This window comes from Quercus suber, unplaced genomic scaffold (assembly GCF_002906115.3).
Source record: "Quercus suber isolate HL8 unplaced genomic scaffold, Cork oak 2.0 scaffold_587, whole genome shotgun sequence".
Taxonomy (NCBI): Eukaryota; Viridiplantae; Streptophyta; class Magnoliopsida; order Fagales; family Fagaceae; genus Quercus; species Quercus suber.
The window spans coordinates 136,145-208,233 of record NW_027070032.1 but is presented as its reverse complement, the minus strand read 5'-3'; the positions used below and the strand labels follow the sequence as shown (position 1 = coordinate 208,233).

General features: G+C 32.4%; 4 protein-coding genes across 5 annotated transcripts in view; 1 reads left to right on the top strand and 3 right to left on the bottom strand.

Annotated features, from left to right (window-relative positions):
• Positions 1–31,249: 31,249 nt before the first annotated feature.
• LOC111995694 (two-component response regulator ORR26-like) lies at positions 31,250–33,591 on the bottom strand. The gene is made up of 4 exons (XM_024027625.2): positions 33,459–33,591; positions 33,007–33,162; positions 31,693–31,778; positions 31,250–31,576 (listed from the first exon to the last, which is right to left on the bottom strand). Exons 1-4 carry the CDS (start codon positions 33,589–33,591, stop codon positions 31,250–31,252), a joined length of 702 nt encoding a protein of 233 aa, XP_023883393.2.
• Positions 33,592–35,407: 1,816 nt separating this feature from the next.
• On the bottom strand, positions 35,408–41,938 carry LOC111995696 (two-component response regulator ORR26-like). Its single transcript, XM_024027626.2, has 7 exons — positions 41,782–41,938; positions 40,037–40,186; positions 39,629–39,883; positions 36,838–36,923; positions 36,165–36,432; positions 35,761–35,878; positions 35,408–35,606 (listed from the first exon to the last, which is right to left on the bottom strand). The coding sequence occupies exons 1-7, from the start codon at positions 41,936–41,938 to the stop codon at positions 35,408–35,410; spliced, it is 1,233 nt and encodes a 410-aa protein (XP_023883394.2).
• Positions 41,939–57,793: 15,855 nt separating this feature from the next.
• On the top strand, positions 57,794–61,273 carry LOC112034406 (protein MAIN-LIKE 2). Of its 2 annotated transcripts, XM_024067235.2 has the most exons (6): positions 57,794–57,929; positions 59,019–59,125; positions 59,226–59,864; positions 60,035–60,202; positions 60,290–60,679; positions 60,795–61,273. In XM_024067235.2, exons 2-6 carry the CDS (start codon positions 59,036–59,038, stop codon positions 61,005–61,007), a joined length of 1,500 nt encoding a protein of 499 aa, XP_023923003.2. In that variant the 5' UTR covers positions 57,794–57,929; positions 59,019–59,035; the 3' UTR covers positions 61,008–61,273. The 2 variants fall into 2 exon arrangements, with proteins under 2 accessions (XP_023923003.2, XP_023923002.2); XM_024067234.2 differs by lacking the exon at positions 57,794–57,929 and having other exon boundaries at positions 58,020–59,125.
• Positions 61,274–63,795: 2,522 nt separating this feature from the next.
• LOC112034397 (serine/threonine-protein phosphatase 7) overlaps positions 63,796–72,089 on the bottom strand; it is a 9,823-nt gene continuing 1,529 nt past the window's right edge. The window contains exons 3-11 of the mRNA XM_065764847.1: positions 72,059–72,089; positions 71,925–71,975; positions 70,982–71,851; positions 70,350–70,751; positions 66,990–67,130; positions 65,670–65,828; positions 64,255–64,452; positions 64,115–64,186; positions 63,796–64,044 (exon numbers count right to left, since the gene is read on the bottom strand). The exon at positions 72,059–72,089 is cut by the window's right edge and continues 124 nt beyond it. Of these exons, the coding sequence (XP_065620919.1) occupies positions 64,003–64,044; positions 64,115–64,186; positions 64,255–64,452; positions 65,670–65,828; positions 66,990–67,130; positions 70,350–70,751; positions 70,982–71,851; positions 71,925–71,975; positions 72,059–72,089 (1,966 nt within the window). The 3' untranslated portion in view covers positions 63,796–64,002. The remainder of the gene's footprint in view (positions 64,045–64,114; positions 64,187–64,254; positions 64,453–65,669; positions 65,829–66,989; positions 67,131–70,349; positions 70,752–70,981; positions 71,852–71,924; positions 71,976–72,058) is intronic.

Genomic DNA, 72,089 nt, shown 5'->3' with positions numbered 1-72,089 from the left:
ATTTTCTAGCATCATAATTTTAACCGACATTGTTTTGTAATTATTGTCCTAAATGATGTGTAAAGTCTTTAATTTGTCGTTATCTAGGTTTTATTTTTGTATTTGCTTTTCTCATTACTGAATTTGAGATCTTGAACCTTTACCATTAATTGTCTTAGATTTTTTTTTTTTTAAATTAAATTTAATATTTGAACTGGGTTTTTAATCTTTATATCTGGGTTTTAATTAATTTGTGGATTTCTTTCTCAAAAAAAAAAAAAAAAAAAATTAATTTGTGGGTTTAGTTGTTGTAAGTGCTTGCCAAAGTTCTGTTTGGCTTTATGTGAAAATACCCATAAAAGTTTCAATGAAAACATGGTTTAATTAAGTTGTTTAAGGAAGAAAATATCAAATTTTTAAGAAAATTTTGCTAAAGCATATGACCATGTGAATTGGGAGGCTCTCTTGGATTTGTTAAAGAGAATGGGCTTTGGGGAAAAGTGGTGTAGGTCGATCCGAACTTATATATCCACAGTTCAATTTTCTGTTTTGGTCAATGGGTCTCTAGTTGTGCTAGGAATCCATGGATAGAACTCACTCTTTAAAACCAGCTTGCAAGGGGAGGGTGCCCAAGAGCTTATAAATATATTATTAAACTTATATTTAATTCATGTGGGACACTAGGATAATAACATACCACCACACTCTGCAGCTGACGTCCACGACCGCTCACTCTAGCGACACTGACCCGATGGTAGCCATTTCTCTTTTGGTGGCTCCACTCACCTATCAATTATTTAAATCTAGCCTTTAGACTATCCCTTTAGGGATCCAACCACAAAGCCGCAACTCATTTGATCTCATATTCAATGAGCTACACCCAATTACTCAGGGTAGTGGTTGGCTTTGATACCAAATGTTAGGAATCTATGGATAGAACTCACCCTTAAAAACCGGCTTGCAAGAGGAAACTGCCCAAGAGCTTATAAACACATAGTTAAATTTATACTTAATCCATGTGGGATATTAGGATTATAACATACCACCACGTTCTGCAGTCGACTTCCACGACCACTCACTCTAGCGACACTGACCCGATGGTAGCCATTTCTCTTTTGGTGGCTCCACTCACCTATCAATTATTTAAATCTAGCCTTTAGACTATCCCTTTAGGGATCCAACCACAAAGCCGCAACTCATTTGATCTCATATTCAATGAGCTACACCCAATTACTCAGGGTAGTGGTTGGCTTTGATACCAAATGTTAGGAATCTATGGATAGAACTCACCCTTAAAAACCGGCTTGCAAGAGGAAACTGCCCAAGAGCTTATAAACACATAGTTAAATTTATACTTAATCCATGTGGGATATTAGGATTATAACATACCACCACGTTCTGCAGTCGACTTCCACGACCACTCACTCTAGCGACACTGACCCGATGGTAGCTATTTTTCTTTTGGTGGCTCCACTCACCTATCAATTATTTTAATCTAGTCTCTGGGCCGCCCCTTTGGGGATCCAACCACAAAGCCGCAACTCATTTGATCTCATACTCAATGAGCTACACCCAATTACTCGGGGTAACGGTTGGCTTTGATACCAAATGTTAGGAATCTATGGATAAAACTCACCCTTAAAAACCAGCTTGCAAGAGGAAACTACCCAAGAGCTTATAAACACACTGTTAAACTTATACTTAATCTATGTGGGACACTAGGTTAATAACATACCACCACGCTCTGCAACCAACGTCCACGACCGCTCACTCTAACGACACTGACCCGATGGTAGCCCTTTCTCTTTTGGTGGCTCCACCCACCTATCAATTATTTTAATCTAGCCTATGGGCCACCTTTTTGGGGATCCAACCACAAAGCCGCAATTCATTTGATCCCATGCTCAATGAGCTACACCCAATTACTCATGGTAGTGGTTGGCTTTGATACCAAATGTTAGGAATCTATGGATAGAACTTACCCTTAAAAACTGACTTGCAAGAGGAAAATGCCCAAGAGCTTATAAATATGTGGTTAAACTTATACTTAATTCATGTGGGACACTAGGATCATAATAAGTTGATTTCTTTAGTAGTTCAAGGGGTTTGAGATAAGGGGATCTGCTATCTCCTATCCTGTTTTTGATTATAATGAAGGATTTTAGTAGGATGTTGAACAAAGTGGAGGGTGCTGGCTTAATCCATGGTTTCAAGGCTAATGGTAGTGAAAGCTCGGAAATGTGTCGAAAACACACGAGCAATTTAGACCCCCAAATTAAAGTTATGGCTTGTTTGATTTTACACTAACTTAATACTAAGTGCGGAATAGTGTAAACACAAGCGTATAAGCAAGACAACTACTCTAATCCATATTTAAAGCAACACAGCAGTAAAAATGAAATAAATAAGAGTAGGGAAGAGAGATGCAAACACAGATAACACCAAGACGTGTTATCGAAGAGGAAACCGAAGAACTCGACGAAAAACCTCTCCGCCACCCTCCAAGCGAAAATCGATCCACTAAACAATCAGTTGGGATACACGGGTTAGCAAAAGACCCTCTAAGCCTAATCTACCCGATGTACCTAAGCCCTCCAAGCTCCTACTCCAACAAGATTTCTCGGAACCATGTCTTGTCTAGCTCTCCGGATCCCGCAACAAGCTCCATGTTGCATCTGCCATCCTTGGCTTCTTCCAATGCTTCCTAGTAGTATCAAAAACGTCACTCAATACTCTCAAAGGGTGTGGTAAGTGTTTGAGCTATCAATCTCTCAATGGTATGGAAATGGAGAGGGAAGAGTTGAGGAAATACCACAAGCAAGTGTATAGAGAAAGGAGGGGATGACAATCTCTAATTTTCAATGTGTTTGGCTAGGGTTTTTCTCTCTGAAGCATTCCTCAACATTTGTGGATAATAAGGGTATATATAGGATAGGCACAGAAAGTGTGAGTCATTCAGTACAGGCTGGCAAAACAGATTGCCTTGCGGGTGTCTCGCGAGAAGGCCTCACCCGCGAGATACTCACGAGACACAGCTGTCTCCACCTAGCCTGACTCTTCGCATTCCAGCATGTGCAAGGCACATGATTCACTTCGCAGGAAGTTAGGTCGCAACATACCCACGAGAATTCTTTAGTCTTCAAATGCTTGAGTCTTCACACTCTCTCACTATCACACAACCCTTACAACAAATCCCACAATAGATACAGGGTATAAACGATTGATAATAATTACAATCAAATTTGGCACGGAATAAAAGCCAACAAAATACATAGTTGTAAATAACAACTTTATAGGTAGGCAAGGTGGTGGAGAATGTGTTTCACATCTTCTATTTGCAGATGATACAATTCTATTTTGTGATGTAGATGTGGAGCAAATCCTTCATGTTCGAATGTTGCTACTTTGTTTTCAAGTTGTGACAGACTTGAAGGTCCATGTGTAGAAGAGTGAAATGGTTTCAATAGAAGAGGTAAATAATGTGCATGCTTTGACTGAGATTTTGGGTTTCAGGTTTGGAACTTTTCCTATGTCCTATCTTGGCATGTTGTTAAGGGCTTCTAATAAATCTCTTTCAATTTATAATTTTATTCTGGAAAAAATTCAGCGAAAGTTGGCAAAATGGAAGAAGCTGTATTTATCAAAAGGTGGTAGATTGGCTCTACTCAAAAGTATGTTATCTAGTCTTCCTACTTATTTCTTAACACTTTTGACTATTTCTACTCATGTGGCAAATATAATCGAAAAGTTTCATAGGGACTTTTTGTAGGGTGATAACAAGACTCACTTGGTAGGATGGGACAAAGTGTGAGCGCCTATGGCCAATGGTGGTTTATGTATATGGAAGTTAACTACCTTTAACAAAGCTTTACTAGGAAAATATCTTTGGGGGTTTAGGAATGAGGAGACTCGGCTTTGAAAGAGGGTGATAGCTTCAAAGTTTGGGGAAGAGTAAGGGGGATGGACTTTTAATGTGGTTTATGGAGAGGTATTCATATGGATTGGGAGGATTTTAGAGAAAACACCTAGTTTGTTGTTGGGAGGGGGAATAGAGTGAGATTTTGGCAAGATGGGTGGTGTGGGGATCGGCCTCCCCAACTGACTTTCTCAAGGCTATATGGTATTTCTATTGATGGGGAGGCCTCCATTGAGTCTTCTTTGACAAGGTTAGGGGAGGGGGAAAGGAGAAGTTGAGATGTTTGATTTATCGGGATTTTAATGATTGTGAGATGGCTTCAGGGGACAACTTTCTCTTCATCTTAGAATCCAATATTCCTTCAACAGATATTGGGGAGTGGATAAGACGATGGATGTTGAAGCCTAATTGAGATTTTGACATCCGCTTGTTTTACAATAAGCGGAGAGTTTCTTCTTCCATTGTCTTTCCTTAGAAAGATATTTGGAAAGTTAAGGCCCCTCGACGTGTTGCCTTCTTCGTTTGGATGATAGCTTGGAATAAGATTCTTATGGGTGATAATTTGAGACTTGGGGGTTTTGATTTTGTTGACTGGTATATTATGTGTCGTCACTATGGGGAGACTGTGACCACTTACTATTTCATTATGAGAAGGTTTATCGAATATGAAGTTTTGTTTTTAAATCTTATGGGATTTCGTAGGTCTTACCAAGAATAGTCATAGATTTGCTTTTTGCTTGGTGGAATTAGTTGGGGAAGCACTCGTCTAACATTTAGAATTTAGTTATGTTGTGCTTATTGTGGAGTCTATGGAAGGAGTGCAATAGGCTGACTTTTGAGGACTTGGATTGCGCCGGAGATCAATTGTTCGCTACTTTTAGTGGTTCTCGATTTAACTGGGCTCGAGCTTGGGGATTCACATCTAGTGACTCTCTCTCTTCATTCATTTGTTCTCTCCTCTTTTGTAATTAATTTTCTTCTTTTTTTCTTTTTCTGTTTTTTCTTCTTTTTTTTTGTAAATTTTGGTTTGTGGTGTGCTTTTCCTGCACAAACTAGCCTTTTGAATATATATCTTTCTTAGTTATTGAAAAAAAGTTAGGAGAGACGTGTCTCCGGAAAGAAAATTTAAGAGAAACAATGCGCACCTGCGTAGAATCAAAGAGGACAAAACAATTATCTCAAAAAGATATATATATATATATATATAAAATTTAAAAAATAAATAAAAATAAAAAAGAGACAAAACAGTATCCTAGAAGCATAATCCTTGGGATGACCACCAGTTAAAGTCGGTTTCAGGGAATCCAGCACTTAGCTGCAAGAGAACCATAACAAAATTAATTAGTTCTCATTATTTTAGTAGTAGAAATTCTTATAACAAAAGACATACAAGAGAGTAACCTAATGAATAAAAATCCTTTATTTCACTCTTAGTATTTCATGTTATACGTGTTTTTTTTAATGCCATACTGTACTTAGTTTATAAGGAACAGAACAAATAGACATGTATCATGCATGCTGCGATTAATAGTGTAATATTAAAAGTGGGATAGAAAGGTACTCTACTTCCCTAGGGTACCTGTCATTCAAGAAGGAACTACAATCTCTAGTAATAATATCAAAAAGAATATCATCACAGATTATAGTCGTATTATCGAAGTTGAAGATGAGACCACAATCTTTAGAAGAACTTGGAAGAGAAGTATAATTGGAGGTCATGAAGCTGTGATCTCCAGAATCACCCCAAAGAAGGGAATCAAAGTTAGCATCGCTGGAGAAGGCAGCATGTTGGGTCATTGCCTACCTTGACTGCCACATTCTCATCCAAGGCCTGGTCTTGAGCATTATTGGCGAGTAAATACATTGGTTTATCATTGGATATGTGGTCGACAAAAGGCTGACCTTCCAATAGCTCGTTGAATATTTGCTCACTTAACAGTGTTTGAGTCATGATCTGGGTCATCAAAGTGTTACTCTAGCATCCATAAATAGTACTACCTTCAATGGCACATGAGCTGGCTACAACAGGCAATGGTAAATTCTGAAAGTCTGGAGTTCCTATGTTAAGTTTTGAACTCATGTTCCTTGCTGCTGGAGCTCGTTGCAGTTGTGTTACCAAATCTGGCTGATTTTGATAAATGGTGAATTCATCAAGTAAATTCATTGGTGTATCGTTCTTGCTCGTATGTTCCTCCATTTCATATCTCTATTCAAACTGCCCTGAATTGAAACCACCATCTGGGTCCTTAAAGTGTTGCTCTGGGTTCTTGCTCATATGTTCCTCCATTTCATATCTCAATTCACACTGGCCTAAATTGAAACTGCCATCTGGGTCATTAAATTGTTGCTCTGGTATCCATTCTATGTTAAGTTGCGAACTCATGTTCCTTAACACTGGAGCTTGTTAAAGTTGTGTTGCTAAATTTGGCTTATTTGGATCTATGGTGTTCTAGACTTCATCAAGTAAATCTTCTGATGCATTATTCTTTGCTCAGATGTTCCTTCATTTCATATCATATCTAGATTCTACAAGCACTGAACTGCTAACATCTTTGTCTATGTGCCCAGGGCAGAGCCAAGGGGGGGCGAGAGGGGGCAAGTGCCCCCCCTGACTCCTCCTGAAAAGTCCCCTAAATTATAGCATTTAGGTTCCTTTCTTGAATGCTTTGCCCAACATAGGAAAAAAAATTCAAAAAGACAAAATGCTGAATACAAAATGTCTTGTTATAGAAAAACAATCCTGGCACGTAAAAATAAAATGGGAAAAAGTTGTATAGATCATCCCACTTACAATAGTACTACTTATTTTCTCTTTTAAGCTTTTATATTGTCCAAATTTATAGCTTATCACCATATATGACACTTTACTGTTTAACTCAATTTTCTTCTGTTATCCTTCTTCTTATTTTTTATTATTATTTTTGGGTTTTTTTTCACCAAACTGATGGTGGTCTTAAATTTTACACTCTTTTTTATTATTATTTTTATATAGAAAAGATAAACTATCTAATGTCCCAGTACGGTATTGAAATTCTCAAACCTCCACTTTCCATTTTTTCTCCTTCTTGACTTTTTAGTTTCCAATTTTATATAGGTTATTGCTATACCTTTTTAACTTTGATTATTAGTGACTATGCAATGGTTTCAAAATATAAAACGTCAAATACTATAGAGCAAATTAAATTTGTGATGAAAAGATAAACTATAGTTTATAGTTACATTAAATTTTGTATAACAATTATAGTTATTTACAATTGTTTATTTATTAGGTTATTAATATTGATTAGTTTTTTCTAAGGTTATTTTAGTTTAATATTGTCTTTAAACCTTGCCCCCCCTAAACTAAAATCCTAACTCCGCCACTGTATGTGCCCCCGCATATCTAACGAAAAAAAATTAAACTTGATTGGGAAATTGGTTATATAAATAATACCTAACGATGTCTGGAACATGTTTTCTTTTAAGGCTTTAGACACCTTGAGCTTCCATGTGTTTCAAAATTTCATTGGTTTAAGCCCTACATTAACAAAGAAAATCTTGGGTGTATTTGTATAATCGTTGGAAAACGATGTTTTGAGTTTAAAATAAACATTTGTAAAAAAGTTATGAAGAATTGTGGTTGCAAAACAGAATTTTGGATTTTAAAAGTACTCTTTTAAGCTCCCAAAATGCCTAATTAAACAGATCCATTGTAATATAGACATGAAGAATGGGAAAGGGGGAAGGGGGAAGGGGTAGTGCTCAAACAATCACAAGAGCTCTGTACATTGTTTAGTTCTCTTTTTAAGCAATAAAATTCTCTTCTTGGAGACTCAGAAACACAAAGCAGAACTAACAATCGATAATGCGTTTGCTCAGAAAATTTTTGACACTAATATTTATGTTACTGGTTATGAAAAAGATAAACACTACATAAATGTTACCAAAAGATTCCCTTTGAAAGCTATCTTCAATCATTTTCGAAGAGCATAACCAAACGACTAAAACAATGATTGTTCAACATATGAAACTAAGGAAAATATGAATTTAGATTGAAATTCAGAGTAGGGAAGGTCTGACCTGAGTGGGGGAGCAAGCAAAACCGAAAAAGGGAAGAATTTGCTTACTATCTAGATCAAAAGTTGAGTAGAACTTTGTCCCAGCAGTGGTAAATTTCTATCCATTTTTGTGTGACTCTAACTTTAATGCTTTGATTCTCCAAATTTCAACCATTCCAGACTCTCATTGGGAGATCAGGTTTAGCCAATTAATTTATAACTTCCTTAAGTAAATCAATTATTTTCAACAAAGTTTTAGGATTTAATTAATGCTTTGTCCCTCGAATTAAATTAGATGCATGCAACTTCACAATAAATCATATCCTCAATCAATAGTGTTACAACATGTCATTAATCACATGTGGTCGGGATTCAATTAATGTAGATTTATTTTCTGGAATGCATTTGGAAATAAAATAGTCAAAATTACATTTTTACATCTGAGATGTGAAACAACCATTATGAGGTTAAATGTAAGTTACAAAATGGAGTGTCTATACCCATAGATGACACATTGGTGATGGAAAAAACTCATAGGCGAGGGGGAGTGAGTATGACTTGTTTGTGAACCAATAAGAGGCAAAGACTTATATGTGAGAGAGAAATTGTTGATTATACACGTGTGAGTAAAGTTTCACATTAAACAAGAATGAGAAGAGAGTGTTTAATAGAAAATAGTTGAGCCCAAACTTATAGGTTTAAACCTTTTAGGTCAAGTGATGTTTATAAATGTTATATTAACGACTCAATTGCAGGGTCCAAATCTTAATCTTAAAACCAAACACAAGAAAACTATTAAAAGAAAATGATTTCACTCCAAATCAAACTCAGCACCAATATCTTCAACCAATCGTTGTATGATAGTTAGGTTTAAATTTGTTAAATTTTTTGGAAAGATAAGGTTGTTTTCATTTTCAATTTCTTTGAACAACAAGAAGTCAAAAGGCATAACGTATATGATTTTTTTTTTTCTCATAATTATTAATGTGATATATTGTGATTAGTATTAAATAAAAAAAAAATGTACTAATAATGTACCTATAATGTTCCCATAATTATAACTGACATTGTACTGATTGGTTAAGAGTATGGAAAAGTGAGACCTAGAGAGGATGAAAATGGTTGGGATATGGAAAAGTAGAAGAATAAACAACAAATATAATTTTATTCGTTTACTCCAACTTTATTCTCTAATGGATCGATTTACCGCTTGAAAAACGGCGGAGAAGTTTTTTGCTAAGTTTTTCGGTTTCCTCTTCGATAACATGTCTTGGTGTTATCTTGTGGTTGCAACTTCCCTTACTCTTGTGCTTTACTTTTATTGTTTGTTATTCATGTTTATGCACTAGAGTTGTTATCGGTTTATTGCGTTTCATTTATTCTTGTTCCGCACTTAGATAAGTTAGAATAAAAACAATTTAGTCGTAATTTTTAATTGGGGGTTTAAACAAGGTTTTGTGTTTTCACACAAATTTTAAGCTTCCCAAGGGCAAAGACATTAACTTTTTTTTAAATGGTAAATTTAATTAATATACTTTGCAGTTTGAGCTAATATTAACTAAATTCAAGACTTTTAAAAATATATTAATTTTTTTCCTAAAGCCAACTTAATTCCTAAAACAATCGAGAGAATTTACTAATTGACCTAACAGTTTTTAGAGACTAAACTTTAGGGACCAAATTGGTAAGTTCTGAAAAATATTGGATCTGATTAGAATTAGGCCAAACCTCAAATGTGTTAAAAAAAAAAAAAAAAAAAAAAAAAAAAAGTGCGCGCGCACACACACACAAATACATAAAATCTTACAATTTCTTCTACAAATTTTTTTATTTTAAAATTGTTACATGATGGTCTCATTATCAAAATGTTTCAAAATTTTAGTTGAATAAAACTTTTCTTAGACTTTTTCTTTTTGTTTGTAAAGACTTAATATATTGTTAAAGGGACCAAAGTTTAAGGACAAAGTTTGGCTACAAACTTAGGCTACAACTCTTACCAAACAAATTAACATGGCTACATATTTTGAAAATCTAACCGTTGAATTACATGTTCTTTATATTCTTAAAGAACATGTCAATTTTCATGTTAATGATGTTATTTCTATTTAATCCATAAACTTTTTTTTTTTATGATAATTTTAGATACAAAATCTAGTTATTTTAAAATTTGATTGATGATATAACTATTGATTTTTTATTTTCTCAAATTTTTCAAGTAGGAAAATATAAGAAGAAAATGTAATCCATTGATTTGTCAAAATTTACATCTAATAAAAAATATTAGTAGAGTTGAAACCTTAGTCTATAACCAAGTTTGTTGCAAAACTTTGTTCAAATTGTAATTTTGTTGGGTTTAAAGAAAATTTAGGATACAAGAAGTTATTTATTATACTCTTTATATTTTGACCTACTATCAAGCATATTACTTTTGGCATCAATATCATCTTTTCTTTCCTTTTGATATTAAGATAGCAAAAAGTTGATTTCTTTAGAGTTTTCATATTTTGAAATTATTGATAATATTTCATTTCAATTGTAAAGATATTTCATTATCAGTTGTTTTATTTATTGCCAATGTGTTAGGTGTGCCATTTTATTTTGTTAAGTTTGTATAACATTTTTATTTTATTCATTATCATTATTTATTTGGATTATTTATAAAAATATTGTAAACTAAATGACAAAAATCATCCCACTTGCCCACAGAGTCACACTCATCCGTAATAAATAATACACTAAGTGTATGCTTGAAAATACTAACTTTACTTTTTTTTTCTTGAATCACTAATTTTATAACAAAAAGTTATTAAATTGGATAAAAATACACATTATAACAAACTCTCTTATTTTCTAATTATTAAATTATATATAATTATATTATATTTGTACTATATATAACACACATGAACATTTACTACATTACAACTCACACAAATTATAACATTATAACAAAAAAAAAAAAAAAATACACACAATAGTATCATGTGAAAGGATATTTGGATTTGTGTTGTTTGATTTTGAATAGGCTTATCTGTGTTGCTATTTGATTTTCCTAGGTTGATGTGTGTGCAAAATTTTTTGAGGTAAATTAATTGGTAAAATTATACTTTAAATATATAAATATTATTTTTTTTAAGTTAGGGGACAACCCTAAAGTATGTGCACCCGCCTTGTCTACCCGCTAAAATCCTCCCGCCTTTCAGCACGTGGGGTGGAACCCCTATGTGGCCTAGAGTAAAGCCCACTCCTAGCTTTATGATAGAGTTTGCACGTGATGAATATATGACCTTTAATTTGTTGAGGAAAGAATCTTCATAAATGAGAGCTGAGATCATGTGAATACCTAGGGCATTTACCTGAGCATTACCTAAGTATTTCACTTGATGCAATAAATAAATGGTAGATTGTCAATCTCAACATTAAATAAAAAAATATATATAGATGCAATAGTAATGAATGGTTGAGATTGAAAGTTGCAAAAACACCTTTTAATCTCAACATTAAATAAAAAAAAATTAAAAGAAGTAAAAGTTAAAGTTGAAAAATAAAAAATGTAAAAATTTGAGAAGGAAATGAAGTAATTGCATTACTGATCTCATCTGTAAATGTAAAACAGAAAAAGAAAAGTGGAGAGAGATATAGAAGTTATGTTTTCCGTTTAAAAAGAATGGAGATAACATTGTTGGTCGCAGCTGTTTTACTTTGACGGTAAAAATGAAGTGGGAAAAGAAAAGGGCCCGTAAAGAAAAATTAAATGTCTTTTTTATTGTTTGTTTCTTTTGATGAAAATTAAACGATTTCTTTACCACCACCCCTTTATGACTTTCGTTTAGAAAAATTAAACGTCTTTTTTTTTTTTTCTTCTTCATTTCAATTAATTTAATATAGCCAGTAGCCAACTAATCATTACTAACTAAGACTAATCATTACTAATGGGTGCCCACTGTCCACTCCAATCAGCCACTCTTGACGTTAATTTTTTTTTTTTTTTTTTTTTTTTTTTTTTTTTTTTTTTTTTTTTTTAACACATTTGAGGTTTGCTTAATCTAATCAGTTCAATATTTTTCAAAACTTACAATTTGGTTCAAAAGTTTAGTCTCTAAAAATTGTTAGGCCAATTAATAATTTTCTCGATTTAGGTATAAGTTGCTTTAGGAAAAAATTAATATATTTTAAAATCTTGAATTTGTTTTATTACTCAAACTTATATTTATTTAAATTTACCTTTTTAAAAAAAAGTTAATGTCTTTGCCCTTTATATATATATATATATATATTTTTTTTTATGATGTCTTAACTCTTAACTCTTATAAAATGTTATATTTACTATTTGTCTGTGAGAAGCATTATATTTACTAATTTAATTGATAATAAGCAATATTTTCTTGTATCATAATTATAAAAAAAAATTATGTAATAAGGATATAATAGTAAAATTAATTTAAGTATTTAAACTTTTGTCCTCTAAATTTCGAAATTATTCAATTTAGTTTTTATCCAATTTTATTAAAATTTTTCATTAAATATGCAATTAACTAACAAAACAATTCTCATAAAAAAATTTATAAAATACTTTTATTAATTTTGTAGATTTTTTTATGAGAAAATTTTTTCTAAAGGAATATTTTAATGAAATTAGAAATTAAATAAATTTGAATTTAAATAAATCAATTGAACGAAAGTAAAGTTAGAAGATTAAAAACTTAAAGACTGCAATTTACATTTTGGCCTTAATTAAATCAACAATCACAACAAGGTTAAACAAAGTGGATTTGATTTTGAATTAATATAAAACTGTAGACAGATATTAGAACATAAAACCTGAAGGTATAAGACAAATACCCCATGTGAAAAAGATTGATAGTGGATTTCATTCGTGTTTGTGCCAATCTGAAAAAATAGTAGCCCATGGTCAAGTCTAGTTATGTGTGTTTGAGAGAGAGAGAGAGAGAGAGAGAGAGAGAGATATGCCGATACCCATTGCCGAGCTATTCGTACAACATTATAAAGTGGCACTGTTTTAGCACAAGCATTGGGGCTTTCATTGGCGCTAATTCCGTGAAAGGAGCCCGGGATGCTTTGTATAGATGTGAGGGAGAACAAAAGTGACACTATGAAACTACGAGAGAGGATCTTAGTATTGAATTGCATTACAAACCTTTCAAAAACTAATGGTCTTTTGGATTGAGAAGGGAGGAGGAGTGAAATAGAGTAGAGTAGAATTTATTTAAAATTAATATATTTTTAGTTAATTTTACTCTATTCTTCTTCACTCTTTTCAATCTAGACGACCATAAAAAAAATGAAATCCACACTGTATAGCACGTGTGCTGTAACATCCCTAGCTAGGTGCGCTAGATAATTTCTCTCAGCGAAGTCCACGTTAAACTTCAGGAATACAGTACGACTGTACGTTAATACTGCGCCATTTTGGACATATTGCTGAATAACAATAGCATTAAAACTAAAGTATTCTTACCGCCCGAATAAAGTTGCTACACTGAATGGAAGCTTAACCTCACCCATAATAGATATGTGGAAACTATCCAGGTAGCCCACTCCCAACTAATTATGACAAGTTCACCCACGAGATAAGTCATAGTAAAAGTGTCACAGCCTTTTGTCTTGTAGTGTAGCTATTGGAATTTACATTTTTAGACTCGTTTTTTTTTTTAGATTGCTTACATTTTTTAATATTTATACATGTGATTTAGTAAACCATTAGAACTAGTTTGATGGTTATATGGTTACCTCTTATATATAAGAGTGCTTAATATATGATGTAATTAACACATAATAATATTAATAAGTTTCTTTATTACTCACACTAATTTTTTTATAGTACCCAAATGAGATGCCATGCGATTGAAGATGTGAAAATTTTGGTGCCCCTACAAATGTTGTAAATCATATGATCTTTGTGTGAAGAAGTAATAGTAGAGCACAAAATTTTTATGTAGTTATTGTAACAAATTATGATTGAAATAAAATTATTTTTATACGGATAAAATATTGAAAAAAAAAATGAAAACTCAATTGGCGTTGTGTTTGATTGAATAGAATTCGTTTGTTTTATTTTATTTTTTTGATAATTCAATATTTATGAGTGTTCTAGGGTGTGGTCCACAGAAAATAATTGGTTTATTTCACATTTTATTTTTTATATCTTAATTATTTCTTACTACTAATAATGATGAAATATAATTTTTCTAAAAAATATAAATTTATATATTTTAATAATAAAAAGCAAAATTTATAAGAAAGAATGAATTTAAGTATTTAATGCATGGGCAGCTCTGGGTATAGATTAGGGGGGGTTCATGTTGGCCAAAAAGAAAATATATATATATATATATAATTGTTTAATATATTTTTGACCCTCCTAGACCTAAATTTTTTAAAGTCTAGTTGAAATGAATTGGATTATGATTATGTTGATAATATCTTGGTTTAAAAAAAAAAAAAAAAAAAACTCAACATCAAATCAATTTTATCTAAAATATGGGGAAACAGTAAGCTTAACAACAAAAGTATAAATTTGTTCTTCTTAAATCTTAAAAAAAAAAAAAAAAATCGTTTAGATCTTAAAAATTTTGAAATAAACTAATACATAAAAGTTTATTGTATTTAGATCTTGCTTGGAGTTTACTTAACAACAATAATTCATATGTTTATTGTATTTAAAAACAATAGATAATTTCCAAGAGTTAATAATCTTAGCAACAATAATTAGTATCTTCATCGTATTAATAATCTTAATAAACTCTTGTTAATCTTAGCAACAAGATTTCCAAGATTTATATGAGAAATACTATATTCATAATACTTTCACAACAAATTTTAAGTAACAGATTGTCACTATTACTAATGGACAAAGTAATTTCAATAGTGAGTTTAAATTAGAACTAACAATAACTTATCACTGAAAATTTATTGTAAAGATATTATGTAGATTGCAAGATTCATTTTTTAGTCAAAATACATCTTCTTACTGATCTCCTAAAATATATCCTGGAGCTGCCACTAATTTAATGATCATTATTTTAGAAACGTTATAATAAACTCTTTTACCATCCTTGTAATTGATTCGCCCACCCCCCCCCCCCCCAAAAAAAACAAAAAAAAAATAATAAGAAAAACCATCTTGTACTTCTCCCCTTATTATTATTATTATTATTATTATTATTAGTATGTGACCAAATTGCCTAGATCTGCTCTGGTGTCTGGTCTTCATTTCTTTGCGCTTTTGTCGGTCCTTAAAGTATTTCTTCACATGGACGCAAAGTACGCGNAGTTAATCTTAGCAACAAGATTTCCAAGATTTATATGAGAAATACTATATTCATAATACTTTCACAACAAATTTTAAGTAACAGATTGTCACTATTACTAATGGACAAAGTAATTTCAATAGTGAGTTTAAATTAGAACTAACAATAACTTATCACTGAAAATTTATTGTAAAGATATTATGTAGATTGCAAGATTCATTTTTTAGTCAAAATACATCTTCTTACTGATCTCCTAAAATATATCCTGGAGCTGCCACTAATTTAATGATCATTATTTTAGAAACGTTATAATAAACTCTTTTACCATCCTTGTAATTGATTCGCCCACCCCCCCCCCCCCCCCAAAAAAAAAAAAAATAATAAGAAAAACCATCTTGTACTTCTCCCCTTATTATTATTATTATTATTATTATTATTAGTATGTGACCAAATTGCCTAGATCTGCTCTGGTGTCTGGTCTTCATTTCTTTGCGCTTTTGTCGGTCCTTAAAGTTTTTCTTCACATGGACGCAAAGTACGCGCGCTTCACCGTTGAAATTTATTGACTGTCCCGATTCATCAAAAAAGAAGATGACTTTCCCCATCGTCATTAGACATATACTATCACAATTCACAAGTCATTATTATAAAGATTAAAGAACCAAGAAAAAGAAAACAGCAAAAATACCATCCATATCTATTAAGAAAGATGCACTCTTGTTCTTGTCTCCAAAAGTTTTCAAGAGGATTTTTTGAGAGCCTACTTCTTTATTTTCCTTTTTAAGAAAATAATTTAATTCATCAGTTGTGTCTAGCAGCAGTGGAATTTGAAGAAAGAGATATCACTTTCAATAAGTCTCCCGGTTATTATATTCTAGTGAATTGAGACCACACCTTCCAACTATTAACTCTAGAGAATAAGAACACAGGAAAAGAGAGAGACAAAAATTTCAACGGGCATGCATGGTTTAGATCGACTTACGTGCGTGCGTGGTTCATGTTTAGACTTACCTGCATGGTTAATGTTAGTAGGAGATTTAAATTGAGTTAGGGGACAGAGAACATTCAAGACGAAAATGTCCAATTCTTTCTGTTATCAAAGAGAATACGAATGAAAGAAGAGAGGCACCTCTACCTCATATTTTAAGTTTTCATGTCACATCACTTCTTTGTTATATATATCTTCAAATCATATCTCTCAAAAGTCAAATCACAGCTCTTTTTGCACCGAATGAAATTTTTTACTTAATGACCTCCTTCATATATATATATATATATATATATATTTAGACACACACACATAGACGAGCACGGTGATTGTGCGGGGAAGAGCGATGATGCTCGCTTGGTACGTTGGCAAAGGGGCCAGAGGCCCAAAACCCACATAATGTTCAGCATCCAAGGCCATGAGCATGCCCATGTGGTCCATAGTGGCAACGCAGAGGCCGCAAGGCATGCGTGGGACACGAGGATGGTTTCGAGGTCCTACTGACACCCGTGAAGAGCGTCGACTAGGAATGAATCAACTAGAGGGACGAGTGCCCTCAAGGTAGGTGTGCAGCATAGGGACACGAATTGCGTCTGAGGTGTCGAGCGATGCTCGAAACAACACTGATTAGGAGCACGCTGATTGGGACTTGCTTCGCCCAGCAATGGGTGAAACTAACATTGTCCGCATTGTGATAGCTTGCCCAGACTATACCAAGAATGCATCCATGCCCCCACCACACAACTAATAAGACTATCAACCCCCTGCCACTAGGCACAAGTGGGCATGGCCTCAAGGAAAAGTGGCACCAGAGAGCTTTCACAATGCGTTTGATCATCACCTTAGGCTTGCTCTATGTGGCAAAGGTACAACTAACACCGTTTGCCTTGTAAGAGCATGCCGCAACTATACCACCCACACGAGCAATGCCAACTCGGGTCCACCCCCGCAATGCATTTAGGGCCCACCTCACGCCATGAAGCACATGTGGATTTATATTTTACATGCATATGTGATTTTAAAGGAATTAGTTAGTTAATTTGTTAGTGATATTTTCTTAGGCTAGCTTAAGGGGTGTCACTTGGAATTATTTTTGGGGTGGATTTATACAAAATCTAATAAAAGAAAACTTTATATATAGACAAAAAAAAAAAAAAAAAAAACACGAAAATACATAAAATCTTACAATTTCTTTCTACAAATTTTCTTATTTTGAATTGTTACATGATAGTCTCATTATCAAAATGCTGCAAGCTACACATACATCTTTCAAAATTTTAGTTGAATAAAATTTTTCTTGGACTTTTCTTTACTTTGTAAGGACCTAACATATTGTTAAAAGGACCAAAATTTAAGGACAAAGTTTTTCTGCAAACTTAGGATACAAATCTCACTAAACAAATTAACATGGTTACATATTTTGAAAATCTAACCGTTGAATTGCATGATTTTTATATTCCTAAAAAAATGTCAAATTTCATGTTAATTGGATGTTATTTACTTTTTAATCCATAAACTTATTTATTTTATTTATAATTTTAGATACAAAATCTAGATATTTTAAAATTTGATTGATGATATAACTATCGATATTTTATTTTCTTAAAATTTTTCAAGTATGGAAAATATAAGAAGAAAATGTAATCCATTGATTTGTCAAAATTTACATCCAATAAAAAATATTAAGTAGAGTTGTAACCTTAGTTTCTAACCAAGTTTGTTGCCAAACTTTGTTCAAAGTGTAATTATGTTGAGTTTTAAAAAAATTTAGGATACAAGAAGTTATTTATTATACTCTCTATATTTTGACCTGCTATCATCTTCTTGGCATCAATATCATCTTTTCATTCCTTTTGATATTAAGACTAGCACAATAAGTTGATTTCTTTACGAGTTTTTATATTTTGAAATTATTGCATAATAGTTCATTATCAATTGTAAAGATAATTCATTATCAGTTGTTATTATTTATTGCCAATGTGTGTAGGTGTGACCATTTCATTTTGTTAAGTTTGCATAACATTTTTATTTTAATGCAGTTATCATTATTTATTTGGAATTTATAAAAATATTGTAAACTAAATGACAAAAATCAACCCACTTGCCCACAGAGTCACACTCATCCGTAAATAAATAATACACTAAGTGTATGCTTGAACAATTACTAACTTTACTGTTTTTTCTTGAATCGCTAACTTTATAACAAAAAGTTATTACAATTGGATAATAATATACACATTATAACAAACTCTCTATATTTTCTGATTATTAAATTATATATAATTATATTATATTTGTACTATATATGCGCGCGCACACACACGTGCACATTTACATACATTACAACTCACACAAATTCATAACATTATAACAAAAAAATAAAAATAAAAATAATGCACCCAATTAGTATCATGTGTGAAGGAGATATTTGCGATTTGTGTTGTTTGATTTTGAAATAGGCTTATCTGTGTTGCTATTTGATTTTGGCCTAGGTTGATGTGTGTGCAAAATTTTTTTTGAGGGTAAATTTAATTGGTAAAAATATACTTTAAATATATAAATATGTATTTTTTAAAGTTAGGGGACAACCCTAAAGTACATGTGCATGCGCCCTTGTCTATCCGCTAAAATCCTCCCCCGCCTTTCACGCACGGGTGGGGTGGAACCCCTATGTCGGATCTATGAGTGAAGCCCACTCCCTAGTCATTATGATAGAGTCTTGCACGTGATGAATTATATGACCTTTAATTTGTGTGAGGAAAGAATCTTCATAAATGGAGATCTGAGATCATGTGAAATACCTAGGGCATTTCACCTGAAGCAATACCTAAGGTATTTCACTTGATGCAATAACAATGAATGGTTAAGATTGTTCAATCTCAACCATTAAATAAAAAAATATTAGATGCAATAGTAATGAATGGTTGAGATTGAAAGTTGCAAAAATCATCTTTTAATCTCAACCATTAAATAAAAAAAAAATTAAAAGAAGTAAAAGTTAAAGTTGAAAAATTAAAAATGTAAAAAATGTGAGAAGGAAATGAAGTAATTGCATGTACATGATCTCAGTCTGTAAATGTAAAACATGAAAAAGAAAAGTGGAGAGAGATATAGAAGATATGTTTTCCGTTTAAAAAGAATGGAGGATAACATTGTTGGTCGCAGCTGTTTTACTTTCGACGTGTACAAAATGAAGTGGGAAAAGAAAAGGGCCCCGTAAAAAAAATTAAATGTCTTTTTTATTGTTTGTTTCTTTTGATGAAAATTAAACGATTTCTTTACCACCACCCCCTTTATGACTTTCTGTTTGAGAAAAATTAAACGCTTTTTTTTCTTCTTCATTTCAATTAATTTAATATAGCATGTTCGAAAAAAAAAATTTAATATAGCCAGGTAGCCAACTAATCATTACTAATGGGTGCCCACTGTCCACTGCCAATCAGCCACTCATTGACGTTAAAGTGTTGAGTGTGTTGTTGTTGTTGTTTTTTTTTTTTTTTTTTTTTTTTTTTTTTTTTTTTTTTTTTTCTATATATAAAGTTTTCTTTTTATTAGATTTTGTATAATTTAAGTTTCTTAATAGCCACCCTAAAAATTATTCCAAGGGCCACCCCTTAAGCAAGCCTAAGAAAATATCACTAACAAATTAACTAACTAATTCCTAACTAATTAAAATCACATGTGCATGTAAAATATAAATCCACATGTTAAAAACATGCAAAATGTGCAAAGAAAAATACAATGTACAAAATACAAAGACTAATCTAAAATAAAATTTCTAATAAATGGGTGGCAGCTATGCTTCTTTTCTTTCATTTTTCCATTCTCCATACGAAGGCCACACACCTTGGGTTGATTCAGTCACTTGAGCAGTGCCACTTTAACCTATGGCTATTTTATATATATATCAAGGAGGAGATTAAGTAAAAGATTTCATTCGGTGCAAAAAGAGCTGCGATTTGAATTTTGAGAGAGATGATTTGAAGATTGTACGTGCAAGTTAGATTTGAGCTTATATAGAGAAGTAAAATAAGTTATCTAACAAGATATCTACATGAGAAAGCTTGAAAAGATGCTAGCTTTGACATGACACTCAAACAAGAAAAAGAAAGTGATGATAGGACATGAAAAGGACACACATTTAAGTAAGAAGAAGAAATTGATGACTAAACACATGATGTACATGGAAAACCCTAAAAAATGGATAAAAACCACAGTTTAAGCAAGAATGTACATTCTTGCACTGTTCGGCTTGTATTATGTGTGAAAAGAGACTAATTCCTTACAATCAGATTGTTTTTCTTTCCTACCAACTCTCTATTCTCTTCTCAAAATATCTACTTGGGGTTTTGCCCTAATTGCATAACTGCATGTTCCTCTTATATTCTGAGAAATATGGCTGAGTACAAAAACAGGTGTCAAGTCATCATTTCTATTTTGGACCTTTTCACAGTAGTAATATTATCTACTAACGAGAGGATAAGAACTGCGCTAACGTGGCATTGGGACCCGTAGGTAGGTGACTTTGCCACTGCTTGGGAGACAAGTCGTGGACATTGAGAGGGACATCAGGAGTACTGTGATGGATAAACATGTCTCTGAGGTGGCCCATCATGCATTCAACCAATAATGGGTGTCCTCATAACTTCTAACTTTAGAAAGTCACTATCTCTCTTTTTGGTGAGTGCTTGAGTAACATGCCAGGTGCAAATCCCACTTCCTTCCAAGGCAGTCACACCTTTAACACAAACTATTAGGTTCTAAAGATTTAGATTAAATGTTTAGAATCATGATTGTATTGTGTTGGTAAACCAAGAGCAAAACATGTCTAGTCTAAGTGTTTAGGCAATGCTTAAATAATTGTGTTTCAAGATTTGAAGTCCAACTAATTGCAGAAAAGAGAAGTCAAGTTCTATCTTTCTCGACCGATCTAGAATTAGACCCAACCGATCGAAAATTGCAGGCACAGTTTTTCTGCAGAATTTTTAAAGAGGCTAAAGCCCGTGAAAACGTTTAGGGTTTCACTAAAACTTATCCACATATAAAAGGAAAACCTTAGTCACATTTTGGGTGGTTAAAAAAGACTTGTGTGTTACTCTTTGTGAGATCTGAGAGGTTCTATACCTTCTAACTACACAAGATTCTACAGGAACTTAAATTACAATCAAGAATTGGTAGAACTAGTTGTTACATTAAGATCAACAAGAAAATGTGATCTGAAACCTTTGAGTAGAGTCTCAAAGTCACAAGTAAGGGTGTGCTTGTGTTGCTATAAATCCAAGAAGAGAAGGAATCCGAGAATTCGGAGCTTGCACGTGGTCGTATTAATAAGTTACTACATGAGGTAGCATTAGATTTAGGGTTAAATCTTTTGTAACAACTTCAATTCTCTAATAGTGGATTTGGTTTACTTTGAAGATAACTAGGTCAAATTCTCCCTAAGTTTTTACCTTGAAACGAGTTAGTTTCATTAGTTTTCTTGGGTACTCATATCGTGGTGTTATTTACTTTTCCGCAACTTAGCATGATATGATTTATTTGTGTTTAACCTAGAATTGGCTAATTAATTAGGTTAAACAATCTGGTTTAAGGAGGTCTAAACAAACTTTTATAGACCAAGACAAAATCTATTAACCAATGCTTCCTCTCCCCTTTCTCCGAGCCACTCCATGTGTAAAGTTCAAATTCAACCACTTATACATTCTTCCATGCCTTAGTTGTGTTCTGTACAAAGATATAATAAAGAAGTGATGTGACTTGAAAACTTAAAATATGAGGTAGAGATGCCTCTCTTCTTTCATTCGTATTCTCTTTGATAACAGAAGGAATTGGACATTTTCGTCTTGAATGTTCTCTGTCCCCCAACTCAATTTAAATGTCCTACTAACATTAACCATGCTGTCCATGCACGTAAGTCTAAATATGAACCACGCACGCACGTAAGTCTAAACCATGCATGCCCGTCGAAATTTTTGTCTCTCTTTTCCTCTGTTCTTATTCTCTAGAGTTAATAGTTGGAAAGTGTGGTCTCAATTCACTAGAATATAATAACCGGGAGACTTATTGAAAGTGATATCCCTTTCTTCAAATTCCACTGCTGCTAGACACAACTGAATAAAATTATTTTGCTTAAAAGGAAAAATAAAGAAGTAGGCTCCCAAAAAATCCTTTTAAAACTTTTGGAGACAAGAGCGCATCTTTCTTTCTAGACAAGGATGGTATTTAATTTGCTGTGGTTTTTTTTTTTTCTTGGTTCTTTAATCTTCTTTTCTGATCAATCGGGATAGTCAAGAAATTTCAACGGTGAAGAAAAACTTTAAGGACCCACAGCACAGCCACAGGGCCGTCAAAAGCGCAAAGAAATGAAGACCAGAGCAGATCTAGGCAATTTGGTCACATATAAAAATGTTATAGATATATTAGTCTATTAGTATAAATCCAAGCCTAATTCTATTTTGTGTACAAGTCAAGTCTCCTACTTATATCAGAAGTCTATTAGTCTAGGATTTAGTATACTATATACACACATGTTATGATTTATTATAACACAGGTTTTGTACTTCACTCTTATATAATAAAGATGTAGTCCTTAAGAGTTTTCTCCGTGGACGTAGGCCGTAAGGTTGAATCACGAAAACCTTGTGTTCTTGTGTTCCTATTTTATACTTCTCTCTTTCGCATATATTCAACCACATTCAACATGGAATATATCATAACTAATATTTAACCAAAAAAAAATGAAAGGGGGAGAAGTACAAGATTGTTTTTCTTTTTCTTTTTTTAAGGGGCTGGGGAATCAATTTCAAGGATGGTAAAAGAGTTTATAATAACGGTTCTAAAATAATGATCATTAAATACTTAAATTCATTCTTTCTTATAAATTTTGCTTTCTTTATTATAAAAATATATATAAATTTTTTTTTTAAGAAAAATTATATTTCATCATTATTAGTAGTAAGAAATAATTAATTATAATGATAAGTAAATAATTAAGATATAAAAAATAAAATTTGAAATAAACCAATTATTTTTTGTGGACCACACACTAGAAAACTCATAAATATCAAATTATCAAAAATAAAATAAAACAAATTTTAATTGATCAAACACAACACCAATCAAGTTTTTCATTTTTTTTTCAATATTATACCTATATAAAATAATTTTATTTCAATCATAATTTGTCACACTAAGTATATGTTTGGATTTAGTGTCCACGTTTTACGTTTTGCACTTTTTTTTTTTTTTTTACCAGCGCCTCTTGCACTGTTCATGAGACATGAACAGTGCATTAAGGCTAATGAACAGTGTTTTGTGAATGTGAACAGTAACCGAAAATTATTTTTTTATTGTTTTCAGTTTTCAACAAAATAAACGGTATCCAAACACACTCTAAGTGTCCGTTTGGCAAAAATTATTTTTGCCAACTTATTTTACTATTCAGCTTATTTTTGCTACTATTCATGGGTCTCACTATACTATTTCAGCTAACTTTTACATTTATCTACAGTACTTTCAGCAAAAAATTTTCAATTTTAACAAAATAAGTGGATCTCAAATGAATCCTAACTGCTTAAAAATTTTGTGTTCTACTATTACTTCACACAAAGATCATATGATTTACAACATTTGTAGGGGCACCAAAATTTTCACATCCTCAATCGCATGGCATCTCATTTGGGTACTACAAAAAAATTAGTGTGAGTAATAAAGAAACTTATTAATATTATTATGTGTTAATTACATCATTAAGAAATCTTATATATAAGAGGTAACCATATAACCATCAAACTAATTCTAAGGATTTACAAAATCACATGTAATAAATATTAAAAAATGTAAGCAATCTACAAAATACAAAAACTAGTCTAAAAATGTAAATTCCAATAGCTACGCTACAACACAAAAGGCTGTCACACTTTTACTATGACTTATCTCATGCGTGAATTTGTCATAATTAGTTGGGAGTGGGCTCCCATGATAGTTTCCACATAAGTATCTATTATGGGTGAGGGTAAGCTTCCATTCAGTGTAGCAACATTATTCGGGCTGTAAGAATACTTTGGTTTTAATGCTATTGCTATTCAGCAATATGTCTAAAATGGCGAAGTATTAACATACAGTACTTTATATCTGAAGCTTAACGTCGACTTCTCCGGGAGAAATTTTTTAGTGCACCAAGCTAGGGATGTCACAGCACACATGCTGTACGTTATGGATTTTATTTCTCTTATGGTTCGTTTGGATTGAGGAGAAGTGAAGAAGAGTAGAGTAAAATTTGCTGAAAATAAATTAATTTTTGGTTAATTATACTCTACTCTACTTCACTTCCCCTCATTTCTCTCAATCTAAACGGACAATTAGTTTCTGAAGAGTTTGTAATGCAATTCAATACTAAGATCCTCTGGTAGTTTCCTAGTGTCACTTTTGTTCTCCCTCGCTTCTACACAAAGCATCCGGCTTCTTTTACGGAATTGGTGCCAATGAAAGCCCCAATGCTTATGCTAAAAGAGTGCCACTTTATAATGTTGTACGAATAGCTCGGCAATGGGTATCGGCATCTCTCTCTCTCTCTCTCTCTCTTCTCTCTCTCTCTCTCTCAAACACACATAACTAGACTTGACCATGGGCTTCTATTTTTTCAGATTGGCACAAACACGAATGAAATCCACTATCAATCTTTTTCACATGTGGTATGTGTCTTGTACCTTCAGGTTTTATGTTCTAATATCTGTTTACAGTTTTATATTAATTCAAAATCAAATCCACTTTGTTTAACCTTGTTGTGATTTCTGATTTAACTAAGGCAAAAATGTAAATTGCACTTTTTAAGTTTTTAATCTTTTAAATTTACTTTCGTTCAATTGAATTTTTTAAATTTTAAATTGATTTAATTTCTAATTTCATTAAAATTTGCCTTTAGAAAAACATTTTTCTCATAAAAAAAATCTATAAAATTAATAAAAGTATTTTATAAATTTTTTTATGAGAATTTTTTTTCATTAGTTAATTGCATATTTAATAACAATTTATAACAAAATTGGATGAAAAACTAGATTGAATAATTTTGAAATTTAGCATGCGTTTGCCAAGCAATGATTTTGCATTTTGCGTTTTTTTTCCTGGGTCCTATGGCATTGTTCACGGACCAGCCAACTTGTGAAAAATGCAGCAATAAGTTTGCTACAATATTTTACGTTTTAAAAATTATTTTGCTACAATGTTTTCAGCAATAAGTTTTCAATTTCCAGCAAAATAAACAGTATCCAAACAGACGGACTAAAGTTAAAATACTTTAATAAATTTTACTATTATATCCTTATTACATAGTGTTTTTTTTTTTAAAAAAAAATTATGATACAAGAAATTATTGCTTATTATCACTTAAATTAGTAAATATAATGCTTCTCACAAACAAATAGTAAATATAACATTCTATAAGAGTTAAGAGTTAAGACATCATACAAAAATATAATATATATATATATATATAAAGGGCAAAGACATTAACTTTTTTTTTAAAGTAAATTTAATTAACAAAGTTTGAACTAATCCTAACAAAATTCAAGATTTTTAAAAAAATATTAATTTGGTCTCTAAAGCCAACTTATACCTTAAACAGATAAGAAAAATTATTAACTGGCCTAACAATTTTTAGAGACTAAATTTTAAGAACCAAATTGGTAAGTTTTGAAAAATCTAAAACAAGATTTATATTAGTCAAAACCTCACGTGTTAATAAAATTTTCCAAAAAAACAAACGTTAACGTCAATGGGTGGCTGATTGGGAGTGGATAGTGGGAACCCATTAGTAATGATTAGTTGGCTACTTGGCTATATTAAATTAATTGAAATGAAGAAGAAAAAAATACGTTTAATTTTTCTGAAACAGAAAGTCATAAAGGGAGTGGTAAAGAAATCGTTTAATTTTCATCAAAAGAAACAAACAATAAAAAAGACATTTAATTTTTCTTTACGGGCCCTTTTCTTTTCCCTCTTCATTTTCTACTCGTCGAAAGTAAAACAGCTGCGACCAACAATGTTATCCTCCATTCTTTTTAAACGGAAAACATATCTTCTATATCTGTCTCCACTTTTCTTTTTCTTGTTTTATATTTACAGATTAAGATCAGGAACATGCAATTACTTCATTTCCTTCTCAATTTTTTTATATTTTAAATTTTTTAACTTTAACTATTTACTTCTTTTAATATTTTTTTATTTAATGGTTGAGATTAAAAGTTACTTTTTGCAACTTTCAATCTCAACCATTCATTGCTATTGCATCTAATATTTTTTTATTAAAAGTTACTTTTTGCAACTTTCAATCTCAACCATCTATTGTTATTGCATTAGATGAAAATATCTTAAGTATTGCATCAGGTGAAATGCCTTAGGTATTGCACATGATCTCAAACCTTCATTTATGAAGATTCTTTCTTCACACAAATTAAAGATCATATGATTCATCACGCACATTACTCTATCATAATGACTAGGGAGTGGGCTTCACTCATAGGTCCGACATAAGGGTTCCACCCCACCCGTGCATGAAAGGCGGGTGAGGATTTTAGCGGGTAGACAATGGCGGGTGCACATATACTTTAGGGTTGTCCCTAACTTTAAAAAAAAATATATATATATATATATTTATATTTATATATTTGAAGTATATTTTTACCAATTAAATTTACTCTCAAAAACATTTTTGCACACACATCAACCTAGGCCAAAATCAAATAGCAACACAGATAAGCCTATTTCAAAACCAAACAACACAAATCAAAATATCTCTTTCAAGCATGATACTAATTGTGTGCATTATTTTTTTTTTTTTTTGGTTATAATGTTATAAATTTGTGTGAGTTGTAATGTATGTAAATGTGCACATGTGTGTGTATATATATAGTACAAATATAATATAATTATATATAATTTAATAATTAGAAAATACAAAGAGTTTGTTATAATGTGTATATTGTTATCCAATTATAACAACTTTTTGTTATAAAATTACTGATTCAAGAAAAAAAAAGTAAAGTTAGTAATTGTTCAAGCGTACACTTTGTATATTATTTATATACGGATGAGTGCGACTGTGTGGGCAAGTGGGTTGATTTTTGTCATTTAGTTTGCAATATTTTTGTAAAAATAATGCCAAATAAATAATGATAACTGCTTAAAAATAAAAATGCTATATAAATTTAACAAAATAAAATGATCACACCTACACACATTGGCAATAAATAATAATGACTGATAATGAACTATCATATAACGATTTCAAAATATGAAAACTCGTAAAGAAATCAACTTGTTGTGCTAGTCTTAAAATCAAAAGAAAAGAAAAGATGATATTGATGCCAAGAAGTTAAATATGCTTTGATAGCATGTCAAAATATAGAGTATAATAAATAACTTCTTGTATCCTAAATGTTTTCAAACCCAACATAATTACACTCTGAACAAAGTTTGGCAACAAATTTAGTTATAGACTAAGGTTACAACTCTACTCAATATTTTTTATTGAATATAAATTTTGACAAATCAATGGATTACATTTTCTTCTTATATTCTCTATACTTGAAAAAAAATTTAGAAAATAAAAATATCAATAGTTATATCATCAATCAAATTTTAAAACTTCTAGATTTTGTATCTAAAATTATACATAAAAAAATAAGTTTATGGATTAAATAGTAACATCCAATTAACATGAAGTTTGAAATATTTTTTAAGAATATAAAGACCATGCAATTCAATGGTTAGATTTTCAAAATATGTAACCATGTTAATTTGTTTAGTGAAAGTTGTAGCCTAAGTTTGCAGCCAAACTTTGTCCTTAAATTTTAGTCCCTTTAACAATATCTTAAGTCCTTAAAAAGAAAAAGAAAAAGTCCAAGAAAAATTTTATTCAACTAAAATTTTGAAAAATATATATGTAGCTTCAGATTTTGATAATGAAACTATCATGTAACAATTTCAAAATAAAAAATTTGTAGAATGAAACTGTAAGATTTTATATATTTATATATTGTCTATATATAAAGTTTTCTTTTTATTAGATTTTGTATAATTTAAGTTTCTTAGGGCAACCTGAAAATAATTCCAGGTGTACCCCTTAAGCTAGCCTAAGAAAATATCACTAACTAATTCCTTTAAAATCACATGTGCATGTAAAATATAAATCCCCACATGTTGAAAATATGGAAAATGTGCAAAGAAAAATACAATGTACAAAATACAAAGACTAATCTAAAATACAATTTCTAATAAATGGGTAACAACTATGCTTCTTTACTTTCATTTTGCATTGTCCATATGAAGGCCACACACCTTGGTTGATTCAATCCCTTGAGCAATAATCTTTAACCTATGGCTATCTATTTATTATGATTATTGGCCAACCTTGCGTGACACCATTTAGGGCCCAACCTCACGTGGTCCATGGTGTGAGGTGTGCCCCAAATGCATTGCCAGGTGGACGGTTAGCATTTCTTTGTAGGTGGTATAGCTGGCACCTCTTGCAAGCAGACGTGTTATTTCACCATTGCCAGCAGACAAGCCTAAGGTGATGATCAAACTATTGTAAAGCTCTCTCCATGCCACTTTTCCTGAAGCCAGCCCACTCATGCCTAGTGGCGGGGGTTGATGGTCTCACAGCCATGTGATGGGGGATGCATGATTCTTGGTATAGCTTGGGCATGCTATCGCAAATGGATGGTGTTAGTTTCATCCATTGTGGGCGAAGCAAGTCCGATCAGGTGCTCCCAATCAAGTTGTTTCAGCATGCTCGATGCCTCGACCAATTCGGGTCCTGTGTGCATACCTCCTTGAAGGCACTCGTCCAACTAGTTGATTCGTTCCTAACTCGCACGACTCCCACGTGGCGTGGTCGGCTAGGGCCTCGAAGCCGATCCTCGATGTCTCCACATGGTGCCTTGCAGCCTCCGATGATTACCGCTTGTGGACCACATGCGGCCATGCTCGTGGCGCTCGAATGCAAGAACATTATGTGGGTTTTGGGCTTGGCCCTTTGTACAAGTACCATAGCAAGCGTCATCGCTCTGCCCCACATGATAGCTGTGCTGGTCCGTGTGTGTTAGTATATATATATCATATGGAGGTATATAAGTAAAAATTTTCCAGGTTCATTGCAAAAAGAGCTTATGAAGTGTGAATTTTGCCAGCCCAGCCCATATGGATGTTAAAGATATAAAAAGTGATGTGACTTGAAAACTTAAAATATGAGGTAGAGGTGCCTCTCTTCTTTCATTCTATTCTCTTTGGACATTTTCGTTTGAATGTTCTCTGTCCCCAACTCAATTTAAATGTCCAACTAACATTAACCATTTCTCAAAAATAAAAAATAAAAAATAAAATTAACCATGCAGGTAAGTGTAAATATGAACCACGCACGCACGTAAGTCATAACCAGCATGCATAGCTAAACTGCATGCCCTTGAAATTTTTGTCTATCTCCTTTCCTCTGTTCTTATTCTCTAGAGTTAATAGTTGGAAGGTCTGCTCTCAATTCACTAGATAATTATACCGGGAGACTTATTGAAAGTGATATCCCTTTCTCCAAATTCCACTGCGCTAGACACAACTGAATAAAAATATTTTGCTTAAAAAGAAAAATAAAGAAGTAGGCTCTCAAAAAATCTCTTGAAAACTTTTGGAACAAGAGTGCATCTTTCTTTCTAGATAAGGATGGTATTTTGCTGTTTTTTTTTTTTTTCTTGTTCTTTAATCTTCTTTGTTGATGAATCGGGATAGTCAATAAATTTCAAGGAGAAGAAAAAATTTAAGGACCCACAACACAGCCACAGGGCCGACAAAAGCGAGAAATGAAGCCAGAGCAGAACTAGGCGATTCGGTCACATATAAAAATAATAATAATAAAGAGGGGGAGAAGGCGGGGGTGGTAGAATGAATGTGTTCATAGAAAAGTACAAGGTGGTTTTTCTTTTTCTTTTTCTTTGTTGGGGGGGGGGGGGGGGGGGGAATCAATTGCAAGGATGGTAAAAGAGTTTATAATAACGGTTCTAAAATTATGATCATTAAATACTTAAATTCATTCTTTCTTACAAATTTTGAATTTTTTATTTAAAAAATAAATAAATTTTGTTTTTTTAGAAAAATTATATTTCATCATTATTAGTAGTAAGAAATAATTAATTATAATGATAAGTAAATAATTAAGATATAAAAAATAAATTTTGAAATAAACCAATTATTTTCTGTGGACCACACACTAGAAAACTCATAAATATCGAATTATCAAAAACAAATTAAAAGAAAACAAATTATATTCAATCAAATACAACACCAATTGAGTTTTTCAAAAAAAAAATTCAATATTTTACCCGTATAAAAATAATTTAATTTCAATCATAATTTGTCATGCTAACTATATAAAAATTTTGTGTTCTACTATTACTTCTTCACACAACGATCATATGATTTACAACATTTATAGGGGCACTAAAATTTTCACATCGCCAGTCGCATGGCGTCTCATTTGGGTACTATAAAATAAACTAAATAGTTAAAATAAAATAAAAAATAAAAAGACTTTTTAAGCTAATTCTAAACGCAATCTAATTGTTGCTAGTAATAGCTGAGGGTATATGCAAAGGATTAAATCATGCTTCTAAAGGGAACACTAATAAGTATTGGTGTAAAAGAGGCTTATCGGTTGGTAAAATGGAAGGGAAGTGCATTCAGAAAATGCTTAAAGAAAATTCACACATGCTCTTGTGTGTTGCTGAATAAAACTAATTTTTTTACAAAACATAAGTATACAACAAAGGAACTACAAAGGGCAGATGGGCCTATCCCTTCTCCACCGTCTGGAGGAAGGATCAAAGTTTCATTCCAAAGCTTTTTAGGACAGAGTCAGAGTTGGATTCAGGAAATCCAGCGTTTAGCTGCAAGAGAACAAAAAGGCAAATATGTGATTTAATTCTTAATATTTTAGACAGTAAAATTTTTTATAACTTGTACCAAAAGATGTGGAAAAAACAGTAAACTAACCTTCATGAATGCATTCCGCTTATATATTAGCATCATAATCAACAAGAATATCATCCAACTGATCCAAGTTGATACCAGCAGAATCTCCAGGATTGTCCCCAAGAAAATTATCATGGTTAGACAACTCTAACGCAGGAAAATAAGTTGGGCCTTTGCCTCCCATGGCAGCTACGTTCTCTGCCATAAAAGTGTCACTTCGGTTTCCATAAATAGTACTACCTTCAGTAATACTTGACCTGTCATGAAACGCTACATTCCGAACGGCTTGGGTTCCAATGTTGGATAATTCAAGCTGCTTGGTGTTCAGGACTTCGTCATTCCCGCTCAGCTGTTTTTTACGGTATTTCTGTATTTTGGACATGAACTTGTAAGTTGTACGTGTCCTTCACCGAAGAAGGAATTAATATGACGGTCTAACTTGATAACATAGAGGTAAAAACCAGCTAAAGAAATTACAAGCACCTGAAGATAGCTAGAAACATGTTCTCTAGTCAGGCATTGGACACCCTGTGCTTTCATTCTATTCAAAATTTTATTGGGGGTAGCCTCTGCAGCAACACAAGATATTGTCATACAGAAATGAATATTATTAGAGAAGAAAGGAATGGGATGCTCAAACAATCGCAATGGCTCTATTTACTGTTTAGTTCTCTTCTTAAGAAACAAAATTCTATTCTTGGGAGTTAGATACACAAAATGTTAAGTTAATGGGAGAATTATAGAGATTTATTTATTGGTTTTAGAATTCTACATTGACTAGAAAAATAATAAGAATGTGCACTAATCATATCAAAAGTGATAATTATTCCACACTGATGAGAAAAAATGTGTGGTAATCCATATAAATAGAGTGATGGGTATAACAAGTCTAAAAAAATAATAATAATAAATTTAAATTTTCTTTTTTTTTAACTAACGAAGTTTGTCAACAAACTTTGTTAACATTATTTAATATTTTTTAATTGAACATGAATTTTGACAAATCAACTAGTAGATTACATTGTTCACTTATATCTTTATGCTTACAAAATTTCAATAAAATAAAAAATCAATAGTTATATCTTCAATTAAATATTTAAATTTCGAGTTTTTGTAGTCTACATTTATACATTAAAAAATAAGCTTATAAAACGAATAATAAAAAACATATGATTTAAAAATATAAAAAAATATACAATTCAACCATTAAATTTTCCAAATATATAATCATGTTAATTTGTTTAATGAACTACAAACTAAACTTTGCACTTTTTAAATTATTGATAATGTATATTGGGCTGGGTTAATTGGATTGAGAATTTGTAAGAATAACAAATTATTGAAGCTTAAGATTATGGCCGGGAACGGTTCACACCATCTCTCAGCTCAAGATAACATTGGTGAAATATTTCTCTCATTTCAGGTGTCCAGATCATCCGTTCTTTTTTCTCTTCATTCCGCTGCGGTGGCACTTCAAAACACTTACTTATCCTATGCTTTAACACATGAATCCAAATCTTTTTGAGTTCATCCATTCGGATGGGCTTCACCAGATAATAACAAGCACCATATTTTATGCTATACACCATAGTGCTATTATCTCCAACCTCGGACATGACTGAAAAATAACAAATATTGGGATGTTAGACATGGCCTGACAGTAAGCTTGCCCCTCTTAAGCCCTAATAATATAGCATATGCTGTTAAATAATGAGATTGCAATTTAAATATATCATAGTAAAAGGCGAAAGAATATAGTAAATTGAATTGAACAAGACAAGCAGCAGATATTCTTACTTATGACTGGCAAATCAGTGGCCTTGCTCAATTTTCCAAGAAGCGTAATTTCATCCATGTCAGGCAGGCATCTTTCAGTCAAAATAATATCAAATGTGTTGCTTCTGCTATTTTTAAGCAAACTCAAAGCATCCTTCCCTCGATTGCATTTGGCAACTGAAATTATTTATGTTCACTTTAATGTAACACAGTAGGGGTGAAGAAATATATTGGAAGAACACATAAAAAATTTGACAAAAGTTCAATATCAAACACAACATCACAACATGGTGTGTGATTTAGAAACCTAAACAATTTCGGTGGTAAAGTAGCACACATTAGAGAGAAGGATAAGCTAGCTAGTGACATGGGGTCACGAATATGATTATTTGTTATTCCATTATTTTCCTCACATCCAAACAAAAAAAAAAGGGGAAAAGAAAATGTGACCAAACTCCAGAGCATATGTATACCTTCGTAATCACATTGCTTAAGCATCGTTTCCAACAGGTGGAGACTTTCCAGATTTTCATCGACAATTAAAACCCTCATTCCAGCTGGGAACTCACTGGAAGTATTATCACTCTTCTCCAATGCGCTTTTCATTTTCCTAATCTGTAGAAATTGAACTAATTAAAAGTGTTTTTTTTCTCTCTCTAGAATACAGCGAGGTACAGGGCGTCGTGTACTGAAGCTTCTTCAGACTGTTGTTTGTGAGAGAAGAAGAAGAACAACAAGAAGAAGAGATGAAACCCTAAAGCAAAAAAAGAAAAAAAGAAAGAAATTGAACTAATAAATCTAAAAGCAGACTGAAGAAGAAAAATAGTACAGCATTAAGCTCTATACAATGTCAGTAGATAAAGAATGTCAAAAAGATTTGACGTATCATTTGTTTGATATGAATCACAGGTTTGATTTTCGTATCAATTGTAGATTATCCTAATGATATGAACAATGCATGTTGTACAGGAACTAGTGCACAGGGAACAAGAGGGCTCCACATTTAACTACAGCTTTTAGTTTTCCTTTTCCTCCGAACTTCTCAGAGAAAAAATCTACCACCATAAATTATTACACAATTTTTATGCCATAAGTGTAATTGGGCAGATGTGAATAGTGAATAAAAAATGGTAGGTTTACGAAATCTGTTACGTTATGAAACAGTCTATACTCCTATAACCACTCTTTTCATATGTAGAAAAAAGTTATGGAACAGTCTATACTCCTATAACCACTCTTTTCATATTCAACACTATGTTGTTATGGGGCTATGTTGTTCTATGTTTAGTAAAACTCAAGATATGTTAAATGTAATTGATTCAACAAATTAAAAATGATGGTGGGATGATTATAATTTTATAACATCAGTTTGTAAATTTTACATAACAAACTAATAATTGTATCAGCATTTTCTTAACAATGCAATACAACTGAGGTTAATGAAAGTTGCAAAAGGGGTGTCAACTAAAGCCTTCAATTGAGTGAAGCAATCTGTGATGGAAAGCTCAGATTGTGAATTGGTTCCAAGATCGTTCTACAATTGAAAGACCCTAGGCCCATTCCTTGAGAAAATCGATCCTTTAGATCATTCTAGATTCCCAATGTGGTGTTGTGATAAACCGCACTAGTAGCAATCTTGGGAGCAACGCAATCCAAGATCCATGAAATAATTATGTTGTTACAACATGGCCAACCTCGCACCATTGATGCAATGAGAGAAACAGTGCCATAAAAAAAAACCCTAGTTTATTCTACACACTCAACGCTCTTTGAATAGATTGTGCCTAGGTTGGATAATTCTCTCCTCCAAGAAGAGGTTTTAACACAAGTATAGCACCTGCAATTTCTCCTTGGTGTAGAAAGAACGGATGAGACTCATCAATGGAGATGGTTTGTGTAGAGGTTGTTGAGTTTGTTGACGCCACATAAATGGTTTTACTGTCAATCAACACGTATGCTCTGATAACATAACAAAATCAAGAAGATTTAGAAATAAATCTTATTTCACTAACTGCTTAATTACAAGGAACCTTGTTCTTTATTTATAGCAACAAAGAACACTAACTGAAGAAACTAACTCTAACTAATTCCCTAAATACAATTATATGAAGCTAACCAATAAAAACAAGACAACTGTGTTAGTAAGACACCTGCACACGTGTTAGTAAATAGTGTTTACAAGACTCAATAGTAATGAAAAATTACATTTTACCATCTTAAACTATACTCAAATATTACACTTTGCACCCTAAAACTTTTCAAATGCAAATTTTCATCCTAATTTATAATCATTGTTACACTTTATATCCTGATATTAAGTTTGTTATTAATTTGGACAAAATTTCAAAATTTGGAGTGCAAAATATAATCAAGATTGTAGATTAGGATAGGAAAATGTAATTTCTCCTTTCATCTTTACCCGCTATGATGCTAGTACCAAAACAACAGTAGCTTTATTAAACTTAACATGACTACTTCTTTCTTCTTTGCTTTTGATCTTCATTCCTTGTCTTCTTTGTCTTCTTCTTCTTCTGAGAGTATTCAACAAAGAAGCATTTTCCTTGGAATTTGGGATAACCTCACCAGACTCAGACTTTGGCTTCAGATAATCCAGTGGCTGGCTGCAAGAGAACATAAATAAATAAAGCTCTCCTTTTTGTCTAAAAAATCTCAGTTATTTTTGATAGAAAAAATTCTTATAACTTGTACCAGAATGCGAATAAGTTATACAATTTTTTTACTAGCAAGTAGCAACAATGAATGGAATCATCTTACGAACCAGTATCATCATCAAAGAAGAGGTTTTCAGAATGATCGTGAGCTATATCTTCCCAAGTAAAATGTTCAAATATTCCAACCGGCCAGCTCTCGTTCCAGTAGAAACTATAAGCTCCTTATTCAAAAGGGATATAATTATAATCAATACCAAAATCTTCAGAAGAACTCGGAAGATGAGTATAATTGGAGAAGAGACCAAGATCTCTAGAAATTCCCCCCCCGAAGAGTATCAAAGTTGGGCAATCCAACCTCATTGACAAGTACATTCGCTGGTACATCGTTGGGTAAGTGGTAGATAAAAGGCTGATGTCCCGTGAGCTGATTGCATATCTGCTCACTTAACGGTGCTCGAGTCATCTGAGTCATCAATGTTTTCCTTTGGTTTCCACAAATAGTACTACCTTCAATGGTACAGAAGTTGGCCTCAACAGGCAATGGTAAATTTGGAAAGCCATGAGTGTTCTTGATTGCTGCTGGAGCTCGTTGCTGTTGTGATGATATATCTAGCTGATTTGGATCTGGGGTGTTCAGGAATCCATTGAGCAGAGTCATTGGTGGATGCTCCATTTCATATCTAGATTCAACATGCCCTGAACTGGTACCATCTTTGTCTTTGTACTCTTGCATGTGTAATGGAGGAGCTTGTTTTTGAAGTTTTAAACGGTGTTTCTGCATCATACACTGAAGTTGTGAGTTTCCTTCACCAACAAAGGAAAGGAATCCGACTTCATAAACTACCATTAAGGAATCTAACTCATTGACTTGATAAACTAGTATTACCGAAAAAGATATCTAACTTCGTACCATGATAAAATAACATTTGTCCTGAAAGCTTAATATATTAAAAATGATATTTATATGTTTAATGATTATTTTAATACAACTGTTTTAGTTAAATTAGATTTTTTCTTGTGAGGGAAATTTCAATTTAAGAAATAGATAAAAGTTGTTGCACACAATTTTTAGGAACTAAAATCATGAGTGGAACTTGAAATCATGAATTGAAATTGTGTCTTCAACTCATAATTTCAGTTCGAAAAGTATGTAACAAAAATTACCCACAATAACAATTACCTGAAGATGGCTAGAAACTTGATCTCTAGAAACATTTCGGACACCCTTAGTTTTCATGCGTTCCAAAACTTTCTTGGGAGTAGCCTCTACATCAACATGATATACTGTAATATTACTAATATAGAGAAACAAACAAAACAAATTATTTATATTTTTAATTTCTTGGCCAAACAACCACCAATAAAATGATTGAAGTAATCAGGAACTTATGATTCCAAATTAATATCATTTGCATGAAGTGAGATACAAGTATGAGAGATACATGATAATTATTTCCAAAATGAATTTTATAGAAAATTATCTTATTTTCTTATATCTGATAGTGATCTTAAAATGAGTTCAAACATTATCTCTTAACTCTCCTTATATATTTTTATGTGATATAAATTTATTTTCTTTATTTAGTTTTGTGTAAAGATAATACTATTTTTTAGAAAATTTTAGTGGAGAAGAACTCTATCTCAAGCTAATCTAAATAAGAAAAATTAAGAGATCATTTTTCTTTAATTTAATCCATTTTTTTATATATAAAAAAACTATCTTTATATATAATTTTCTATTGAAACAAATGAAGGCTAGGCCCGTTTTGTACGTGTGTTTAAATAACAGTTTTCAATTTCTTTTAAATACGTGTGAGTGAAAAAGTGTGCAAAAATACATGTAATATTATTTAAAAATTGAAAACATATATTTAAGTTGATGTATCAAACAAACCCTAAGTTGCTTAGAAATACAAGATTGGGAAATCAACTTTTCAAGAGCACCACCCTTTTGGAAACTAGGTACTTAGGCTAAATCAGTATTATCATCCAAAAACTGAGTTACAAGTACATCAATGGCTATGTATAGCTAGGCACTCAAGTACTAACTGCCCTAAGCCTTAGCTAATTAAATGGGCTTTTGATGGCTAGAAACTTGATCTCTAGAAACATTTCGGACACCCTTAGTTTTCATGCGTTCCAAAACTTTCTTGGGAGTAGCCTCTACATCAACATGATATACTGTAATATTACTAATATAGAGAAACAAACAAAACAAATTATTTATATTTTCAGTTTCTTGGCCAAACAACCACCAATAAAATGATTGAAGTAATCAGGAACTTATGATTCCAAATTAATATCATTTGCATGAAGTGAGATACAAGTATGAGAGATACATGATAATTATTTCCAAAATGAATTTTATAGAAAATTATCTTATTTTCTTATGTCTGATAGTGATCTTAAAATAAGTTCAAACATTATCTCTTAACTCTCCTTATATATTTTTATGTGATATAAATTTATTTTCTTTATTTTGTTTCGTGTAAAGATAATACTATTTTTTAGAAAATTTTAGTGGAGAAGAACTCTATCTCAAGCTAAGCTAAATAAAAAAAATTAAGAGATCATTTTTCTTTAATTTAATCCATTTTTTTAATATATAAAAAACAATCTTTACATATAATTTTTTATTGAAACAAATGAAAACTGGGTCCGTTTGGTTCGTGTGTTTAAACAACAATTTTCAATTTTTTTAAAATACGTGTTAGTAAAAAAAAGTATAAAAATATGTATAATATTATTTAAAAATTAAAAATATATATTTAAATTGATGTACCAAACAAACTTTAAATTGCTTAAAAATACAATATTGGAAAATCAACTTTTCAAGAGCACCACCCTTTTGGAAACTGGGTACCTGGGCTAAATCAGTATTATCATCCAAAAACTGAGTTACAAGTACATCAATGGCTATGTAGAGCTAGGCACTCAAGTACTAACTGCCCTAAGCCTCAGCTAATTAAATGTGCTTTTGCCCCCCCAAAAAAAAAAAGGACTAATTAAATGTGTAGGCCGCTGCCATGTGGCATAAGCCTAACAAACTCCTAACTGTTTCTGCTCCAACATATTACTAACTACTCATTCCTGTAACTAATCAGCGGTAGCTTTTTAAACATCTTGCCAACTACAGCAATATACTTTACTTATCCCATATTATGAAAAATGCTAAGGGATATTTTTAGAGTAATGATTAAAAATTTATTTTAAAAAAATAATTATTGTTTTTATAATTTTTTTTATTTTTTATAAAAATTGTGTCAAAACTTTTTTAAAATAAATTGTTAACTATTACCTTAAAGACACTTGTTAGTATGATCTATTATAATTACAATTATATAGCCTGGGTTTGGATAGCGCTTCTTCTTGCTGAAAGTAGAGTTGCATTTTCTGTTTTTTTTTTTTTTTTTTGTCAGTTTTGTTGACTTTTGAGAGACAAAACTTGCTGAAAGTAGAGTTGCATTTTCTGTTTTTTTTTTTTTTTTTGTCAGTTTTGTTGACTTTTGAGAGACAAAAATCACTATGCGTGTACTGTGCGTGCACTTTTCACACACTGTTCATGCACTGTTCACACAATATTTAATATTAAAAGTGGGTCCCATAATACTATTCACACATTTAAAAATTATTTTGCTACAGTGTTTTCAGCAACAATCAATTTTTATCAACTTTCAGCAACAATAAGTGCTATCTAAACGGACCCATAGACATATTAGCTGCTGCATCATGCCGATGCATATGTTTTCCTTCCCATATATAGCAAACCCTTTCTCTGTTTTTTCTTTTTTCTTTTTTTTTTCTTTTTTTTTCTTTTTCGTAAATGAAAGATTGAATTAGTTGATAGTAATTTGACTTCACTAACTTACACCATTGAACGCAATGGACAAAAGTGCTTAGCATGAGCAGATAAATGACCAGAGTGTGAGAACAAAAATTAATGTAGCTAAGATTAGGAAAAGGATTCATACTATCAATGCCCATTTCTTGCACACTTTCCACAAACTTTTCTTGAATGTCCATTTTCCAAGACATTCGACATTTTTTCGCTCTGGACATATCATTTGCCGGCTTCTGCACTTGAGCCAACTTATTTTTTCTGCTGGAATACACATGTGTCCACACCATGTTGAGATCACGCATTGGGATAGGCTTCTCCATATAGGCACAAGCTCCATAGTCCAAACTCCTCTGAATAGTGTCAACTCCATCATCCTCCGATGTTACTAAATATCATTAAAAATAGTGAGATGTTAGATTCACAAAACATGCTAAATATTAATGAAACTACAAATGGCATATATAATTTAGTAAAAGGTATAAATATCATTATATATATATAACATATTGAAGGAATTGAACAAGCTGTGTATACTTACCCACGACAGGCAAGCCCCTCTCTCTACCAATTCGAACAAGCTCAAATTCACTTATACCAAGCAGGCGTTGCTCAGTTATTATAATATCAAAACCACTGAAGTCCATCCTAAGTAGAGTCAAAGCTTCCTCCACTTGATTGCATTCAGTAACTGAAAAGTATTTTTGCTTTCAGTGTAACATCCATGGGGCGCAAATGGATATATGTCATATTTAGGTGTCATATTTGAGATATGTAAATATTTTGCATTCAGTTATTGCCCATTAAAAAAAATCAGGAAGAATTTTATTAACACGAAAAAACACATTTTACAAGACACACAAATCCCACATGGACAAAACAATCCCAATCTATACAAAGGCCTAAAAGTTCCTACCTTAAAACATGCCAATCACCATTACTGACTCAAACTTGAGACTCAAAGTTTTAAAAGGTCTCGTACCAATTAAAGACCCTCTATATAAGGTTTAGGACCTTCCCTATCTAGGCAATATGGAACTTAGACAAGATAATTAATTGCTGGATTTAACTGAACACGTAGCAGATGATCGCCTTCCCTGAAATAGTCCAGTGAGTCAAATAAGTGTACTTACTCGATCTGGGGAGTAACAACTATATAGAGTCCAAAATTGAAAAAATTTAAGTCAAATCTCAACATCCCTCAGTCTCTTAATTTTCAGCTTTTTCTATTCCAAACGAAGCAAACACAATTCTCTGTTTTCATCCTTTCCTACGTTCCCTCTAATAAGCAATGATAAAAAAAAAAAAAAACAAAAAAACAAAAAAAACAAAAACAACAACAACAACAAACTCTCAGCAAAAAAAAAAAAAAACAAACAACAAACAAAACCCTCTATATAAGGTTTAGGACCTCCCCTATCTAGGCAATATGGAACTTAGACAAGATAATTAATTGCTGGATTTAACTGAACAGGTAGCAGATGATCTCCTTCCCTGAAATAGTCCAGTGAGTCAAATAAGTGTACTTACTCGATCTGGGGAGTAACAACTATATAGAGTCCAAAATTGAAAAAATTTAAGTCAAAACTCAACATCCCTCAGTCTCTTAATTTTCAGCTTTTTCTATTCCAAACGAAGCAAACACAATTCTCTGTTTTCATCGATCCTTTCCTACGTTCCCTCTAATAAGCAATGATAAAAATAAAAAAATAAAAACAACAACAACAACAACAACAAACTCTCAGCCAAAAAAAAAAACAACAACAAACAAACAAACAAAACAAATGTTATCCTCCTTTTCTCTTTTCTTCTTGTTGATGATTGTCATCTCCCTTCATTTAAAAGGAATGTTGAGAACGGAAGAGGATTGAGCGTGAAAAGAGGAGAGAGAAAGATAACCAGAAGAAAAAACTTTAGGACATCCATCACCTTTCTCACTCCATCTCCCTTAACCCTAACATGATACACAGAAATTAAGGGTGAGTCATGTTCACGCGAGGTGATCTGCGCAATGCGTCTACAAAAGGTCGTCATCAGCATCGAGGAATGCCCTTCTCTCTCACTTAGACAGTGTTGGGAGAGAGAGAGAGAGAGAGATGAGGCATCACTCATGCTGCAACATGCAAAAGCTGAAGAGGGAGCTGTGGTCACCAGTGTAAGATGAGAAAGTCATCAAAAAAAACCTTACGAATTTTTTTAAAGAGAAACTCCTTTCACAAATATGACTGGTATCTATTAACACCCCGTCAAAAAGAAAAGAAAGTCATAAAGGAGACCAGAACAGACCTTTGTATTGGTGCTTACATTTCCGAAGATTTGTTACAACTTCTTGGAGGCTTTTCTGATCGTGATCCACAACCAAAATGCTCAGACCAACCGGAGAATAATCGAAACCGGTATCACTTTCTGTCAACACGGCCTTGCCTTTGCTTTTTCTGTCCATCTCTCAATGCGACTCTCCGGAGATGCTATTCAAAACATTACACAATGTGATTTCCTTTCCTTTTACTTTTTCATTCCAAACGGAAATGCTAAAAAATATATAGTTTTTTATTCATTTTTTCTCTCTTTTTTATGACTAACTTTCTTCTACTGTTTCTTTTTTCCACTTTCTTCTCTGCCTGTCTATTTTATCTTCTGTCAATCTCTCTTTCTTTTTTCTTCTTCTTTCTTCTCCATAGCCGCACCTCCATGGCACCACCAATAGCCACTATGAGCTTTATCTCTCTCTCTCTCTCTCTCTCTCTCTCTCTCCACCTTTCTTTTCTCTCTCTTTCTTCAAATCTTTCTCTATTTCGGCCAACACTCCATGACTCTATCACCATAGCCGAAGCTCACAAGCTCTTCCTCCACCGTCAACCATGGCTGAACCTATCCAGGCCGAGAACACCATGGTCAAGCTCCCAAAGCTCTTTCTCTATTCTCAACCAATCTCTAATTATTTTCTACTTTCCTTTTTTATTTCTTCTTTATTAATTTTTTTTCTTTCTCCGGCCAAGAATCCCTCTCTTTGTTTGGTTGTTTATGTTTGATTTTGTGGGGATTGTATTTGGTTTGAGGTTTCAAAAGTGGGATTTTAATTTGGGGTTCAGTGAGTTTTTAATTTGGTATAGAGAGAGGGATCAACGGTGGCTTTCTGTTTTTATTTTTAATTCTTGAAAGGTGGTGAGGTTAGTATTATTTTAAAGTGATAGAATTTAAAAATAGAAAATATGATGTATGACATATTGTAAATAGTGTGGTAAAAAAGATAAAATAAATTTTGATGTGTTAAAATAACATTTAGTTTGGCACAACAAGTACTAGTGCTCTAATAATCCATCCGACTTTTGCCTATAGACTATAGAGAAAGAGAAGAAAAAGAAAAAATATCTACCCAATTTTTGGACACTAAGCAGAGTTTCCTAAAACATTTAGGGTAAAAGAAAACATACACACTCATACACATTGCCCGAGAAAAGCGGGCCTTCCGATTAAAATGTGATATATGACACATTGTAAAATAGTGTAGTAAAATAGATAAAACAAGTTTTGATATGTTAAAATAACATTTAGTTTGGTACAGTTGATGTTAGTACTCTAATAATCTATCCAACTTTTGCCTATAAACTATAGAGAAAGAAAACGAAAAAATATCCATCCAATTTTTGGACTTGGAGGAGAATTTCCTAAAACATTTGAGATAAAAGAAAAGATTTCAGGTAAAAGCAAAAACATACACCCTCGTACACATTGGCTGAGAAAATTGTGCCTTCCAATTATAATATGGTATATTATTTTATTATCCCAAAATACAAGTGGAGTAAGATTAAAGTCCACCAAAGCGCACATTTGGCACAATAGTCACTCTATAAGTATAAGTGTATGTGGAGTGTGAGGTGCAAGGGTCGGGATTCAAGTTTTCAAAAAGGAGTTTCGCATACATATACATTTAAATTATGTTAGAGTAGAATTTCTATCTTGTAAAAAAAAAAAAAAAAAAAAAAAGACTAAGAACCAATACACAAAATTGTACATCATATCGCAACAATAAATTTTGTCAAATAACACTATTGTGGGCCTTTATCAGATGTTTTTCATAAATGTAACCTGCTTGCTCGTTTTCTTGTTAAAAGATGAGTTCTAACGGTAGATCTTGATATCTAGGTAAAAGATTTGTCTTCAAAGCTAAAGCTTGTATTCCAAGCTGATTTAGTGTATTTATAAAATCTTTCTTATCGGTTCCTCGAAGAAAAAAAAAAAAAGGATCACGCACTAACTATCAGAACGTTGCATCACACATGCAAAAAAATTACATTAAAGATGTGCATAACAAGGTATGTGAAACAAGTATTTCTCAATCCAAAAAAGAGACTTTGGTAGGAGAAATTGAATTATTTAGGGTAAAATATCATTTTCGTTCCTAAACTATCACAAAAGTTCGTTTTTCGTCCCTAGACTTTCAAAAGTTCTATTTTCGTCCCTAAACTATCACAAAAGTTCATTTTTCGTCCTTAAACTTTCAAAAATTCTATTTTCGTCCCTAAATTTTCAAAAGTTCTGACGGAGTGCTGACGTGGCTTGACAGAGTGCTGATGTGGGAGGGACGAAAATCAATACGTTTGGAAAAGTTTAGGGACGAAAATAGAACTTTTGAAAATTTAGGGACGAAAAATGAACTTTTGTGATAGTTTAGGGACGAAAATAGAACTTTTGAAAGTTTAGGGATGAAAAACGAACTTTTGTGATAGTTTAGGGACGAAAATGATATTTTACCCAATTATTTATTAAAAAATATTACTATTTAGCTATTCACATAAAATTGACAATAACTATTTTAGGAGATGTATCTTTATTTACATGTTTCTTTGGAATAAAATTAAATAATTTAAAAAAAAAATATATGATAGTATTTGAAATTTATGACGTTTGCTCCATGGCGATTGCACTTTAGGCCAAGACACCAATTTATTTTTAGTATAGATGAATTATACCTCAAATGTCTTATTTGAAAACAAAAATTTTTAATAATTGAGCCTAAAAGCCACAAAGATATGGGTTTTTATAAGAAGCTTTTTTTATCAAAGAATAATCAAGCACAATTACTTAATTGAACATCGACAATTCAAAAATGGCAAATAGGCAAACACTAGAGAACTTCACTAAAGGTACTAATGAGTAATGAGGGGACAAGGATTAAAATTTTCAAAAATACCTCTAATCTAATTAGATAATCCTTATTTTAAAAAAAATTAAAAATAGGGGTAAAATTGTAATTCAACAAAATTAAAAAAAAATACTGAAGAAACTTTTTTCCTAAAAATTAGCACACTTTCTATCTAAACATATCTCATGTACGTTTGATACATTTTTTTTCCTAAAAACTTGCACGCACTAAACCTAGCAGTTTACTCCATTTCAAGTCTTGAATTTTAGTTTTAAAAAAATCCTTTTTTCTGTAACCTTACTAACAATAGATAAATTCAAATTGAAAAATTACATTAAATTAAAAAAATTTTAAAAAATCCTCATCGCACATGCAGAGAACGTGTGATGAGGCTAATATTATTTTAATGTGATAGAATTTTAAAATAGAAAAATGTGATGTATGACATATTGTAAAATATCTATCCAATTTTTGGACACAAAGGAGAATTTCCTAAAACATCTCAAGTAAAAGCAAAAGCATACACCCTCATACGCGTTGGCCAAGAAAATTGTGTCTTCCAATTATAATGTGGTATATTATTTTATTATTCCAAAATACAAGTGGAGTAAGATTAAAGTCCATCTCTCACCTTTATTATTATAGTCACTCTATAAGTATAAGTGCATGTGCGGTGTGAGATGCAAAAGTCGGAATTCAAGTCTTCAAGAGGAATCTTCACACATATATACACTTAGATTAAATCAGAGTAGAATTTATATCTTGTAAAAAAATAATAAATAAATAAGGAGATTAATGTCCAAAGCACAAAAAAAGTACATCATATCGCGAAAATCCAGTCAAATAAAAATGTTGCCTATATCCACTATTATGGGTCTTTATCGGATGCTTTTCATAAATGTAACCTGCTTGCTCATTTTCTTCCTAGAAGATGAGTTCTAACAGTAGATCTTGATGTATAGGTAAATGACCTATCTTCTAAGTTAAAGCTTGTATTCTAAGGAGATTTAGTGTATTTATAAAATCTTTCTTATTGGTTCCAAAAAAAAAAAAGGGATCACGCACTAACTGTCAAAATGTTGTATCATACATGCGAAAAATTACATTAAAGATGTGTATAACAAGGTATGTAAAACAAGTATTTCTCAATCTAAAAAAGCAAATTTGGTCCGAAAATTTGAATTCTTTAATAATTAAGCCTTCATGACCATAACCGAAGCTCACAAGCTCTTCCTCCATTGTTAACCATGGCTGAAACTATCCAGGCCAAGACCACCATGGTCAAGCTACCAAATCTCTTTCTCTATTCACAACCAATCTCTAATTCTTTTCTACTTTCCTTTTTTATTTCTCTTTTAATATTGTTTTTTTTTCTTTCTCCGGCCAAGAATCCGTCTCTTTCTTTGGTTGTTTATGTTTGATTTTGTGGGGATTGTATTTGGTTTGAGGTTTCAGAAGTGGGATTTTAATTTGGGGTTCGGTGGATTTTTAATTTGGTAGAGAGAGAGAGAGAGGGATCAAAGGTGGCTTTTTGTTTTTATTTTTAATTCTTGAAATGCGGTGAGGCTAGTATTATTGTAATGTGATAGAATTTTAAAATAGAAAATGTGATGTAAAGTTTACCAAAAAAAAGTGATGTATGACGTATTGTAAAAGAGTGTAGTAAAATAAATAAAGTAAGTTATGATGTGTTAAAATATTATTTAGTTTGGCATAGCTAATACTAGTGCTCTAATAATCTATCCGACTTTTGCCTATAGACTATAGAGAAAGAAAAATAAAAAATATCTACCAATTTTTGGACACAGAGGAGAATTTCCTAAAACATTTGAGGTAAAAGAAAACATTCATGGTAAAAGCAAAAACGTGCACCCTCTTACAGATTGCCCGAGAAAATTGTGTCTTCCAATTATAACATGGTATATTATTTTATTATCCCAAAATACAAGTGGAGTAAGATTAAAGTCCACCACCGTGCATATTTGGCACAATAGTTACTCTATAAATATAAATGCATGTGGGGTGTAGGGTGCAAGAGTCAAGATTCAAGATTTCAGGAAAGAGTTTCACATACATATACACTTAAATTAAGCTGACTAGAATTTCTATCTTGTTAAAAAAAAAAAGGAGATTAATGTCCAAAACATGAAAAATACATCATATCACGACAATAAATCCGGTCAAATAACTCTATTGTGGGTCTTTATCGGACGCTTTTCATAAATGTAACATGCTTGCTCATTTTCTAGTTCTAACGGTAGATCTTGATATATAGGTAAAAGATCTATCTTCTAAACTAAAGCTTGTATTCCAAGCGGATTTAGTGTATTTATAGAAATTTTTCTTATCAGTTCCTCGAAAAAAAGGATCATTCACTAACTGTTAGAATGTTGCATCACACATGCGAAAAAAATTACATTAAAGATGTGTATAACAAGGCATGTGAAACAAGAATTTTTCAATCCGAAAAAGCGACTTTGGTCGGAAAATTGGATTATTTGATAATCAAGCCTCCATGACCATAGCTGAAGCTCACAAGCTCTTCCTCCACCATTAACCATGGCCAAACCTATCCAGGCCGAGACCACCATGGTCAAGCTCCCAAATCTCTTTCTCTATTCACAACCAATCTCTAATTCTTTTCTACTTTCGTTTTTTTAGTTCTCTTTTATTATTTTTTTTCTTTCTCCAACCAAGAATCCCTTTCTTTGTTTGGTTGTTTATGTTTGATTTTGTGGGGATTGTATTTGGTTTGAGGTTTCAGAAGTGGGATTTTAATTTAGGGTTCAATGGATTTTTAATTTGGTGGAGGGAGAGAGAGGGGTCAACAGTGGCTTTTTGTTTTTATTTTTAACTCTTGAAAGGTGGTGGGGCTAGTATTATTTTAATGTGAGAATTTAAAAATTGAAAATGTGATGTAAAGTTTACCCAAAAAAGAAGTGATGTATGACGTATTGTAAAACAGTGTGGTAAAATAGATAAAGTAAGTTTTGATGTGTTAAAATAACATTTAGTTTGTCATAGCTGATTCTAGTACTCTAATAATCTATCTGACTTTTGTTTATAGACTATAGAGAAAGAACAAGAAAAAATATCTACTCAATTTTCGGACATGGAGGAGAATTTCCTAAAACATTTAGGGCAAAAGAAAACATTTGAGGTAAAAGCAAAAACATGCACCCTCATACACATTGGCTGAGAAAATTGGGCCTTCCAATTATAACATGGTATATTATTTTATTATCTCAAAATACAAGTGGAGTAAGATTAAAGTCCACCACCGTGTACCTTTGGCATGATAGTCATTCTATGAGTATAAATGCGTGTGAGGTATAGGATGCAAAGGTCAGGATTCAAGTCTTTAGGAATAAGGTTCACACACATGTACACTTAAACTAGGCTAAAAGTGATGTATGACGTATTGTAAAACAGTGTGGTAAAATAGATAAAGTAAGTTTTGATGTGTTAAAATAACATTTAGTTTGTCATAGCTGATTCTAGTACTCTAATAATCTATCTGACTTTTGTTTATAGACTATAGAGAAAGAACAAGAAAAAATATCTACTCAATTTTCGGACATGGAGGAGAATTTCCTAAAACATTTAGGGCAAAAGAAAACATTTGAGGTAAAAGCAAAAACATGCACCCTCATACACATTGGCTGAGAAAATTGGGCCTTCCAATTATAACATGGTATATTATTTTATTATCTCAAAATACAAGTGGAGTAAGATTAAAGTCCACCACCGTGTACCTTTGGCATGATAGTCATTCTATGAGTATAAATGCGTGTGAGGTATAGGATGCAAAGGTCAGGATTCAAGTCTTTAGGAATAAGGTTCACACACATGTACACTTAAACTAGGCTAGAATAGAATTTCTATCATGTAAAAAAAAAGGGGGAAGATTAAAGTCCAAAACATGAAAAAGTACATCATATCACAACAATAAATCCGTCAAATAACACTATTGTGGGTCTTTGTCGGATTCTTTTCATAAATTTAACCTGCTTGCTAGAAGACGAGTTCTAACGGTAGATCTTGATGTATAGGTAAAAGATCTTTCTTCTAAGCTAAAGCTTGTATTCCAAGCTGATTATGTGTATTTATAAAATCTTTTTTATCGGTTCCTCAAGAAAAAAGGATCACGCGCTAACTGTCAGAATGTTGCTTCACACATGGAAAAAAATTACATTAAAGATGTGTATAACAAGGTATGTGAAACAAGTATTTCTCAATCCAAAAAGCAACTTTGATCGGGGAAATTGAATTATTTATTAAAAAAATTACTATTTAGCTATTCACATAAAACTGACAATCACTATTTTAAGTAATATATCTTTATTTACATGTTTCTTTTGAATAAATTTAAATAATTTTTTTGTAGATATGATAGTATTTTAAATTTGTGATGTTTGCTCTATGGTGATTGCTCTTTGCCAAAACATTAATTTATTTTTAGTATAAATAAATTAAATCTCAAATATCTTATTTGAAAACAAAAATTTTTACTAATCAAGCCAATTAAAAGCCACGAAAATATAGAATTTTATAAGAAGCTTTTGTTATCAAAGAATAATCAAGTACAATGACTTAATTCAACGTCGACAATTCAAAAATGGCAAACAGGCAAACACTAGAGCATTTCACTAAAGGTACTAATGAGCAGTGAGGGGACAAGGGGTCTTTTATCATAATTTGAAAAGCAATATCGAAAAACTTTCCAAACTCCGGAGTGGGACGTGTAAACGGACAGGTGTAATGCAGCAAAGGACTCTTCAGCAATATATGCCTAAAAATATTACACCGGTAGTCCTTTTACCCTTTTCTAGGCTCTTTTGATAGGTTGTTATAGAATTTGGAATTTAAAAAAATAAAATAAAATAAGAATTGTTATGATTGTATCAATTTTTGTCCCTTCCTTTTCAAGGCTCCTTTGTATATTTGTTATGATTTTATGATTTTTAGATTTTATACTTTATTAGCAATTTTTTATAAATATCTCCTGAAATTCTTTTTCTTTTATATTACTCTAAATCCGAGTTTGAAATTGAACTCGTTTACCGTAATAGATCAAGCTAAGTTAAGTTCAACTTTTATTAACTATATAATGAAGTCAAGTGAAGCTTTCATAAAATAAAATAAAAAATTTTCTCAATCACTAGGTGTAGAGAGGGAAGATTCTTAACCTATCACAAGCTGACACATTTTACTACCAAGTTCATAACGTATGGCTAATTACAAAGCATCACGTATTACTACTAGTTTCTACTATCACCATTCAGAAACTAGCAAAGATTTGCCAAGTGTCACTAAAATAAAAACATAAAAAGCATGCAAAATTTCAATCACACATCAATGCGTGTAAACAATGACATAAGTAGTCCAATTGGGTGTGATGATGCCAAAAATCATCAATGAGTCACACAATTCTCACATGCTCTTGACAGAACCTGCGAAGCAAAAACACAGAATACCTTACAGAGAGTATCGATGTAGTACCGGCCAAATACTCTCTGAAGGTTAAATTAGAGAGAATTTCTACAACTCTAAAGTGCCAGAGTTAGGGAAAATTACGCATACCTTGATTTATGAGGGCTTTGTGGTTTTTATAATAGTGTAGAGCTGATCTTTTTTTCTTGGCGGAGAAGGTATTTTCTTGTAGTGAAAATTCTCATTAATACTCGTATTTTATGAGATCCTTTCCTTGTAGGGATTTCCTTTGATTATGGTTGGGTGTACGATGCAAGATATTTCCATACTAGGATTCTTGGAGACCACTCATGCCACGTAGGTGCTACGTGGCTTCAACAAACCGTCTCCCTTGGGCCCATCCACTTTGAGGAGCCCATCCGTCGCCTTGCCTCTCCGTCCAGGTCATGAGCCCGTCTACTAGTTCTTTAATTGGAAGAATAACTAGGCCATTGACTCCGTCACTTATGATTATCTTTGTTAATTGGATCCGTCTACTTTAGGATTTATCCTTATCAAGGTGCTAACATGTGTCACCTTGAAAATTAAGACATTTCAGCCAATCAAACTATGCCAAGTGTCTTGGAGGAAGAGTCCTAAAACTCCTCCAATCAGGCTGTGACATGTGTCACCAATCAAACCCCACCACATGTCACTCACCCACACCCAAACTACTACAATTAGAAGTCATCTTAAGGCATTTCTACACACCAAGACATCTGCACTTCAAGCAGCATCAAAGAAGGTTGAGAAGTATAGAAGCTCAGCTGGAATTAAGTCTAAAGCCTCGAGGAACTTCAAGAACTTCAACCTCAAATACGAAGAACATTCAAAATAGAATCATTCAAAGCATCTTCCTAAATCTCAAAGTTCACTAGAATCAAACTCAAAAGTCTCTAGAAACTTCAAGAAACCACAAATCAATGAAGCTATATGGATTCAAGCCTCCAAAGCCTCGAAAATTTTCCACCACAAACCTTCAAAGATGAAGAACACACAAAGAACATGAAGAATAAAGAATTTCTAACAAGCTCATAGCTAGAGATTTGTTGTAATTCCGTTTCAAGGGTCTTTGATACATCCTTCAACCAAATTGAAGGATATTTGGTGTTTGAGTTAAAATCACATTACCACAACTCCAATAAGCAATCATCTCAAGAAGATCAAATCAAATGATCATTCTTTTGTAATTTCAGAGAATTACCACATAATCATCAATACAAATTCATAGTTGTGAAACTATTTTACTTGTTTAATTTATTTCAAATTAGAAATTTAGTCGTTAACAAATTCTTGCATGCCCTATGGGAACTCTCTATCTCTTATCTCCTCTCCTTCTCCTTCAAAGAAATAAATCTTCATCATCTTGCTATCAGCTTCAATAGCCTCTAGCAAGAACATTCAAGTTTCAACAATAGCTAGTTCAGTTAAACTTGGTATGGTTACCACCAACAGCTGCATTGATGTAATCAAGTGTAGACAACCTAAAGCTCACAATCAACTTCAATCTCAATCAACCAAGGAAGCCAAGGTCCAAACAATCATCTCCTTTGACCCTCTTGCAAGAAATAAGGTCATCAACAAGGGCATCTCCACCTTAAAACACCTCAAGTATTGAAATCAATTGTTCTCTTTTCATAATTGTTTTTCTAGATTGATATTTAATTTCTAATTCTATCATGAGTCTATTCATGAATCTTCTTATTATTAGAATAGGGCTTTATAATCTGTTGGATATTTTTATAAAAAAATATTATATTTATTTTAATACTCATTTATGTGTATCAATTATCCCTTAATGTCAGATACATTGATTGCTAAATTTTGAAATTCAAATATAATTCAAAATTTGAATAGCTTTTGTCAATAGTTTTAATAAAGAAATTTATGAACATTAACGTGATATTAATACCATAATTGCCAACATATTTGGTTTTATTACAAATATATATTTTCTATTCTAAACGTTTTGTATTCAAACGTTCTTATTTGAATATGACATAATAACGTCATATATGAAAGATTTTTCAGCACTTAAATGTATAGCTATTGCTGAATTATTTTATGTTACCATATATATACAAGTATTTACTATTTGGTTTAATGGAAAAGTGGTCAAAACAGCTAGCAATTTTTGTAATATATATTCAGAAACTTTCAAAAAGGTTTTGTAATAATGGGCCATTCAATTCATAGCATTATGCCCTTTCTTTTTGTTCTCAATGTTCAAAAGTTTGGCAAAGACAACCCTTGAGTCTTGATATCCAGTCTATATTTTATATATATATATATATATATAAAAGAAATTTATTGATTATATATATATTAATTTCAATAACTTTATGACTATTTAATTGATATCAAACCCTTTTGATTCTTTGGCTAAGGACAAGTTATAGGTCCTGCTCTCTCTCTCTCTCTCTATATATATATATGGAAAGAAATAAAAATTTAAATAGACACATTATTTTTGAATTACAAGCTACATACTTTCAAAAAACAATTTTTTATTATTCTAAACACTTACCATCTATTGCTTCTTACTATTCACAAAAATATTTTACCTTTACTAAATTTTCTAGGGAAAAAAAAAGTACTATAGAGAGCGTATATCCTACGAGCAGTGCAGGCTCACAAGGAAAATCAACAAAGGTGGCTGGGCTGTTGTATCCTGGGGGCAACATGCAGAAATTATTTGTCTAACTACATCGAATATACTGTAGACGACACGATTTGTCTCAAGACAATTACTTGGTCCACGCCTCATCTCTGCCATCTCTTTTGGTAAAATCAAATTGTGTAATTTCCAAGGAAAATTCAGGTATTATCTCTCCTTTATTTCCAACATAATCTCTCTTGCAAAACGTGGTAAGCTTGTTAGATATTACTTTTTCCATAATATTGCCTCTAGGGTATGCGATATTCTTGAGTTTTTCTAACAAAATTATTATTTTCTAGACTAAATTGTTGGAACAATTGATGAATATAATCAACCAAAGAGAGTTTTATTAATAAAGCTTATTTCTAAATCTTTCAATCAGATAGTTTATGTGTTTACTTACCCAACTATGTACTAAATTGGACTGGTAGTGAATGCTTAACAATATTGGTGGACAAACCCTAACGCCCTAGTAATTTTAATTATTGAATTTTACCAAACTTTATTTTCCTAAGTTTCAATCATATTTTTTCTATATGTTATTAGTGTTTTTGACATGTTTTTGTTTTCCTTTTCTTGGTGGAACGACAACCTTAGTGACACTACGATTTCTGTTACAAAATTGGATCACATCACCTAACGACGAGGTAGTGACAGTGGTTCTGTGGGAGATGTGTGATGTCGTGGGGTCTAGATCTGAAGCCAAGCATAGAAACTGTTGTGGATCTATGCTATGTGTGTGGGAATCTTCTTTGTTGGGTAGAAATATTTTGCTTAATGCCAAAAATGAAGTTTAGCTTCGATACCATGTTAAATATTGGCATTGATGTGCATACCATGTTGTATATGCTAAAGTAGATACAAAAAAGGAAGCATAGAATAGGAACACGAAGGTTACGTGGTTCAGCCTTGACAGCTTATTTCCACAGGAGAAACCCTTAAAGACTACATCTTTATTATGTAAGAGTGTAGCACAAAATTTGCATTACAATGAACCATAACATGAGTATTTATAAAAGACTAAACCCTAGACTATTAGTACAGGTAGGAGACTACTCTTGCACACATACTAGGTGAACTTGGACCTATTACATTGGGCTAATATGTTTAATATATCTCTAACAACTAGCATAAGGGAACTTCAAATCCTAAAGAGAAACGTCCTTGTCGTTTTATTGTAACACCAACAAATATTTATCAAAATTCTAGGGTTTAGCACTTGGGAGTTGTTTTTCTAAAATGCAATTTTTTGTAATTTTGTAAACACAATCTAGTTAAAAACATAATGCCAAATGATTTTAAAATTCCAAACTAAGATTTAATCATGGTTTTTGTCCAAGAAAATGCTAATTCAAATATGAGAAAACATTTATCCAAATGGATTCTAAGTCATGTCTTTGACTCCATTTATATACATATATATGTGTGTGTATATATATATATATATTCAATTATGTGACAATGTAATAATTCAACTCGAATGACTAATTAAAGAAATAGATTTAAAAATATAAATAAATAGGGTAAAATAAGTTTTAGTTAAGTCAAGTCCAACTTTTTTTTAGTACAATGTCAAGTAAAAATTTTATTAACTACATAATGACATCAATTCAATCTTTAATATGTTTTTTTTTATTATTATAAGACATCTTTTGTTAGAATTATGTTGCAAACAACTTATATAGATGGATTAAATCTAATACTTATTTTATTTACTTTTGGATTGTATAGATAGTTTGCTTATAAATTTGTCATTCAAATGTGAGGTTCTAATAATATAATGACAGGTTAATATCAAAATAGAAAATTAGACTAAAATAAATAAATACTTGGCAACGAAATATTTCGTCATTATTAGTTTGGATAGAATGGAATAAAAAGAATTGGTGACAAAATGTTTCATCGCTATTAAATTGAACAACAAACGTAAACAACATTTGGTGATGAAAATTTTATTCAAATAACATGGTAAAATTTAAAATAAAATAAACTAAAAAGAAACAAATATTGGTTTAGGTAATGAAACTATTCGTTGCCTAATATGGAAAAATAAAAAATAAATAAAAATTTTGGTTTTAACGACGAAATATTTTGTTACCAACTATGATTAAATAAAAAATAAAATACATTTGGCGACAAAACTATTTCATTGCTGAATAATGAATTTAGCGAGGAAAATATCAGGTCACAAAATGGTTTTGTTGCCAAAAAAAAAATTAAAAAAATAATTGATCCTTTTGGTGACGAGTATTTTTGACAAAAAGTAGTTTCGTCACCGAATGTTATAGGCAAAGAAATGAGGACATTTGGTGACAAAAATTTTCATCACCGAAAATACATTTTGTTGTAGTGAGATCTACGTGCTACTCAAGCTCCTTAAAATTGTAAAGAGCCTTGTAACTTGACTAATACCTCATGATATTTTTTAATGAAAACATTCAAAATTTAAATATCTCCATCCTTAACTATCAAATTTATCAAGTAAAAATAATAAATAAGAAAAGCTTCAGCCAAATTTGAGAACTGCAAAATTGTGAGTTTTAACTGTTTTACCTTCAATAGTATTCATACTCTTCACATCATGTGTAATTTTTTTTTTTTTTTGAGAAGTAGAAAGTTGTAATCTATATTGTAGGGTTGATAGGCCTAGGAGCCCATATCTATGTATATATTGGGTCAAGGGCGCAATCTGAGAATGTTAAACAATTCAAGGACGGGTAAACACTTTCATGAGGATTCGTCTTAGTAAGTAAAGAAGTGAGATATGATTAGAACCATCCAAAAGGGTGGTTCGAGGAAGAATCCCTCCTCGACTAAGCAAAGCCGAGGTCAGGGGACGTGCTTTGCCATCAAGAGTAACGTTCTGGATCGTTCTATAGATGAGGATAAGTATCAAAAAGGAACTGGACATAGGAAAAAGCCATGAAATATCTCAAGAGAAAGCTGCTATCACCGTATTAAATACTCTGCAGCTAACTCTCTGGCCACATTAATAAAGAAGTGATACATGAATAGTAACTTTCAGTCTTACAACTGCTACCTAAAGACTTAAAGAAGATGCTGATGGGACGATGATCAATACCAACAATCTGATATGCACGTGGAAGGTGGAGATGAATGGTAAAAATAGTATAAAATGGAAGAGAGACTCTGAGAAAATGGGGATTAAAAAATCAAGAGAAAAACACCATAGCAATCAAGAACTAAATTTGTAACCAAACTTGAAAGAAATATATAAGAACTGATCTCCTCGGACAATGCCAAGGATGATTTTCTTTAGATTAAATCAGTCTATCTTCTTTTTTTTGTCATTTGAATCCACTTAATTTGTTGTCCAACTCATTAAAGCCCAGTTTTCTAACTCACTCTCAATAAATTCATTATATTGGTTTTTGGGTCTAAGTTCATCCGTCATTTGGGTTAGGGACCCAAATTTGGTCCTTACATATATATATATATATATATAATATATGAAGTTAAGAGAAATTCAAATTAGAACTCCAAATTAGAATTCCAATTTTTCGCCATGTATCCTAAATTATTTATTTTTAAAGATTTTTATTTCTTAATTTTAGAATCAAATATGGGACTACATCATAAATATTCATCTAAGTGAGTTATTAAGTACAAAAACCAAAGAGTCTAAAATAAATTAATCATTAAAAAAAATGCTTCAAAGTTAATAAAATATAAAAATGACTATCAATAGTATTTAAATTATATATATAAAGATTATATTATGCATCTTATTGTATATATTTAAATGTATTCATACATATGTAGGTGGTTATAAGCTAATATTATTAAATAAGGGATGTCAAGTCGGCAACAATTACAATATTAAGATGTGGAGGAACACTCTTCATTCACACCTTTAAATCACTAACATGTTTAGCAAGATTGTGAACAACATAATTTCCTTGTCTCTTAACAGGAGAAATAGTAAAACCAATAAAGAATTCTTCTATAACCTTCACATCCCCAATCAAACAACCAAAAGAAGCAAAAGAAGTTAAAACTTTGATGTTGCGTTTAGTATGAGGGAATTCACATTACTCCTAACATCCAAATTCCTAGAAATACGATTCCTTGCAATCTGGATGCCTAGAAATGTAGCTATTCTTATGTTTGGTTTCATTGGGAATCTCTTAAGATTCCTAAGAATATGAGATGATAATGTTTGGTTTATTCCCAAAAATTTTAAATGAATTATTTATTTTTCTCATTTTATCCTTAGATTTGAATGTGAACTACTAAGTCCTTTAAAAAAACTTCCCCTAAATAAATAATAAAAAACAAAATATAAACTATTAATAATTTGTTGAGTAACACATACACAACAGCAAAAGTAAATACTTGGTAATAATGGAGGGTCCCTTTCAAACTTTTTTTTCCCACAGGTGAAACCTAAATAGAACTCTGTTAAAGAATATATCAACAGAATTGTCTATCCTATTTATGTTATTTTGGCGGGAAAAGATAAAGACAAGGAAAAAAAATATTGATAATTTGTTTTATATTTTATCTTAATTGGTTAAATAATAAGGAAAGGTTAAAATTGTTAATTTATAAAAAATACAATTTTCTTTAAGATTGGGAATCTGAATATTCACTTGTTTTAAAGAGAATACACATTCTTACTGAGAAGGGTTTAAAGGGGGGATCCAAATTTCCCTAGTATCTGATTTCCTGACGTGATTTGCAACCAAACATAGAAATTTTTAAACATTCTTACAAATCTTAAAACATTACCCCGTACCAAACACTATAAGAGAATACAAAATAATAATTAGAATAAAATTATATCAAAGTGAGTTTAAAAGTTAAAACTCAGTACTGTACTTTGGACTTTGAATTGGGCCGAGCTGAGAAAGGTCCAAAAGGACCAAAACCATCCAGTATTATTCTTATCCGAGCCTTTCTTCTTCTTCTTTCTTCCTTTTTTTTTTTTTTTTTTTTTTTTTTTTTTGGCCTTTTTCAAATCATCTTATCAGTTAACACTTTCGTAATTTAAAGATTTTTTTTTTTTTTTTTAAATCCAGAGTTCCCCAATTCAAAACAAAGTACGACACTTCCGTGGCCGTCGTCGACAAGTTTCCCACTTTGCACATCGTCGTTTCGCCAAATATACCATTTTTTTTTTAAATTATTTTTCAGGTCAGTGAATGTGAATTACTCTTTAGTCATGTCGTTCTTCTTCTTCCTCTTTTTCTCCTCTATGTCGTCAAGGTTTTATTTTTGTGTGTTTGCTTTTCTCGTTACTGAATTTGAAAGCTTGAACCTTTACCACTAATTGGCCTAGTTTTTTAAATTAAATATTATATTTGATCTGGGTTTTAATCTTATCATCTGGGTTTTAATTAATTTGTGGGTTTGGGGCTGCAATTGCTTGCTAAAGCTCTGTTTGCCTCTATGGGAAAATACCCAGAAAAGTTTTCGATGAAAAACATGGTTTAATCAAGCTGTTTAAGGAAGAATATAGTAATTGATGATGTAGAGAAGCATTTTTGTTTGTAAGAAGTAAGAAATAAAAGAAAGGAAAGTGCTTTTAGGATTTGCTCAATAAAAACCCAGTCTTGAATTCTTTACTATTTTCCTTATTATCTGGGAAATTAATCTTTATATTTTTGGACACAGAAGACAGAATTCAAAAGGGAGAGCTAAAATTTAGAGAAATTGGGTGTTTGCTACAAATTAAAATGGAAGTTAGGCTTTTTGTTTAATTATTGATCTTTGCATATGGAACTACGGCTTTATGTACAGTGAAGAAAGTTGTATTAAATTAAAATGACTTTACTCTTGTGGTGTTCATTCATTTTTTTAGTTGTAAATGTTCTTACTTTTTGCTTTGGTTAGGGAAAGTGAATAATTTCAGGTAAATTAAATGGAAGTTAGGCTCTTCTTTGCTTTTGTATATATTGGAAGGAGCCTCAACTTTACACTCCAATTCAAACTCTGTGTCTTTTGAAGTAAGGGTAGTGTACAATGAAGAAAGCATTGATTTTAATGGCCTTAACCATTTGTTTGTCTTTTTTGTAATCTCTATCTGTTCAACTATGTATTAAGGGTCGTGCAAATGTGAGTCCTGTCAATTCAAGGTCTAAACTGGCCAAAATATTTGTTGTGTCTGAAAATCAACTTGAAAATAGTTTAATGCTACCGCAAGTTATTTTTTTTAGCTGGAATTACTGCTCTTGAGCTACTACCATATGGAGCTAACTTTAGCATTCCCTTTTTTGCTTGTAGTTTGTTACAAAGCTCAAATGGAGACCACTGGAGATCCTGGTCCAATTGATAATGTTGTACTTTATGATCAAGATAGCCATGTCTCTTCAGCAGTTTGGGATGGGCAGGTTTGACAATATCTATCATATCTCTCCTTTTTTTTCAACTTGTTTTTTCCCAATATTTTAAAGGACTGCAATTGCTTATAATTTCATTGCAAATTTAAAGGAGAGAGGAGTGCTTAGATGTCATGAACACACTTCACTGCTTGACCAATGGAAGCTCACAGCTGAACAAATCGAGTTGGTTGGGAAGGCTGGATTTCATCACTTACGAATGATTCCCGCAATTAATTTTGACAGTGCCCTCATAGCAGCGCTAGTTGAGAGGTGGAGGAGAGAAACAAATACCTTTCACTTGCCTGTTGGAGAAATAACAATAACCCTTGAAGATGTAGCACTCTTGCTTGGACTAGCAATTGATGGAGAGCCTGTTATAGGTGTAACAAGCAGCACACCCAGCTTGTTGTGTGAAAAATTACTAGGAAGAGTACCAGAGGACCTAACTGGTGGAATGGTGAAGCTTACCTGGTTGAAAGAGTTCTTTTCTCAATGTCCCAAAGATGCAACAGTGGAAGAGATTGAGTGCCGAACACGTGCCTACCTTCTATACCTGGTAGGCAGCACAATATTTTCCACAACAACTGGTAACAAAGTCCCTGTCATGTACCTTTCATTGTTTGAGGATTTTGACAAAGCGGGAAAGTTTGCATGGGGTGCAGCAGCATTGGCATTCTTATATAGAGCACTTGGCAATGCTTCACTAAAGTCACAAAGCACCATTAGCGGCTCTTTGACTTTACTCCAGGTTTCAGATAAATAACTGTTTTCTTTGCTTCTCTTTTTGTTTCAGATAAATAACTGCCGGGGGGGCAGGGTTGTGATGTAAATTATTGATTGGTGAGGCAATTGGAATTTGGCTATGTTGATGACTTTCAGTCATAATGCTGACTTCAATTCTTTGTTATATATCTGTAGTGTTGGAGTTATTATCGCCTGAATGTTGGCCGACCAAAGTTCAATCAGGAGCCAAACCAAGGTTGCTTCCCATTGGTGCTCTGGTGGAAAGGAAAACAAAGTGGTTCCAGAATGAAATGTAATATAGTCTCCTATCGGAAAGCCTTGGATTCTCTTAAACCTTCTGATGTGAGTTTATATGCATGCTAGTCAGTGTCAATTCTTATATGTATTATCTAGAAGATATTATCCAATTGGTGTGCTTTTCACGTACAGGTAGAGTGGCTTCCTTACAAAGATATCGACCATACAGTAATACCAGAAGATATTAAAAATACTTTGACCTTGCGGGCATCAAGGACTATGCTCATTTGCTTTGAAAAGGCAGAAAGACACCTCCCAGATCGTTGCCTTAGGCAATTTGGCATGCTTCAAGGAATTCCAAATGATGTTCATCGATGGGAGAGAAAGAGCCGTGCATATGATCATGGTGTTGACATCTTGGGTAAAATGCAATATGAGCTTGATGAGTGGGCAATGCGTAGATTTTATGTCGTGGAAGGTGATGATGATGTGGACGAAAAGGAGTACATGCAGTGGTACGAGAAAATTACTCGTAAATTTGTAGGGAGGCTTACATCTGTTGAGTCTGAATTTAAGGGAAAAGTAAGGCTATGCATAACTAGCTATTTGATGTTTACTAATCTCAACAATAGATATTATTTAATTTGTTGTTCTTCTTTTCTTTTTTCTTGATATTTGGTTTTTAATAATTTTACAGGTTGAAGCTTTGAATGAAATCGCAGACATGCTAAGTAAGTTTTCAGAAGATGGGATGGATTTCCAGGATAGGAAGTTACTTGATGAGGTCAAGGATATTGTGCACAAATATTTGATGGATGAAGTTGGAGATTCACCAAAAAAAATTGGAATGAAGAGTACTAAGAAACGTAAGCGGAAGGATGATTTGATTTGCGAGGATGGCCAATGTTAAGAGTTGTAGATGCATTAATCATGTGGACACATCCCTGTTTATTGAGATAAAAATACCCTAAAAAAATTCTATTTGGCAAAGGGGGTAAGATGTGCTTTTCTTTTCGTTGGTCATTAGTAAAGCACTTCTATGAAGTAGGTTATTATTACTTAATTTTAGGGGATTTGTAGTGCATAGCCTATAGTCGCCTTGTATGATTATGAAATGTGTAAAAAAATTCTTCATTTAAGATGTCAAGTAGTTCTTCACTGAATTACAATTTTCAATGCTGGGATGGATTTGGTGTTGGCTAGACTCTCTCACTCTCTCTCTCTCTCTCTTGAATTTATGAAGTTCTTGGTCTATTACAGTTCTTATTAAGGGGAATAACTAATTTTCAATTTAAGGAATATCTATTATTTTGGAATAATTATTCCCTCTAAATATGGGAAGTTTATGCATTTGAAAAGAGATATACTTTTATGATTTTTTATTTTTAAAACTGTAATGTGCATATGAAAATATTTTGAAATATTTAATTTTAATAGTTATTACACTTAGTGAGTAATAGTTATTAGAGTCCTTATACGAAGGAATAACTATTCGTTAATTTAAGAACTATCTATTATTGATGAATAATTATTTCTTGTACTAAAGATACAACCCCACCCCCACCCCCCACCCCCCTTGGGATTTGAAATGGCGTGTTAGTCTAATAATAAAAAACAATCATTAAGAGTAGATATCATAGGTGAAATTTTTTTTTTTTTAAATCACTATTTTTGTTTTGAGTTCAAATTTGGTAAGGGTGGGGTATAATACCCCATGTATTAAAACTTTTAATAAAAGATTGTCACATTAGTTTTTTTACTTAAAACTTAATATATTTTACCACACCTAATATTCACATTAGTCTTTTACTTAAAATTTAAAATATTATGTTTATTGAAATGGTCATAGGTTGAAACTCTTTTTCCAAAAAAAAATAATCACTATTTTTGTTTTGAGTTCAAATTTGATAAGGATGGGGTATAATATTCATGTTTTACAACATCCAATAAAATATTGACACATTAGTTTTTTACTTAATATATCCTACCCCACCTAATAAGATCACATCAACCTTTTACTTAAAATTTGAAATATGATATTTATTAAGATAATATCATGTCTGATTAGATGTATTTATGTTTTAGTGATATGACCATGTGCAATGTTCTTATTGGAGGATGTAAACCAAAGTGTTTAATCTCTTTAATCTCTTTTCATTTATCCAATATGCAAAATAGAATGACCTATGTACAGAAGCATGGTTCCCATTTAAACAATATCTATATCAATATGTTTTAGGACACTCCATCTACCACCAAATTCTGGGGTGTAATACAACTTGAATTATTAAATTTTCGCTAACACAAAGACAAACAGCATTTGATAATCACAATATTCGTTTTCCCCCATAAACATACACCACCCAACACATATCCATACACATATCATTCGGTTGCAATTTTTGTCACAAAAATTAGTTCTCAACATAATTGTTTTAACTAATCTATTTTGTCTTCCAAATTTTAAATTTTTACTTTAAGCATATTTCCACATATATTCCAGCATTATCCATCATAAAGTAACATAGGCCTGATAATCAAAGTATTTAAAACATTATGTTAGACAATTAATTTGTTATCATAAAATACCTTTTATAAGCTCATAAAATTGAAAACTCATAAAATGAGATTGGAAATCTTATTCAATTACAAGCTTGCGCTCTCCAACAAGCTTGCATTCACATTCCCTAATAGGGTTGTGCAGAATAGGGTTGTGCAAAATATCTGCTATTTTGAGAATCTTATTCAATTAGAGGCTTGCACTCTTCACCTTCCATCAGTTGTGTACTCTCCTAGACAACCACGAAGGTAATTATTTTTTTGTCTTGTATTGCTTAATGTTTATATCTATATTTTTTATTGAGTATCAAATGAGCTGTGGGCTGGATAGTTATTTTAATTGCCATAGAAAATGAAGCTTTTAGATAGTCCATGACACTTGTCTTTAATTTAAATTTTATTTTTTGGTTTTATTGAAGCAAAGCAAGCCAGTTGATCCAAGGGATTGGGGATGAAAGATACAGCAGATTAATCATAATCCATTTAATCACCTTTCTCTTTCTTTTTATTTTTTCTTCCTTGTCTACTCGAGTATTTTGAAATGAGTGCAACTTTTAGCTTTAGTAAGACCTTTTAGCTTCCATCAATATCCTCAAAATAATTTCCTAGATAACAAATGTTGTCATTATGTCCATCATTTACCCCTAATATAGTGTTGAGTAATTTTTGAGATAAATCTTCTATGTGATTAGTGAGTAAGCCCAAACTCAGCTGGCTCCCTTACCACCTGTGAACCATGTAGCTCATTCAGTTATGGAATGACAATCTGCTATCTTTCCATTAAGCCTGACTTCTGACCATGAACTAAATAAATAAATGAATAAAAAAGGTGTTGCGAAGACCATCTACACAAAGTAAAAATGCATATAGAAGCGTTACAGTTTTAAATGAGAGATTTTCTTAGACTTAATCCATAGAGCAAAGGCTTGCTAACTTCGCACTTTTTTTTTATAAACTGTATTGTATGGCCACCTCTGTATTCATCTTGTTGATATAGTGAAATCATTGCAATTTCATGAACATAGGCACATCGCCAAATCACTTAACTCTTGTGTTTGATTGTTTTCTTTGTGCATTTTTCTCTCTATTTTTCATCTCTCACAGATTTAGACAAAGGTTAGATTCCTAAGAAAGTGTACTGAATAAAGATCACAAATGCTAAATCAACTCTTTTGAAAATTTGATACAAAATGCTCGAGTGTTTATCTACATAAACATAGAATCAATGAATCACATTACTTGGTATTATATACATTTCATTTGGATACATCTCCAGAAAATCATTTTTCTGGTGATGCTTGACATATCAAGCCATTGTAGCAGAGCTGCCTTGGCTCTAAGCTGACCTAATTGTCTCGCTTCCTCTTTTGGCCCTTACTCTCAATTTCCTACTCAAAGAATATCACGTTAGTTTCTCACGTAAGAGGAATAGAGAAGATTAATGTGAAAATGGCTCACCCTTGTTTGAAGCATATGCTTTAGGCCAGCAACAAGCTTGAACAAGTACTCATAAGCAGATTTGTGAGGCTCCTGCACACTTTAGGTTTAGACCTCTGACGAAGATGATAAGAATGGGTAATCCAAAAAGATGTTATTACCTCTAAGTTGGGAGGTAGTGGTAGTCCTTCCACCTCAGGAGCCTGTGGAACTTGAACAAGTTGGGTGCCACCCAAATCATTCGGCAAAAGAACACTCCAAGAAGGAGGATTAGAAATGCCTAGTGCCTCAAAGTCAACCCCAGAAGCCATCACAACTGGAGAAGATTTTTGCAACGAAGAGATGGCGACCATTGAGGACTGTGCATGCTAATTAACAAAGAAAGTCCATTTCTAAGAATAATATTATGGTAAATGGAGAATAGCTGCTAGGAGCATTAAAATCAAGTGTGAGGGTCATGGGCATTTAACATAAATCCTTCATATATATATATATATATATTTTTTGAATAAGTAACATAAACCCTTCATATAGCAACTGAAATCCCAATTGAGCACGTGAGCAGGGAAAATGTAACAAAACATAATACTGCATACTCTAATGATTAGACATTCTAGATTATACCAAAAAGTAATAAGTGCAAACATATAATACTATAATGTAATGCTACAAGAATTGATCTACCTTAAATTACATGCATTTCACAGCTTTCAAATTTTCTTTTGGAATTTCTTAGACGTATTAAACTTCCAACTTTCTAGAAAAGATGGTTAATCTTTTCCGACTTGAAGATAATGTCACATTGATTCCATCTTCCATATAAGCAAGATATAAAGCAAAACAAATCCTACTTTGAAACCATTTTAAAGAAAAAGTTACCAAACCTGAGATTGATTTTTTTCCCCCAAAAAAAAAATATATATATATATATATATCATTTCAAAATTGGACAGAGGAATCATCTATTTGTAAGATTGATTGTTTTTCTTTTCTTTTGTTTTGATAAGTAAGAAAAATTGTATTAAGAAAAGACTACTTCATTAAAGAGATGAAGTAGCCAGAAAAAAGAAAGTACCTATTTGTAAAGATTGATTAAAAGAAGAAATCCAACTTCATGCCTTGTTGACAAACCTACTTAAGAATTTTTTTCCCAAAAGTAAAAATAAAGTGGAGTTGGGTCTTTAAGAATCAGACCCTAATTGCACCATAAAGAACAACATTATACCTTATTTGTTCAAGCTGCATTTCTCTTTACTAAACAAGGGCAGCAGGAAAAGTTAATTTAAAACAACCATTGTGAACAACACAAAGAATCTAAGACCCAATACATTAGTCAGAGCATCATATATTTCACTTGAAACCAGAATTAAAAAAAAAAAAAAAAAAAAAAAATTAAGGGCTACTTTTCCTCCAGAAAATATTAACTTACTGATGATGTGAGGTCTCGATGAAGCAAGTTGCATCAAGTTAATTGGATATGTTCATGCAGGCATGAGTTACATCAAACTGAAACCCTTCAAAAAGCTTTAATGTCATTTCCCCAACCTGCAGCTAGATGCAGGTGTTCTAAGCATACAAGTGCAAACTTATCCATCGGCAAGGGGCCAAAATCAAAGGTTGGAATCCATACCTTTGGTTTTTCTACAGCTTTGAATGAGTGGAAGGAAGGACTTTCAAAATTAGGAGACTGAAGTACAGCATATGCTCCTTCATTGGTAAATATCTTTCTACCGAACTGCATAATTTGCAAACTGTTATCTGAGATAGAATACAACTTCTGTACCCAAAAAAGAATACTTCCGTAGCAGTTGACATTAACTTCCTTTCTTTGAACATCAAGAGCTACCACGTTTTACTAATAATGCATACTGTAGAAAGTCCAATAGATTTAATTTTCTTTTCAAATGTAAAATCCAAATAAAATACTCAGAAATTTCTGCCCATAAAAGAAAGAGAAGTAGAAAAACTACTATCCAGAAAATACACCAACTAGCAAGCTAGCAACAAATTGCACATTCCATTATATGGAAGTCATTTATAGAAACCCTCATTTGGGATGCAAAGACACCAAAAGAGCAGACCACAAGTGTATTGGATTCCTCATTTTCTATTAATCTTAGTCACGGCCTCTCAATCTTGACGCACACAACCTTACTAATTGGTGGCACATTACTAAGTTTTGCAAAACAATCTCTAGTGTAAGTCAAATCTTAGTTTAGTAAGGGGTACAAAGGCCTGCTTGTTGACGATATTTGCCATGTTGCAACATGTCTACACATTCATAATGTATAGAATAAACATCTATAATCCACTCTCCAGGTGTTGGATGCTACCAACTTAATAAAAAAATGAAGATAGTTCATGTTAAAGCAACCAAAAGATAGAATTAGGACATAGAATAAATCTGAACCCTGCAACCTGTTAGCCAAAGCACACAAATTTCAATCCTATAATTAAAAGACATGTTTTATTTGAGAAGAAAATTTATTATTTTATAACACATAATGTAATCAAAGTCAGAAATTCTAGTCGTGGTTATATGTTGCTATTTGTACAGAAGAATTATGCTTACTTTCTCATATGAGAAATAAGGTGAAATGCTCATATTGGTCAATTCCAAAGTCATGTCCCATCAACGATATTCACATATAAAGTTTATAGTTGTCATTATTTTTTTCCAAGTAGAAAGTTGATAGTTGTCATATAAACAGAATAGGAGCATTCCATTATTTAAATGTAAGTCCACACACACACAGACTGCCCTTCAGATGTAGAAAAACGAAATACAAATCTGTAGCTAGTTGCAAAGATTATCACACAGGACTAAGAAATGTCACTTACAAAATTAAACATACCAAAAAAATTAAGGGTCAAGTCTTAGAGATAAATCTTCAACCTGAGGGTAATCCGGAGCACTAAACAGCGTATACAGCTTCCCTAATTCTCCTTCATGATCCAAGCTGTACCCACATAGCATATCGCCAAAAAGATGCTGACCAGTCCTCACATCAGGACCTTCATGCGATCTTATGATCAACTACAGTAGAAACAAAGAGGCAGTGTTCACAAGCATTAAAAAAAAAAAAAATTAAAAGGGGATCTGGAAAGTGAGTCTTTATGCATAAATAATTCACAAAATGGAGCTAACAAAAGATAATTGAGCCAAGAGCTAAAATTATTGCCTCAGTTAATTTTTTCTCAATATTTGCTTAGAACCTAATTGGTGTACATGATTGTATGTATGTTAATAATCTTGAAAGTTTGAGCGAATACCAAGTAATAAGCTTTTACTAGCCTCTAGGGGTGGCAAAATTGGACACGACCCGCGAACTCGACATAACACGACACGAAATTAGTAGGTTATGGATTGAGGTTTAATAGGATCGTGTCATATTTTGGTTGACATGACTAACCCGTTTAATCAACGGGTTGTATTGTCCATCACATGAAACCTGTTTGACCTGTTTAACTTGTTTAATTAAATAACATTTTACTAATATACCATTCAAACCCTAAGTATATAAACTTATTAGTTGTTGTTGTTTATTTTCTTTGACATATTATGATTGATTATTTATGATATTGAGATATACTTTAATTTTGAATGATTATTTGTGATGCAGTTACTCGTTAGTTCTGAATTTTATATTAAAAATATTTATTTGTTTGGTTTTTCATAATTCATATCAATTTGGTTAATACTAAAATCAGTTTTTTTTTTTTTTTTTTTTTTTTATAAAATCTGATAAACAGGTCGACAAGACTAACCCGTTTAATAAATGGGTTGTGTTAGGGTTGAGGAATCCTGACCCGTTTAATAAATATGTTGGGTTAGGGTTGACCTATATAGTTAAGTACTCATGAGTCGACACGAAACGAACCTAACACGTAAACACGAATTGCCACCCCTACTAGCCTCACTCTTCAAAATACAAGTGGGAACAAGGCATTGGATCCAGATGGCATGACCAAGGCTTTTTCATGGAAAAAGTTGGATGGTGGGAGAAGATGTGATAAGGTTCATCAAGTACCTGGTGTCAGAATGGGCCATTATGGTTCCACTTATAGTATAAGTTTCATATAGACACTTTTACTACCTGTTAAGAAGTGCTGAATCATCGGAATCTTACCAATTTATATATCTATAAGTAATTTGAGAAATGGTCAGGTTGCAAAGGGGCTGAAATATTTGAAGAGAATCTTCTTGGATCCAGTAGGAGCAGTAATGGTATGCTCTGCAAGAAATCTTTATGTGGGTTAGCTAGTGGAGGTGGAACGCTTCTTCTCTGCTAAAGGAGATTTTAGGTAGAAGCAGCACATCAAAGATGACATCCTTTGATTTCAACCTCCATCATATCATATTCAACTTTAGTATGTTTTAGGGTTCTTGTAGAGTCAATTGCAATCTTGTGAAGGATTGAAGTGAGGAGCTCAAATCCTTCCTAATTTAAGAAATGGATCCTCTTTGCTGTGCAACATAATTTTAGAAACTTTTAAGGCTATTAATTAAATATTTAATTTTAAAGCTTACTATAATTATCAATACACACACACACACACACATATATATATATATTAAGGCTGCGTTTGTTTTGGGTGAAAATGATTTCAGGAAATCATTTTCCGTAAAATAGGGCGTTTGGTTAGTTTTGAAAATAGTATTTTCCGGAAATCAATTTCCTTTGACCGTGTAAAATATGGCTTTGACCCGGAAATCGTTTTACGTTTTTATTTTACCTTCAAACGATTTCCGGAAAATGCAAGAGAGGGAGAGAACGGGAGAAAGAACAGAGAACGCAGAGAAAGAACAGAGAACGCAGAGAGAACGAGAGCTCCAGCTTGCCGGCGAACTCCGAGCTCCAGATCGCAGCACCGCGCCGATCAAGCAACGATCGACTCCAAATATCAATTTGGTTAATACTAAAATCAGTTTTTTTTTTTTTTTTTTTTTTTCATTTCGATAAAATCTGATAAACAGGTCGACAAGACTAACCCGTTTAATAAATGAGTTGTGTTAGGGTTGAGGAATCCTGACCCGTTTAATAAATATGTCGGGTTAGGGTTGACCTATATAGTTAAGTACTCATGAGTCGACACGACACGAACCTAACACGTGATCACGAATTGCCACCCCTACTAGCCTCACTCTTCAAAATACAAGTGGGAACAAGGCATTGGATCCAGACGGCATGACCAAGGCTTTTTCATGGAAAAAGCTGGATGGTGGGAGAAGATGTGATAAGGTTCATCAAGTACCTGGTGTCAGAATGGGCCATTATGGTTCCACTTATAGTATAAGTTTCATATAGACACTTTTACTACCTGTGAAGAAGTGCTGAATCATCGGAATCTTACCAATTTATATATCTATAAGTAATTTGAGAAATGGTCAGGTTGCAAAGGGGCTGAAATATTTGAAGAGAATCTTCTTGGATCCAGTAGGAGCAGTAATGGTATGCTCTGCAAGAAATCTTTATGTGGATCAGTTAGTGGAGGTGGAACGCTTCTTCTCTGCTAAAGGAGATTTTAGGTAGAAGCAGCACATCAAAGATGACATCCTTTGATTTCAACCTCCATCATGTCATATTCAACTTTAGTATGTTTTAGGGTTCTTGTAGAGTCAATTGCATATCTTGTGAAGGATTGAAGTGAGGAGCTCAAATCCTTCCTAATTTAAGAAATGGATCCTCTTTGCTGTGCAACATAGTTTTAGAAACTTTTAAGGCTATTAATTAAATATTTAATTTTAAAGCTTACTATAATTATCAATACACACACACACACACACACACATATATATATTAAAGCTTCCTATGGACTAATTGCATTGGTAGAGGTCAGAAAAGGCAGATTATTTAACCTTTCAGGCTCTAGTATGTTAGGGATTAATCCTTTTTTTTCTTATACAATTCACAAAACCATTTAATAATCCAATGAGTCACATCAAATGTCCACAAAACCAAACAAAAGAACATTTGAATCGTTTCATTCCATAATGACTTTATTTTTTATTCCAGCATAGCGTTGAAAACGCAGTCCAAAAAAAAGGGGAAAAAAATTAGCTCCAGCCTTAGCCAAAGTTAACAAAAAAGAATTTTAAAAATGAGACCATTTAAGAGACCATATGTGATATTAATTCCATAAATGACTGACATCTAATATGATTTCTATTGTGACAAAATAAGTTAGAGGTAGCTTCAATTGTGACAAGAAAACTTCAACTTAATTTTTCAACAGCTACAAAGAAAATTATTACCTTTAACTTGGACATTTTCAAGAAAGCTTCAGTGCAATCAGGACCCCACCATAAACCCCGTCCTTGAGCTCGATTTTTACATATACCCTGCCTCTGTGATGGATCTGACCATAGCACATCAGTTAATATCATATTTGGGCCTTCATATGGAGCATCTATTAGAGATCTTTTAACTGCAGATAACTCTTCTAAAGAACCAAGCTCTAGCCTCTGTGTCTTTTTTCTTCTAGATCTTCGTGAATATGCAATGCGTGTACTACGGAAAAGCCCTCCATGAGTGGTATAAACAGATCCAGCAATAACTGAGGCCAAAGGAAGCTCTTTAAAGCAATCCAGGAATTTATTATAGACATATTCACAGGTGGGGGGTGTGGTGTGAGGGGGTGGGGAACCATCTGCTCTCTTTCTTCAATGAAGAAAACACTATATTATTTATGATAATCACTAAGATGAGAAAATAAGCATAATCAAAATAATGAATACAAAGTAATCATACAACTCGTACAACAGACAATAGAAAGATATAATTGTGTTACTTAGCCGCCAAAACAAGTACATGATACATAATTGCTTACATATGCTTTTTTTGCCTCCATTCTTTTGCTTTTTCTAAAAAACAAAAATGAGCATTAAGCAAATGGACAACTACTATAAATATCATTCATATCACATACCTTCCAAGCCAATAGGAGCAAAAATACCTCCAAACCCCATGCTCCTCTATCTACATAGTTACCATTGAAAACATAGAACTGATTCTCAGAGGGAAAACCAGCATTTTCAAGAAGATGGAGCAAATCATGGAACTGGCCATGAATGTCACCCACTACAACAACTCTTGAGTCCACTCCATGGCAATCAATTTTCACACAGTTTGGTTCTTTGGAAAGGATACTTGAAGCATTATCAACTAGTTTATCCACCACAGAAATTGGCATTACCGATTGAAACTCGGAGGGGGGATGATTCTGTGAAAACTGCTTAATTGTGGATATCAATGTCCAGATCCAATCTAAGGTAATGCAGTCATCTGGAGGCCATATAAGAGATTGCAGAAGCGGTGGTTGTGACAAAATCTCCTGCAACTGATTTTTACCATTTTCGTTTATAAAATGAGCTTCCACCTCTGGTGGCTCATCTTCAGGCATCTTCCTTTGTACCTCTCCAATCTGCATATCCTTTTTGCCAGTGAGTTTTGCCCTAGTCACAGGCCTTTTCTGCACCACATTATGACCGTCTTCATTTCTTAGCTCAGTTTCCTCCGCCAGCGATTCTTCAACCACCATAATTTCTGCACCTCCAACCAGGACATCCACACTGCTTGGCTGCATTTCCTCCCCTGCCAAGCTTTCTTTAATCCAAGTATCACTCTCAACACTTGCAACTTTAGCATGTTTAGCTGCAATCTCTTTCACCCTTAATAATGATTGAATCCGTTGGTCATCTAAGCCTTTATATGACATCTTACTTAATTTATACACAATATCCCTGCATGAACTGGCCTGCATTGCCATCAATCATCACATAATGAAAACATAATGTAAAACAACTTATCATGATATAAGTAGTACTTACCATCTTCTCAATACTAGAGTGCAAAGCCCTAGTCACATCACTCTTAGTTACCTATAAAGTAACAATGCAACAAATGAGAGTGATCAACATGATAATCAAAATAATTTGCACATACTCCCCTCTCTCTCTCTTACCTTTCTATCCTTATTTTCAACAACCCCACGT

Excerpts from the sequence above, each read along its gene's own strand:
- LOC111995694 (XM_024027625.2), bottom strand. The coding sequence starts at position 33,591 with ATGAAAAGCGCATTGGAGAAGAGTGATAATACTTCCAGTGAGTTCCCA. Across the intron at positions 33,163-33,458 it reads TAAGCAATGTGATTACGAAG|TTGCCAAATGCAATCGAGGG; the intron begins GTATACATATGC and ends AAATAATTTCAG. Across the intron at positions 31,779-33,006 it reads CACTGATTTGCCAGTCATAA|AGGCTACCCCCAATAAAATT; the intron begins GTAAGAATATCT and ends GTGTTGCTGCAG.
- LOC111995696 (XM_024027626.2), bottom strand. The coding sequence starts at position 41,938 with ATGGACAGAAAAAGCAAAGGCAAGGCCGTGTTGACAGAAAGTGATACC. Across the intron at positions 36,433-36,837 it reads AAGTTTCTAGCCATCTTCAG|AAACACCGTTTAAAACTTCA; the intron begins GTAATTGTTATT and ends TGTATGATGCAG. Across the intron at positions 35,607-35,760 it reads TTTGATGATGATACTGGTTC|CCAGCCACTGGATTATCTGA; the intron begins GTAAGATGATTC and ends GTTCTCTTGCAG.
- LOC112034406 (XM_024067234.2), top strand. The coding sequence starts at position 58,982 with ATGGAGCTAACTTTAGCATTCCCTTTTTTGCTTGTAGTTTGTTACAAA. Across the intron at positions 59,126-59,225 it reads CAGCAGTTTGGGATGGGCAG|GAGAGAGGAGTGCTTAGATG; the intron begins GTTTGACAATAT and ends GCAAATTTAAAG. Across the intron at positions 59,865-60,034 it reads GCTCTTTGACTTTACTCCAG|TGTTGGAGTTATTATCGCCT; the intron begins GTTTCAGATAAA and ends ATATATCTGTAG.